The 72,089-nt window shown below is 42.3% G+C and overlaps 1 protein-coding gene across 1 annotated transcript; it reads right to left on the reverse strand.

Moving 5' to 3' along the window:
- Window positions 1-6,504: 6,504 nt before the first annotated feature.
- Window positions 6,505-34,161, reverse strand: LOC309551379 (fetuin-B-like). Its single transcript, XM_082251953.1, has 7 exons — window positions 33,913-34,161; window positions 32,588-32,698; window positions 30,390-30,477; window positions 24,475-24,638; window positions 15,245-15,352; window positions 12,898-12,993; window positions 6,505-7,162 (listed from the first exon to the last, which is right to left on the reverse strand). The coding sequence occupies exons 1-7, from the start codon at window positions 34,144-34,146 to the stop codon at window positions 6,623-6,625; spliced, it is 1,341 nt and encodes a 446-aa protein (XP_082108079.1). The 5' UTR covers window positions 34,147-34,161; the 3' UTR covers window positions 6,505-6,622.
- Between the last annotated feature and the right edge of the window lie 37,928 nt (window positions 34,162-72,089).

A 72,089-nucleotide genomic window follows, 5' to 3' on the forward strand; every position in this document is an offset into this window, starting at 1 on the left:
TCCCCTCAAAAGTGTCAAAAAAATCGCTGTTCGCCGCCATTACTAGTAAATTAAAAAATAAATTAATTAATAAAAATGCCGTAAATCTATCCCCTAGTTTTTAGATGCAATAACTTTTGTGCAAACCAATCAACATACACTATTTGGGATTTTTGTTTACCAAAAATATGTGATAGAATACATATTGGCCTAAAATGGTGAAATTTTATTTATTTTTTTTTTTATTGGCTGTGTTTTATAGCAGAAAGTAAAAAATATAGGTTTTTTTTTTTTTTTTCAGAATTGTCACATTTTTTGTTTATAGTACAAAAAAAAAAAAACGCAGAGGTGATCAAATACCACCAAAATAAAGCTCTATTTGTGGGAAAAAAGGACATCAATTTTTTTTGGGTACAGCATCACACGACCACAAAACTGTCAAAGTAACGCAGTGTCATATTTAAAAAAATGGCTTGGACATTTACCACTTTACCACCAGAGGATTTTGCTGTCTTACGTCCAGGCCACTTTTTGCGATTCGGCACTGTGCGACTTTAACTGACAATTGCGCGGTCATGCAACGCCCTACCCAAACGAAATTTACGTCCTTTTTTTCCCCACAAACAGAGCTTTCTTTTGGTGGTATTTGATCACCTGTGCGATTTTTTACTTTTTGGCTATAAACAAAAAAATTGCGTAAATTTTGAAAAAATAACAATATTTTTCAAATTTTTTTATATGAAATCCCCCCCCCCCCCCAAAAAAAAATGTAAAAATCAAAATTTGTTATCATTTTAGGCCAATTTGTTTTCTGCTACATATTTTTGGTAAAAAAAATTGCAATAAGCGTATTTTGATTGGTTTGCGCAATATTTATTGCGTTTACTAACTAAGGGAAAGATTTCTGTCATTTTTGGTGTTTTTTTTTTTAACGAGTAATGGTGGCAATCTGCGATTTTTTTTGCGGGATTGTGACATTGCAGCGGACAGATCGGACCCTTGACTGACATTTTTTACACTTTTGGGGGTACCAGTGACATTACTACAGTAATCAGTGCTATACATATGCACTGTTGCTGTAAAAAATGACACTGGCGGGGAAGGGGTTAATTTTTATTGGTGATCAAGGGGTTAATGTATGCCTGATGCTTACTGACGTGTGTGGGGGGAGGTGACTGAGTGACACAGGGACAGATCGCAGGTTCAGCTATGCTGAACCCTGCAATCTGACCCTGTCTGTCACTTAGGAGATCCGCCCGCTTTGTTTACACAAGCGGATGGATCTCCACACTTGATTCCCCGACGATCAGGGAAGAGCGGCGGTGATCACCGCTGCTCCTCCCCTGGCCCGACTCCCGCTGTGACTGAATACAGCGGGAGCGAGCCTCCGGCGGCGCGCCGCCCACAGGGGGAGGAGTCCAGCGACGTAGGTCTACTACGTCGCTGGACGGGAACGAGCCACTTTGCCGCAGTACGCTCAATGTGAGCGGTCAGCAAGTGGTTAAGGGAGTAAAACCTTCTGGTCCAGAAGTGGTTAAACATGCCCCTTTAAGCCAGTCCCACTGTTACCACAATTTAACCATGCCCACCATTCGCCACGGCGCATACTCCACTACAATTGCCCAAAGGTGTCCCAAGCCTTTTTGAATACTAGCAACAACCCTGGCGAAAACCATGCCCATCTTTGCGGCATTGCACTAAGCAAGCCATGTTTATGTTTTGTTTTTTTATCAGGCAATGGGCCCTAATTGTGATCTTGCACACAGGCCAACTTACACTGAACAAAATTATAAACACAACACTTTTGTTTTTGCCCCATTTTTCATTAACTGAAATCAAAGATCTAAGACTTTTTCTTTGTACACAAAAGGCCTATTTCTCTCAAATATTGTTCACAAATCTGTCTAAATCTGTGTTAGTGATCATTTCTCCTTTGCCGAGATAATCCATCCAACTCACAGGTGTGACATATCAAGATGCTGATTAGACAGCATGATCATTGCACAGGTGTGCCTTAGGCTGGCCTTAATAAAAGGCCACTCTAAAATGTGAAGTTTTATCACACTGCACAATGCCACAGATGTCGCAAGTTTTGAGGGAGCGTGCAATTGGCATGCTGACTGCAGGAATGTCCACCAGAGCTGTTGCCCATGAATTGAATGTTCATTTCTATACCATAAGCTGTCTTCAAAGGTGTTTCAGAGAAGTTGGCAGTACATCCAACTGGCCTCACAACCACAGACCACTTGTAACCACACCAGCCCAGGACCTCCACATCCAGCATCTTCACCTCCAAGATCGTCTGAGACCAGCCACCCAGATAGCTGCTGCAACAATTGGTTTACATAACCAAAGAATTTCTGCACAAACTGTCAGAAACCGTCTCAGGGAAGCTCGTCTGCATGCTCGTCGTCCTCATCGGGGTCTCGACCTGACTGCAATTCATCATCGTAACCGACTTGTGTGGGCAAATGCTCACATTCGATGGTGTCTGGCACTTTGGAGAGCTGTTCTCTTCACAGGTGAATTCCAGTTTTCTTAGATCTTTGAGTTCAGCTCATGAAAAATGGGGCAAAAACAAGTGTTCATTTATAATTTTGTTCAGTATATTTCAAAAAAGGCCCCTGCTTGAGCATGCTTACATCTTAGTTACTATGTAAAAATCTTTGCAATCAGCTAAATACACTAATAAAATGCTTATGGAAGCTACAGCCCTCGGTATGGGCCTGGCCTACTCTGCAGGAGCCTGAGCATTGAACCTACAATCCACTAATCAGGGTTGCAATGTTTTGCAGGCTGCAATGCAAAAATAAATAAATAAATAACATGGGCACATTTTTATATTCAAGTTTGGTTCGTGTGTAATTATTATTATTATTATTGTTTTTTTGTTTTTTTTTTAAAGGTAGAATTACCAAATCTTTGTGCAACAGCTAAAAATGGCCTTTCTGTTTTGCAAAACATTTGCTATCCTAAAAATACTAGGGTTATTCATTTTGAAATAAACTGCAGTCAAATTTTGTATACCCAACAACTATGTGAAAATCCCACTGGTTGGTGTTGGTTAATGTTGTTTGGTTCGCTACAACATTAAATGTAAACCTGTCTTTAAAAAATACTTAACCACTTACTGGACCAGAAGGATTTGACCCCTTAATGACCAGGCCATATTTTGCGATTTGGCACTGTGTTACTGTAACAGAAAATTGCGCAGTCATGCGAAAGCTGTACCTAAATAAAATTGATGTCCTTTTTTTTCCCACAAATAGAGCTTTCTTTTGGTGGTATTTGATCATCCGTGCGATTTTTATTTTTTGCGCTATAAACAAAAAAAGAGCGACAATTTTGAAAAAAATATATATATTTTTCACATTCTGCTATATAACATTCCCCCCCAAAAAAATGTAAAAATCAAAATTTTTTAACATTTTAGGCCAATATGTTTTCTGCTACATATTTTTGGTAAAAAAAAAATGCATATTTTGATTGGTTTGTGTAAAAGTTATTGTGTCTACTACCTACGGGAAAGATTTATGTCATTTTTATTGTTTTTTTTAACTAGCAATGGCGGTGAGCTGCGATTTTTTGCGGGACTGCGACATTGCAGCAGACAGATCGGACCCCTGACTGACATTTTTGACACTTTTGGGGGACCAGTGACAATACTACAGTAATCAGTGCTAAAAATATGCACTGTTACTGTAATAATGACACTGGCAGGGAAGGGGTTAACACAGTGGGTGATCAAGGGGTTAAATGTGTACATAGGGGCATGTTTCTAACTGTGGGGGGGGCGTGGCTTGTGAAATGATCACAGAGACAAGTTATCGTGTCTACTACCTACGGGAAAGATTTATGTCATTTTTATTGTTTTTTTTAACTAACAATGGCGGCGATCTGCGATTTTTTGCGGGACTGCAACATTGCAGCGGACAGATCGGACCCCTGACTGACATTTTTGACACTTTTGGGGGACCAGTGACAATACTACAGTAATCAGTGCTAAAAATATGCACTGTTACTGTAATAATGACACTGGCAGGGAAGAGGTTAACACAGTGGGTGATCAAGGGGTTAAATGTGTACCTAGGGGCTTGTTTCTAACTGTGGGGGGGCGTGGCTTGTGAAATGATCACAGAGACATGTGATTCTATATAGAAGGATCCCAGGTGCTCTGTGATCATTCCAGGGAGAAGAACGGTCAGCTATGTTTACAGCAGCTGATCGTTCTTCTCTCTCAGCGGGAAGCGATCACAGGTGTCAGATGGCAATCGGAGCTGCCTGCCCTGTGCATCGGAGTCCCCGCTGACGAGCGAGAGTGTGCCGGCGCGCGCTCGCCCCCTAGCTGCAGGCGCGCGACCGTCGGATACCTACGTCAGTTTGCGCAGGAGCGGCTGCCTGCCGCAGTATAACTGCGGGGGGCGGTCGCCAACTGGTTAAGGTAATAATACTCCACCACTGTGCTATTATTTAAATAAATCCTTGTTCATGTGCCCAAACTGTACCCAGGGTCCTGGTTTTCAGAGGCTGCTTAGCAGAATCTGCAATTTACATACAGACTTGAATGACTTTTTGCAGTGACTTGTTCCTTATTGGCCAACTTTGACTGAGGTTTCTGTCATACAAGGCCAGCTGCAACGGTGATTTACTATTTGTTTAAAACCAACCCATAATGCTCTGGAAATCCCATTGTGGTATAAATAAATGTTATATAGTATATGTTTATTTATTCATAAATGATCTAGAGGAGGGGATATCGAGCAAAATCTCAGTATTTGCGGATGATACTAAACTAAGCATGCCAATATCTTCTGGGTAGGATGTGGAAACCTTACAAGCGGACCTGAACAAAATGATGGGGTGGGCAACTACATGGCAGATGAGGTTTAATGTTGAAAAATGTAAAGTAATGCATTAGGGTGCCAGAAACCAGAAAGCAAGCTACTCACCGGGGGGGGGGGGGGAACCTCTGGGTGAGTCTAGGATGGAAAAGGACCTGGTGGTACTGGTAAACAACAGGCTTGGCAGTGGCATGCAATGCCAAGCCGCTGCAAGCAAAGCAAACAGAATACTGGGATGTTTAAAAAAGGAGATTCACTCCAGAAATAAAGAGATTATTCTCCCGCTCTACAAGACTCTGGTCCGGCCACATCTGGAGTATGCTGTCCAGTTCTGGGCACCGGTCCTCAGGAAGGATGTGCTGGAACTGGAGAGAGTCCAGAGAAGGGCAACAAAAATAATTAGGGGAATGGAGGACATCAGCTATGAGGAAAGACTACAAGCACTGAACTTATTCTCTCTGGAGAAGAGACGATTGAGGGGGGATATGATATCAATCTACAAATATTGTACTGGCAACCCTAGCATATGGAAAAACCTATTCAGAGAAAGGAAATACAATAAGACACGTGGCCACTCACTAAAACTAGAGGAAAGGCGGTTTAACCTTAAAATACGCACGGGGTTCTTCACTGTCAGAGCAGTAAGGATGTGGAATTCTCTTCCACAAGCAGTGGTATCAGCAAGGAGCATTGATAGTTTCAAAAAACTATTAAATGGGCACCTTAAAGTCCACAACATACAGGGGTATGCAATGTGCGGTTAACAGCAAACACACACACATCATAGGTTGAACTGGATGGACTGATGTCTTTTTTCAACCTCACTAACTATGTAACTATGTATATGAGCCAGACTGGAAGTGCATTAATTGAGCCAGCCAACTCATGACATGCATTGTGAGAATGAGTACAGTTAAATCGTTGTGTATTGCTGCAAAATAGGCAAAGCCAGCATACAGTATGTAATAATCAAATGTGTTTGCACCAGATACACATGTGGCAAATGGTGCTGGATAATGCAGGGTATATTCCTGGGTGGTATGTATCTTGTATGGTTCCCAGGTTGGGACAATTCCGGTGGTGAGGATCTAGTAAAAGTACATTATATGTTTTTATATTTGTTTCCCATACTATTTTCCACAAAAGCACCACATTTAAAAAGAGAGCCAGCACTTTACGACAGAGCTCTGTTGTTTTACGCCAGCCTATGACTGTGAATACATTCAAAAAAGCCTGTTAGCTCATCACTAAGGTATTGCACAAAGGCCTTGATAACAGCTTTTCTACATATAGCTTAAAGAACATGTATTATGTTTTAGCTAGTTAAACAGTGATAGAAAAGAGAATACTAGCTAACAATAAGCTTGGTAGATGTATACAATTTCAGCAAAGTGCAATAAAAGCCCATCAAATCCTTGGTTATATAAAAGGGGCATAGACATAAGAGGAACCAATATAATTCTACCAATACATCAATCAGTAGTAAGACCACAACTTGAATATAGGGTTCAGTACTATTAGCTCTAGTATTCTCAGGGTTTGTGTAGAGGTCATTCTTTTTTATAATGGTTCAACTCTGTGGATCTTTCCCTAGATGCTCAGCCTGGATCACAAGATTCAGGCCGTTGGAGTAAAGAAATAAAAAGTATATACATTTACTATTGAATAAAAAGCAAGCCAAATAATCATTTGAGGCTTTACTGTGTCTAATTATTTAATTCCAAAAGCAGGCAAAATAGGTTATATAAAAACATAGAACATTATAGAACTATTTATTTAAACAAATCGCCTGTTATGTGTGTCTATTTTGGGATTTTAGTTGGGTCCTGTGGTGCTTCTATAATAGGAAGATCTTCAACTGGAAATTTCTTGGGCTCTCCGGGACACTGATCTGATGTTGAAGCTTTGTCAGGAAAAGCTCTAATGAATGATTTATGTGGATTTCCTTTGCCTCCTTTGTGTGGTTTTTCTCCTTTTTCTTTTTTCTTTTCAGCCCCTGAAGCAGCAGAGGTTTCATCGCCAGTAAGATATGTAACAGTGCCTTTTGTTTTGGGAGTTTCTGATTTTGGGCCATGACCTCCTCTGGATGGGGAATGATGATGCTCATAATTGTGAAGATGTTCATGGTCATGCTCGTGTTCATGCTCATGGCTCTCACTGTGATCATGGTCATGCTTGTGGTCATACTTATGGCCATGGCCATGTCCATGTCTATGTCCATGTCCATATTTATGCCCATGCTTCTTTCCTTTTCCCCTATCACTCTTTCCATTCGTTTTACCACTGCCTGGTTTATCTTCAGCATGTCCAGCCTGATGATTTTGCTCTTCATCAATAGCAGCCTAAATATTTAAAAAGATATACATGTTAGTAATAAACTGGTATGTATGCTGCTTTTCTGGGATGACTTGTCTACACAGTCAAAATGAAGGAACTATTATTTTCTAGCCTGCACATGCGTTCCAAATTCTGTTTATAGGAAATCTATCAATGCTAACACTGAACCTGACATTCTCTAAATTCTCTGACATGATTCTAGGTCTGTCTCATTGCTGTCATTGTAGTTGATTAGGTTCAGTATTTTGGGCAAGAGTATATAGTCATATGTAAGAAAATGACACAATCTAAAGCTGGCCATACACATATGTATTTTTCTGTTCAGCCCACAGGCAGAATGGGAAAAAAATCACCAATCACCAAAACAGAGAGAGAGAGAGACTATCCAAAATGTAAAATTTGACCCTAGAATAAAAGGTAAGAAGAAATCTTCCACTGAGAACCCCTGTTCTGGGGGCAGCTGTCTAAGAGGGGAATTTTACTCACTTTGGGCAATTTCCTACTTTCATGTTCTGTGTTTAGAATAGGAAATGAAAGAAAGTTTCCCCAATGGTTTACATACAGCAAAAATAAACTGGCAGGGATTATACATACACTTTTGGTTATACATACACTTCAATGCAATTGCATATCAAAAATGAGCACTTTTATTGTTAGCGCTAATGTTAGCATTAATCTTTGAGTTTGATTTATGACCAAAGTGATAGCTTTAGTTTTTTTTTAATAGTGTGATCAAATAGCAGCTGTACACCTATATTCTTAGTTGTGTCATAGCTTTGAGCACTAATTTAGCAACAAAAATTAACCTCAGAATTGACACAAAAGTGCTAAAGAGCATTTTTTAAACACATACAGAAATGTTCTTTTTTAACAGTGGCTAATTTATTACACACATTGGAAAAAAAAAAAAATCTGTCCTTGTGTTTCTCTAGATTTCTTAATGGTGGCACATTATTCAAATACTGTGATTTTACTATTTTTACATTAAACTTAGGAAGGATTTACTTGCTGCCATATGTGTGTGTGTGTGTTATCTTAATTTTCTTTGGCTCTGCACAAAGGCAATTATTTTTTAATATTTGTGTTATAATGAACAAGACCAAGCTGCATCAATCCGTGCAAAAAATAGAGAAAGGCTGGTGCCATGTCAGTTGGCTAAAACATAATTTTATGTAGGTGAACAACAGTCAAAAAAGCCAACACGTTTCGGCCATCAGGCCTTAATTATGAGCCATTACTTTATTGTGTTACTTGTATCTTTTTTCAACCAGACTAACTATGTAACTGTAATTCCACAGGGGGTAGTATCTCGGACCTGTTCAAGCTACATCAGTGCCTTCAGAGATCAGGCATCCGCATGCTGATGGTTTTACATAGTTACTGGGACTAGTCCTGTTTTCTCTCATTGGCTGTCAGTGTGAAATCCGTCAGGGAACAGTGTAATGCTTGTTCCTGCTCATTGTACTGTTTAATGCTTGATCATTTTTTTTTGCTTTTGTTAAAGATCAAATAATGACACTTAGGGGTTGATTTGCTAAAGGCAAATCCACTGTGCACTAGAAGCAGGGCCGGTGCTTCCACTAGGCAAACTAGGCAGCCGCCTAGGGCGCATTGCCACCTAGGGGCGCAGCCATGAGTTGGCACTCTCTTTCCATCATGAATGATCCTTGTGAGCTGAGGGGAGGGGCGGCCGTGGGGGAGGAAGAAGGGGAAGTGGAAGATGCCAGGTGTCTTGGGCAGTGCAGAACTACCAGGCCCTGGCTTTCCACCACTGTTAGGGGGCCCAAAGAGGCAGGAAGTGAGTCCACCAGCGTGCTGCCTGAATGATGATCCTCTTCGGCTTGAGCTGAGCGGCTTTAACCCTGGGCAGGAAGTGACTCTCGGCACTGAGCTGATGGGCAGCCGTTCCATTTCCCTGGGTCGGTATTAAGCAGGGAGCTGAGGAGAGCTGAACCTGAGCCCGAGCTCGGCATCGGAGGGCTGAACCTTTACTGGAGCAGAAGCGACGAGGCACCGGAAGGGTCTGAGGAGGTTGGCGATGAAATAAGTGTGGAGCTCTCTGACTGCTGCTTTTCCCTCCACCAGGAGACAGTTGGAGCTGTGATGAGCACTGTGGTCCAGGAGAGGAGTGTCCTGGGAGAAGGAATCAGCAGGATCACAGTGAAGGAGGGCAGAGTGCGGCCACTCTCTTCATACCGCCCAGTGAGTGTGCCCAGAACAGAGAATTGGGGTCCCTGGGTGTTACATGGAGCATCCCTGGTATGAAAGGGAATCAGGGTCATCAGGTGTGCCATGGGGAATCGGAGTCACCAGGTGTGACATGGGGGATAGGGGTCACCAGGTGTAACAGGGGTTCGGGGTCACCAGGTGAGCCATGAGGAATTGGGGTCCCTGGGTGTGCCATGGGGGAATGGGGTCCCCAGATGTGACACAGAGAAACATTAGGGTCCCCAGGTGTGACATGGAGGAACATCAGGGTCCCCAGGTGTGACATGGAGGAACATCAGGGTCTGACATAGAGGAACATTGGGGTCACTGGGTATGACAGCATGACATGGAGGAACACAGGGTCCCTGGGTGTGACATGGAGGAACATTGGGGTCACTGGGTATGACAGCATGACATGGAGGAACACGGGGTCCCTGGGTGTGACATGGAGGAATATGGGGGGTCACTAGGTATAAGAGCATAACATGGAGGAAACATCAGATCAGGGTCACTGGGTATGACATAGGGGAGTTTTTAACCATTTCCCTTTTTTTTTTCCCTTTTTTTTTGGGGGGGGGGGGCGCAAGTAGCTGGTCTTGCCTAGGGCGTAAATTAGTCTAGCACCGGCCCTGACTAGAAGTGCACTGCAAGTGAACTTGGAAGTGCAGTTACTGTAGATCTGAGGGCAAGCTCTGAAATGAGGGTTGATTCTGATCTCTAATGGGCTTGTAAGTATAAGTGTCTGCCTTCGTCCCTGAGTAAATTGTATGTATTGGGTTGGTACCTCAGGCCAACTTAGATGGGACTTTTGAGGTAAATGAAATTTATACAAGATATAAAATAAATTGTTGTATTTAACAATTTATTTTATATCTTGTATTAATTTCATTTGCTTCAAAAATCCCATCTAACTTGGCCTGAGGTACCAACCCAATACATACAAGCTCTGAAATGAGGGGAAGCTCTGCTGATTTCTATCATCCAATCATGCGCAAGCAAACATGCTTTTTTTTTTTCTTTCCTTGAATGTCCTCTTTAGATCTACAGCAACTGAGATTCCAAGTGCACTTGCAGTACACTTGTAGTGCACAGTTGATTTGCCTTTAGTAAATAAACCCTTTATTCTTTGCTCAGCATAGCAGTGCAGTGTGTTATGCTGCAGTGCAGTGACATGTAGTGCCATCTGCACTGCATTTTTTTTTTTACTTTTGTTAAAGTTCACATAGTGACACTTAGGGGTTGATTTGCTAAAGGCACCTCCACTGGTGTACACGTCACACGTTGTTGGCTCCTCCCTTGGTGACGTGTACACCAGCGGAGGACGTGGTGGCCATCTTGTTGGTTATACAACTCTGCGGTTATGGTCTTGAAATGCCTTCTGCTGTATTTAAACATGTAAGTTGCCTACTATTGTTTAATAAACATCTGTCTAAACATACTACACTATGAGGAGTGTCTCTCTTTACATGATCTGAGGACATCATTATCTGGCACCCAGAAAAGCGATTGCAGGTGAACTGTGGAGGATCTCATGTCCATACCATTTGCCTATGGAATTTCCTGCCTATATTGATTCCTGTGATGAGGGTCAATCTGGTCTTGTAAGAGGCTTCCCTTTTTTGGTGTTGGTGTTGGTCCCTATACCGTGCAAAGGAGATATGAACACCTGGACACTCTTTCTTTGAATTTGTCTTTCCTCTTGGATATGGACATTAGTTGCAGTTTTTTACATACCTAGCGCTACACCTAATTTCCATTTCTTCAGTGATCAATGGATAGAATACTCTACCATAGTGATAGCACACTACTGTATGTAAATTTTCGGCATCTACCATAGTATACAAAAATGGTTAGAAATGGTCTAATGGTGACTAACGATGACATACCAACACTACCCTTTGGACATCTATAATGTTCCAATGAAACTGGGCTTATATGAGAATGTGAATAGTCCCTTAATCTCTCATTTATTTTTATGCATCTGAATTGTCTAGCATATGGTCCGCCACTAAGTCTGCTTCTTCTAATGTTGTTGTTGTGGAAACTAACTTTAAGGTGCTAACCCGTTGGTATTTGGTCACCACTAGAATATCAAAATATGCTTCTGACTACCCTTGAGCTTGTTTTCGCTGTTCAGAGTCTGGTACTCAAATTCATATTTGGTGGGATTGCCCAATTGCCGAAAAAAATTCTGGAAGGCAGTTTTTGATTTACCCTCCAAAATCTTTGATACACCTGTAAAGCCCAATCCTTCTACAGTCCTATTAAACCTAAAACCTGATGGGATCACACAGAATCAATTTTGTCTTCTTTTACAGCTCCTAACAGCCGCAAAAAAAACCATTGCTAAGGCATGGAAAACTCAATATTTAATTCTAGCTGAAACCATACACAGAACTAATAAAGCTCTTATTCGTGCTAAAATGGAAGGAATCAAAAGAGATTGAATCAGTCAATTTTAAAAACCCTGGCTTCCTTGGGTTAAGCATTGCTTACCTTCAGACTTTGATTACACACTATTATTGCCTTGGTAATTCTACTCTGTTTGCCTTGACTATACTTTCTATTCATATGGGATCGCATCATCACTTGTAATTCCCCCCCCCCCCCATTCCCTTCCCCCCTTTTTTCTACCCTCTTCTCTCTATCTACTCCTATATTTTGTTTTCCACCTTTCTTTTAATATTGTGTGCTACTTATAAACATATCTCTTCTGTTTTTAATATAAACCTGTTAGATTGATCTCCTAATTACTGCTCTTGCAAAATGAACCAATAGTCACTAGCTTATTTTTTTCCTTCTGATGAAATTTTCTAATGCTTTCGATGTAATACTTTATTGTTTTTTTCATTGCTCTACTTGTTACATTTTTACATTGTAATGTACCCATCCTGTTCATAAATCAATATGTTTTGCTTTATTGCTATTTGAATATTGTACTCAATTTGTCAATCTTTGTTATAAATTAAAAAATAATAAAGTAATTTGACGAGAATGTGAATAGTCACTCTTGTTATTTAAAAATGAAGGCTTCATTTTTTGTTGTTAGACACTTTAAATTGAGAATCAGGGAGCAGTGTTTTAATGCTGCCCTGTAAACTACCTAACTTCATAGAATATCACTCTGTTTTGGAGGTCCATTACATACTAAAATAACAGCAGCTAAGAGAATCTGTAAACAGCTCCTGGCCTGTAAATTGATATTTTATGCAATCCCTGAAGCTGGCAGATAGTAAGGTCAGGCAGGTGACTACAAAGCAAATGTTAGATCTCAGGTCACCGCTACCTTAAATTTAGGACTAATACAAATTAGGCAAAGCTGAAAAAAAAGCACATGTAAGTTTTTTTATGAGTAAGTACAGTTATAAGAAGTTTTTTAATACTAAATATAAAAGTTCTTTCATAAGCCCAGTCACAACTGGTTGTTTTCACATTCCAGTTGCACCTTTTGTGTATCTTTAACGCCAATAGCCCTAATACACAAGATGATAGTTCTATGGTAATTAATCAAAATAAAAGTCAAATCTCATACCTCTGGTTCAAATATATCACAGGAGATGGTTTTCACAACCTTATCATCTGGTGTACTCCAGTGTGCTACAGCTACAGCCTTACAATAACCAGTGTGCTATGGAAAGAAAAAGTATGTCTTTAAGTATGCAGATACCATACATTTTGGTATATCCCAATACAACCCATTGATCCAACAACATTTTTTTTATTAACAAAATGGGGTGTAAGCTAAATGCTGTATCTTCCAGTGTACAAATAGAAAAATGATCATCCTTTTTAACTACTGTTGTGTGTAAAGGTTTGTAGTAGAAAATGTTTTTGGCATGACAGCTAGAATTCACAAAAGCAAAAATTAACTACTCACTTCCATGTAAAGAGGAGATTTGTAACAAAAAAAAAATTAGAATACATTTAAAGCTTAATTGAACTTTCTGCTAAATACTTTCCAGATGTATCAAAACAAAAGACGTGCAAAGCTTTATGCTTGTTTTGACCATTTGACTATAAGGCCCCTTTCACACAGGCGGACCGTTCAGATCCGCCTGTTCGTTTTTTTGGCGGATCTGAACGGTCCCCCCATGCATTCCTATGGGGCATCGGATGGCATTGGAAACATGTCCGCTGACATCCGACCCAATCCGTCAAATCTGGACGGATGCAAACCCTATTTTCTATCCGTCCAGCGTATCGGATGGGATCGGATGAGAATGGACTGACGGTCCGTTCCCATCCGATTTCCCCCATAGAGATGCATGAGGAGCTGACAGCTGTGTCTCCGCACACAGCACGGAGACACAGCTGTCCTCCTACTGCTCAACCGGGGATCGGCGGCTCGATCCCCTGCTGAGAAAAACGGACTCCGTCTGATGAACGAATAGTGTGAAAGGGGCCTAAAGCAGATAAAGAATAAGTACATCCTCCAGCGATACCACACCTGGCATTCCGGGTGGTATTGGCACAAAAGAAAGGCTGCAAAAATACAGCTCTAAATATTTTGTAGACCAGATTCTTCTTACCACTGGTTTTAAAGTAATTTTTTACGAGGTTTATGCAGTTGTGAACTTTTTAAGTAAGAAAAATGCTCCATTTTGTGTTGCCATACATTGCTGCATGCACAGGGAAAGTTGTGTTGGGATGCCATTCAAAATGAATTGCACTAACCAGAACTACTATGCATTGTGTTTAAGCACTCAATAACATGTCTATTACTGCTACACAAAAGTGTGAGTCAGTCTTAAATATTTTGAAAAAAACATGGCTTGAACAGTCCTTGAGATGTGGAAACATTCGAACACGTAGTCATACAAAAAAACAATCTAGCATTTGTTGTTCCCCACAGACTTAGACAAAAACACAAAAGAAGAGAGCGCAAAACCACCCTAGTGTAACTCGGCTTTAATATGGTAAAGTTGAAACCACTACAATGGTCAAACTCACATTGTGTAAAGATAGATACAGCATAAGGATTCTACTGTGACCGCACTCCCCCTTAAGATCCCGATAGGGGAAGAGGGAGCCATGGACGTTCAACCTAGCTGCCAGGATGTGTATCCAGCATTGATGTGAACCTGATTTACCCATGCAAAGCAACAGGTTCCTTTTATCCGCATCCACCCACAGAACATATTATCTTTGTTTTACTCCCTCTCTACTCCATTCAAGTTAGTTGTCACTTAAGTTGTCATTTACACAAGGACTGCTGGGTTTGCCAGGGAAGCATACTTACAGGCCAAGGATTTAAAGTGGTATTAAACCCAAAAGCAAACATTTATTATATTGCAGTTTGCCAATTCTTAGATGTGATGGCTTTTTTAGGCTTTCTTTCTTCTATTTTCATCTGGTGATCTGGCTAGTAAGTCTGTTGTTGTTTTTTTTAAAGAACAAGCTCTCTAGCAGAATGTAATAATGTAAACCATTTAACACCTGCAGGGGAGCTTACAATGAGCAGCTTTTATTTATTTATGTAAAACCTTTATCCCAAAAGGAAAAAAAAACTGTTTCTGTAACTGCTTATAACGTATAAGCTAAAACTTGGCTTGAATTTCCAAATGTTTCTAAATCTGCTAGTACATGTAACACTCCCCTCCTCCCAGACTGACAATGCTGCTGTCCAAAGATGCCCCTGTGTTCATTCATCCAAAGTGGGGGCACTCTGATACAGGAGGTATGTTACTTGCTGGATCACCAAGTGAAAATAGAGGAAAAAAATGCCTAATACAAGAAAACTGATGCAGCCACCACATCTAACAATTGGTAGGCTGCAATATATATATGTGCAATTTTCGGGTTTTGGGTTTAATATCGCTTTGAGGAAATCCCAGCTGGATTTTTACTACAATATATTTACAGCATTGCTTAGTACTTACGGCAAATTCACAATCCAGGGGCTCACACTGGGAAAGGTCTTCAGCTGATTTATTACAGGTAGATTCCTGAATGGTGTATTCTATGTGATAGGCTTTTCCGGCAACTACCTAGAAATTTTCAACATGGACAAAATCAATAATTTATTTAAGTACTGGTCTTAAAGTAATTTCTTGCAAGGTTTGACCAGTTCTGGACTTTGGGCATACAGAAAATAAAAAAATAAAAAATATTGATTTTAATTGTAAATAATGTTACCATGCTTTTTTACCAAAACAAATTTTAGTGTCATTATACATAGGAACATGTTATAAAATAAAATTAGAATTTTTTTTTTACAATAAAACTATATTTTACAATTTCCATTGATCAAGCTAAAAAAATAAGTCATGCCTTCTTGTCTATAGGATGCTGAGAAAACATGTTTTACAAGAAAGTATTACTAAAGCCCCGTACACACGTACAGATTATCTGAAGACTTTTGTCTGCAGACTTACCAAAACCATATAATATGAGGTCAAACCTAAACACTTTCAATTTGTATGCAATCCGGCAGGCCCTTGCACTACATAGAAAAGGTAAATCTGAAGACAAAAGTCTTCAGATAATCTGCACGTGTGTACGGGGCATTAAGCAGCATAGATGTGTGCACAGAGTGTGCTGGATGTGCCTAGGCACACCCTAATCATCCTGTGCGCATTGATCCAGAAAAAGATGGATCAAATCCCAGCCAGTTCAGCAGGGACTGGCCAAGATTTAGTCCATCTATGGCCAGGCTGTTTGTACTAAAGCTGATCCATCGATTGACTTCAGTACAGCTGAAGCCTGTAGGATTTTTGTATGCGATCACTGTCGATGGCTATAGCAGCTGGCAGTAATCATTGTATTCTGATCTATACAATAGCACTGAGGAAGAGATTTTCCCATCAACACTGAACGTGTAAAATTATATAGTCTATGGCTTGCCTTAGCATTATCGCTCTGTGTGCCGGCAGGGAGATGGAGAAGATTTCCCTCTGACTGGCTCTGCCATAGGAAAAATGCTTCCACACTGCACTTCTCTCTTTTACTGTGGCGGCAGTGAGATTAAAGTGCCGGTACTGTAAAGATATATATAGATATATATCTATATATATTTACATGTATACAGTATACTGTGTGTGTATGTATGTATATATATATATATATATATATATATATATATATATATATATATATATACACAGTGCCTTGAGAAAGTATTTGGCCCCCTTGAACTTTTTGACCTTTTGCCACATTTCAGGCTTCAAACATAAAGATATAAAAATGTCATTTTTTGTGAAAAATCAACAACAAGTGGGACACAATCGTGAAGTGGAACGAAATTTATTGGATATTTCAAACTTTGTTAACAAAAAACTGAAAAATTGGGCGTGCAAAATTATTCAGCCCCTTTACTTTCAGTGCAGCAAACTCTCTCCAGAAGTTCAGTAAGGATCTCTGAATGATCCAATGTTGACCTAAATGACTAATGATGATAAATAGAACCCACCTGTGTGTAATCAAGTCTCCGTATAAATGCAGCTGCACTGTGATAGTCTCAGAGGTCCGTTTAAAGCGCAGAGAGCATCATGAAGAACAAGGAACCCACCAGGCAGGTCCAAGATACTGTTGTGGAGAAGTTTAAAGCTGGATTTGGATACAAAAAGATTTCCCAAGCTTTAAACATCCCAAGGAGCACTGTGCAAGCGATAATATTGAAATGGAAGGAGTATCAGACCACTGCAAATCTGCAAAGACCTGGCCGTCCCTCTAAACTTTCAGCTCATACAAGGAGAAGAGAGGAGATCAGAGATGCAGCCAAGAGGCCCATGATCACTCTGGATGAACTGCAGAGATCTACAGCTGAGGTGGGAGACTCTGTCCATAGGACAACAATCAGTCGTATACTGCACAAATCTGGCCTTTATGGAAGAGTGGCAAGAAGAAAGACAGACATTTCTTAAAGATATCCAAAAAAAGTGTCGTTTAAAGTTTGCCACAAGCCACCTGGGAGACACACCAAACATGTGGAAGAAGGTGCTCTGGTCAGATGAAACCAAAATCAAACTTTTTGGCAACAATGCAAAACGTTATGTTTGGCGTAAAAGCAACACAGCTCATCACCCTGAATACACCATCCCCACTGTCAAACATGGTGGTGGCAGCATCATGGTTTGGGCCTGCTTTTCTTCAGCAGAGACAGGGAAGATGATTAAAATTGATGGGAAGATGGATGGAGCCAAATACAGGACCATTCTGGAAGAAAACCTGATGGAGTCTGCAAAAGACCTGAGACTGGGACGGAGATTTGTCTTCCAACAAGACAATGATCCAAAACATAAAGCAAAGTCTACAATGGAATGGTTCACAAATAAACATATCCAGGTGTTAGAATGGCCAAGTCAAAGTCCAGACCTGAATCCAATCGAGAATCTGTGGAAAGAACTGAAAACTGCTGTTCACAAACACTCTCCATCCAACCTCACTGAGCTCGAGCTGTTTTGCATGGAGGAATGGGCAAAAATTTCAGTCTCTCGATGTGCAAAACTGATAGAGACATACCCCAAGCGACTTACAGCTGTAATCGCAGCAAAAGGTGGCGCTACAAAGTATTAACTTAAGGGGGCTGAATAATTTTGCACGCCCAATTTTTTAGTTTTTTATTTGTTAAAAAAGTTTGAAATATCCAATAAATTTCGTTCCACTTCATGATTGTGTCCCACTTGCTGTTGATTCTTCACAAAAAATTACAGTTTTATATCTTTATGTTTGAAGCCTGAAATGTGGCAAAGGTCGAAAAGTTCAAGGGGGCCGAATACTTTCGCAAGGCACCGTATATATATATAAATATATATATATATTTTTTTTTTTTTATAAACATAGGTACATTATTAGTAATTAGATAAGTCATTAATTAGACAGAGGTTGGTACTGGCTAATTTTCCCTGCCTCTAATGTATGTTCTATAACTCTCTAAAAGTATTAATATAACAAAAAATTGGAGAGCAAGCATGTCAAATGTATAGCAGCAATATATGTCAAGAATAGCGTAATGCTAACATTAATCTACATTAACCACTTAAGCCCCGAAAGATTTTACCCCCTTCCTGACCAGGGGGTTTCTTGTGATTTTTTACTGCGTGACTTTAACGGACAATTGCGCGGTCGTGCGATGCTAAACGAATTTGATGTCCTTTTTTCCCACAAACAGAGCTTTCTTTTGGTGGTATTTGATCACCTGTGCGATTTTTACTTTTTGCCCTATAAACAAAAAAAGAGCGTAAATTTTGCAAAAACAACAATATTTTTCACATTTTTTTATATGAAATTCCCCCCAAAAAAAATGTAAAAATCAAAAATTTTTAACATTTTTGGCCAATTTGTTTTCTGCTACATATGTTTTGTAAAAAAAATCACAAAAAGAATATTTTGATTGGTTTGCGCAAAAGTTATTGCGTTTACTAACTAAGGGAAAGATTTCTGTCATTTTTGGTGTTTTTTTTTAACGCATAATGGCGGCGATCTGCGTTTTTTTTTGCGGTACTGCGACATTGCGGCGGACAGATTGGACCCTTGACTGACATTTTTGACACTTTTGGGGTTACCAGTGACATTACTGCAGTAATCAGTGCTATACATATGCACTGTTACTGCAAAATGACACTGGTAGTGAAGGGGTTAACTTTATTTGAGAGGGAGGGGTGGTGTGTGTCCCTAGGGGCATGATTCTTACTGTGATTGGCTGTGGCTTGAAGTGTAGGAACAGTGATCAACGGTCCTACATAGTAGAACCGTATGATCACTGTTTCTACACAGGGGAGAATGACAGATGGCTTGTTTACATCAGCCGCCTGACTTTCTCCCTCTGCACCGACGATCGGCGAGTGACCGGCGGACATCGGGTCCTCCGGTCACACGCACGGACTTGCTGGGGAACGAGCCGGGGCCACAAAAATAGATGCTCTCCAGCAACAATAGATCACCCAACAGCCAGCAAGAACAGACCCCTCTCTCAACAGTAGATCCCTTCCAGCAACAACTAAACCCCACCAGTAACATAAGCCCCCCCCCAGCAGCAACAATGACCTCCATCATGCAAAAATAGATCCCCATCCTGGAACAATAGAGCCCCCCAGCAGCCAGAATTAACAGACCCTCCAGCACCCCTTGCCATTACATACATTCACTGCTGGAGGTGCCGAAACTGCGTTCCCCCCGCGTTCCCGCTGAAAAAAAGCCTTGGTGCTAGTAAACACCAATGTCTTTGGTTTGATATTAAAACAAGAACTGAAAAATCGCGTAGAAAAGCAAACGTTTTAGATTTCAAAAGGACAAATTTTGCTGAAACTGTGGAATTCCCAAAAAATGAATTGAAAGGTTGGAGCTGGCAATTACAGGCCATTGAGTTTAACATCAAGTGTAGTCAAGTTAATGGAATCACTCCTGAAAAGAAGGATCGTTGATCACTTAAAAATACACAGCTTGCTGGACCCAAAGCAACATGGCTTTACTGAGGACAGATCATGCCAGACTAATCTGATACAGTTCCTCATAATAATCTAATAAAAAAGTTGTACAAGCTAGGACTTAACCCTTGGGTGGTTCAGTGGATATGCAGTTGGATAAAGGATAGATACCAGAGTGTGGTTGTGGTATGACAAGGCTCTGTACTGGGTCCTGTTCTATTTAATGCATATGTAAGTGATAAAAACTAAAAGGATTGTTGGGTAAGGTATGTTTTTGTTTTTTTGTTTTGTTTTTTGCTGATGTAACAAAGGTGTGCAATAGGGTTGATATTCCTGGAGATGTTTGTAACATGGAATATTATTTGGCATTGCTGGAAGATTGATCAAAGCAATGGAGACTGCAGTTCAATGTTTGTAAATGTAAAATAATGCACCTAGGGAAAAATAATTCCTTGACAGAGTGCACCATTGAAAAAAATATTTGGGGGTACTTATTTCAGATGATTGCAAAATGAGCAGTGTGGTCAGCCAGTGTAAAAAGCAAAAAGAATTCTAGGATGCATCACTAGAGGGGTCAACAGCAAGAGGAAAGCAGTTCTGATTTCTCTATATAGAGCTTTAGTGAGGCCTCATTTGGAATACTGTGGCCAGTTCTTGAGACCCCATATACAAAAATATATTGATTTGATAGAACAAGTCCAGAGACAGGTAACAAAAATGGTGAAAGGCCTGGGGGATAAAGCATATCAAGAGAGACTTCAGGAACTTAATATGTATGAATAATATATAATATATTATCTATAATATAAAATGAATTCATAAAGGGGGTGAATAACGTTCCAGAGGGCATTATTTTCAATATGAAATCAAGATCAAGAACACAGGAATGTGACCTCAAACTAACTGAAGCTAATAGTTATAGGGGGGGTACTGCGCTTCAAGGATACAAATACATATAGTAAGCTGATATATTTCTTAAATATAGCTTATATAATTATATTATTGTATATACCAAGGGGGAGAGTTGTTGATGTGTTAAATCCAAAATATAATTAAATATTATTAGTATTAGATAATTCACAAAAAGCCTTATCACTTAAAATAGTAAAAATATATGTGCAAACGTGCATTCCTTATGTGCAAATATGCAATAATTACAGTGCTACCAAAAAGATATCCCGTGGTGAATATGAGGAAATATATAGTATATATGCAGTGCCAGTGAGTAAATGAAAAACAACTAAAAGTAAAAATGAATGGTGTTTTAAATACCCATATATATATATAAAGTGCAAATGCTTAAATAGGTGCTAGAAAATATTATCTCCCATGTGGATTTATATATTATAATATTAATCACTGAAAAAATATATGCTAAATTGTCCAATCAATAAGTGATGATTCAAAACAACTTGTGCTCAGAGTGTCCAGTTGATTGTGATAATTCCCAAAATGTGCTTCTTGAATTCGATCTTCCTTAGTTTACTCCTTTCACCTCAAAACAGTGACCTGAGTGCTCTTCAGTGTTGGCACTTCTATGTGCTCTAACTGCTCACCTCAAGGTAGTAACAAATACGCCTGTGTTTAATAAGCCTGGATCCTGTGTCTCCTCCACTCCTTACTTTCTTCTGGGTAGCAAGATAATTTGTGGAATTCCCTTGTATAGGGTTCCTTTCCTTTCCTTTCCTTACTCGATCTGGGGGGTTGCTCTTTATGTCGACCTTATGCGGCTCATTGAAATAAAGGGGCCATCATTGTGTAGTAGCTTAAGATTTTTATTTTAAAAAAAAATAACAACTCACATTTAAGACTGAGAAAATCTGCTTGGCTGTCTGCCGCGGGACCCGAACACTCCGTCCCGTAATGTCACTTCCGGTTTGCCTTTGGTGTACGCCCTAGGCATTACGTCACCCTGAGGAAGTCACGTGGTACCGTGACGTAACGTGTTTTGAGGTGAAAGGAGTAAACTAAGGAAGATCGAATTCAAGAAGCATATTTGGGAATTATCACAATCAATTGGACAATCTGTTTTGAATCATCACTTATTGATTGGACAATTTAGCATATATTTTTTCAGTGATTAATATTATAATATATAAATCCACATGGGAGATAATATTTTCCAGCACCTATTTAAGCATTTGCACTTTATATATGGGTATTTATAACACCATTCATTTTTACTTTTAGTTGTTTTTCATTTACTCACTGGCACTGCATATATACTATACAGTGGGTACAGAAAGTATTCAGACCCCCTTAAATTTTTCACTCTTTGTTATATTGCAGCCATTTGCTAAAATCATTTAAGTTCATTCTTCTTCCTCATGAATGTACACATAGCACCCCATACTGACAGAAAAACACAGAATTGTTGACATTGTTGCAGATTTATTAAAAAAGAAAAACTGAAATATCACATGGTCCTAAGTATTCAGACCCTTTGCTCAGTATTTAGTAGAAGCCCCCTTTTGATCTAATACAGCCAGGAGTCTTTTTGGGAAAGATGCAACAAGTCTTTCACACCTGGATTTGGGGATCCTCTGCCATTCCTCCTTGCAGATCCTCTCCAGTTCTGTCAGGTTGGATGGTAAACGTTGGTGGACAGCCATTTTTAGGTCTCTCCTGAGATGCTCAATTGGGTTTAAGTCAGGGCTCTGGCTGGGCCATTCAAGAACAGTCACGGAGTTGTTGTGAAGCCACTCCTTCATTATTTTAGCTGTGTGCTTAGGGTCATTGTCTTGTTGGAAGGTAAACCTTCGGCCCAGTCTAAAGGTCCAGAGCACTCTGGAGAAGGTTTTTGTCCAGGATATCCCTGTACTTGGCCGCATTCATCTTTCCCTCGATTGCAACCAGTCGTCCTGTCCCTGCAGCTGAAAAACACCCCCACAGCATGATGCTGCCACCACCATCCTTCACTGTTGGGACTGTATTGGACAGGTGATGAGCAGTGCCTGGTTTTCTCCACACATACCGCTTAGAATTAAGGCCAAAAAGTTCTATTTTGGTCTCATCAGACCAGAGAATCTTATTTCTCACCATCTTGGAGTCCTTCAGGTGTTTTTTTAACAAACTCCATGCGGGCTTTCATGTGTCTTACACTGAGGAGAGGCTTCCGTCGGGCCACTCTGCCATAAAGCCCCGACTGGTGGAGGGCTGCAGTGATGGTTGATTTTCTACAACTTTCTCCCATCTCCTGACTGCATCTCTGGAGCTCAGCCACAGTGATCTTTGGGTTCTTCTTTACCTCTCTCACCAAGGCTCTTCTCCCCCGATAGCTCAGTTTGGCCGGACGGCCAGCTCTAGGAAGGGTTCTGGTCGTCCCAAACGTCTTCCATTTGAGGATTATGGAGGCCACTGTGCTCTTAGGAACCTTAAGTGCAGCAGAAATCTTTTTGTAACCTTGGCCAGATCTGTGCCTTGCCACAATTCTGTCTCTGAGCTCTTCAGGCAGTTCCTTTGACCTCATGATTCTCATTTGCTCTGACATGCATTGTGATCTGGAAGGTCTTATATAGACAGGTGTGTGGCTTTCCTAATCAAGTCCAATCAGTATAATCAAACACAGCTGGACTCAAATGAAGGTGTAGAACCATCTCAAGGATGATCAGAAGAAATGGAAAGCACCTGAGTTAAATATATGAGTGTCACAGCAAAGGGTCTGAATACTTAGGACCATGTGATATTTCAGTTTTTCTTTTTTAATAAATCTGCAACAATGTCAACAATTCTGTGTTTTTCTGTCAGTATGGGGTGCTATGTGTACATTCATGAGGAAGAAGAATGAACTTAAATGATTTTAGCAATTGGCTGCAATATAACAAAGAGTGAAAAATTTAAGGGGGTCTGAATACTTTCCGTACCCACTGTATATTCCCTCATATTCACCACGGGATATCTTTTTTGTAGCACTGTAATTTTTGCATATTTGCACATAAGGAATGCACGTTTGCACATATATTTTTACTATTTAAGTGAAAAGGCTTTTCTTGAATTATCTAATACTCATAAGAATATTTAATTATATTTTGGATTTAACACATCAACAACCCTTCCCCTTGGTATATACAATTATATAAGCTATATTTAAGAAATATATCAGCTTATTATATGTATTTGTATCCTTGAAGCCCAGTACCCCCCCCCCCCCATAACTATTTTCTGACTAACAGTATAAGGTAACAGATTACTGTACTTGCTGCATCAGGGAAGAATTTTTATTTATCTAGTAAATACAAACCCATGATAGCACAAGATTCATATTTATAAATAACGGAAGCTAAGTTAAAAAAATAATCTTACAAAGTACTATTTTTCTGAAAAGGTAGTGAGTCAGTCAACAGTAAATGGCTTCAAACATGCTTTGGACAAATATAGACTAGACAGATACATAGACCTAGATTAAATGGACCACATTTTTTTTTTTGCATCAATAAATACTTTTAGGCAAACAATGCAAAAATACCTTATCATATGTGCTCACACGGTATTTTCCCTTCAGATTAAAATTTGGTAAAATTTAGTGAAAAGAGCACAGTTGCTCTTTGAACATGGCTTGCTGGTTATTTCAATCTCCAAAACAATTAAAGATAGTCAGGACCTATGACCCCAACCTGCTTTTGATGATTACACATCAGAAATCATGTCACAGGCAGTGGTGAAAATTCTTTTTAAATTCTAAAATACAAATGATAATTTAGCAACAATTTATTGTTGGATTATTGTCTTTTAGTAGTCATCCTTACCTGATCTGCAGCCTTTGTGATATTTCCAAGAAGAAAGTATTTGTTGATGTTGCTCTCACTGTTGAATTTAAGCAGACTCTTCTTTGCAACTTCAACATAGTTGGTGTCATTAAGTGGTTTAGAGAAGAGACAGCCAGGACAGCCAAAAACCTCACCTCGAGCAGCTGATTGACAGAGGAAAAAATACAAACCATCATTTCGATCATCCCTTTTAACTGGAGCAAACCATAATGATTATAACAAGAATGACAATGATCAAATACAGTGATTTACTGTGAAGTCCACATGGGTGTTAAAAAGAAACATGTGTAGGGCTCGGTGTAGTCCAGCCGAAATACTGTAGCTTTATTATCCCAGGTACTATCTCTCACGTGATCTTCTACGGGGAAACAAACCTATTATATCATTACTTTTGTTAACTATTGGCCTCTTAAGGGTCATTGTCATTATCATTTTCTTATACATTTGCCCTTGTAAAATGTGTTAAGCTTCTGGATAATGTAATGTGAAAAAGAAAATAAATAAACACCTTTAAAAAAAAAAAAAAAGGAACATGTGTTAAAACTCTTGGGAACCACATATAGGGGTTGATTTACTAAAACAAAAGAGTGCAAAATCGGGTGCAGCTCTGCATAGAACACAATCAACTTTGCCCTGGAATGCAATCAATAATATTTTTTACAAGTTTAAGAGGTGCTTGTAAAGCTTTCAGAATGTCTTGTTAGTTTTCTTTTAAGGAAACAAATTCAAGTATATGTTAGGGCAAAATAAATAAATAAATAAATGCAGTTATATCTTTGTAATACATGCACATTTTCCCATGCCTTGTGCTTTTGTACCATAAATGACCTGATGATCCTAACAGAAATGCATTCAACTGCCAAAAGATTTCCCCTTGTGGGCTGACAACACGGTACCTTTGTTGGACTAAAATTGGAATGAATGTTGTCAGCCCTGCTCAGCTTTATTTTTGGTAAACTACAGTACCTCCCCTACCTAATTCCAGCACACTGAGGGTAGGTGTTTTGTAGTATACTGAGAGGATTGATTAGTCTCTGACAAAGGCATAGAGCAGAGGTCTAGGTTTTTGCTAGGATCAACAGATATTTATTTTAAATGTCAAACAGAGATAAAAAAAAAATGCTTTTAATGGTATAATTAACAGACTAGAACAGGGGTCTTCAAACTATGGCCCTTCACTTGTTCAGGGACTACAATTCCCATCATGCCTGGTCATGTCTTTGAATGTCAGAGTTTTACAAAGCCTCATGAGATGTGTAGTTCTGCAACAGCTGGAGGGCCGTAGTTTGAGGATCCCTGGACTAGAAGGTAAAAATAAGGGCTCATTCACACATGTGCTATGCTTTTTAAATGTCTCACCTTAAAGCAGCCAAATAATTTAAATAAGCTACCAAAGCAACTAAAAATTTACTGATGCGGCACAGGTAGTGCCTTGTAGTGCACTACAACAAAGATGAAAGTGCATTGGTTAAGTGCATTGTCGTGGCATTGATAATGAATGACACCATGCCACATTTTTGGTTGTGTGCTGTGATAACATACATAACCGCATTGCATATTTGAGAAGCTGGCCTTTTGTTAGGATTTACATACACTTTCATGCTTAGGACTTTAATTAAGGACTTCAGCAAGCTTTCCAATTTTTAATGTTAAAAATTGTCTGCAAGATAAAAAACAACGCAATGCAAACACCTTCTGAATTTTATGTGTGTACTAGACTGTTCAATTTGTTCTTACAGATCATGTACTGGATTTGCAAAGCCTTTGAAAAGCTTCAATAATGTAAAGCGAATGCCTGTTTTTTTCGCTCTTGAAACAAGGCCTTTTGGTAAGATATCATGGAGTAATGAAAAGTAGTACAGTTAATGAAATCTGCAGCAAGTTTTTAATAAATTAACACTTGTACATTTAGCATTATTATAAGTTATCTGTGAAAAAATAGGCAAGGTTCTAGTAATATGCCTCTAAATGCACAACAGTTTTGAACAAGAGAATCTAGATTTTCTACTTTTGGGTCTCAAGTAAAATTTAAGATATAAAAAGTCTGCTAATAATTTGTTCTAAATACATCACATTTAGCTATGACCACAACCAATATTTTCAAGACTGCACTCCTAATATCCTGTAAATAAATCCTACAAAATGTATATATGCCAATTACATATCTGTTAAATAAACTTAGCTGTGTCCAGGGGTGGACTGGGCCCGGGGGGGGGGGGGGCAGGGAAGCAATTACCCCCACAGGCTGCTCTGATTTTCCACAAAATGGCTGCACCGCTTCTGAGCACCGACAGCGTGCTGCTAACATTTTGTTCTACATGGTCCATTACAGTTTAAACAGCTTGTCACCAGCCACTGCTACAGTACGATACTTGCAGAGCTGCCTGCAGTGGTGCCGGTGTTCAAAGTGTGTTCCTGCACTCTTATAGGTCCAACCCATTCCCTGTCAGGCAGAGCAGTGGAGTGATCTCCCAGACAGGAGCTTCTTAGTTCTGTCCCGGTGTGACAACATTGAGAGGCCGGGAGACGGTACATGTGCTCACAGGTGGCGGTAGCTACATTTGCCGATGCCTGGTTTATAGATCCGGTGTTCTGCCGAAATCATCATCTTGCCAAGAACTCCAATCCTGTCACTTCCAATGACTGTACATCATGAATAATTAGAGATTTTGACAACTTGGTGTTTTCACAGAACAGGCAGAAGCCTATACACTCCAGTACACACTAAAATGAGTGGACATTATAAGTCTGCCTGCTAGTAACTAAAAACATGGCCACCTCCAAGGTGGCGACAGCTAGCGGGCGAACGAACAATGTCCACTCATCATAGCATGTACCGGAGTGAAAAGGCTACCAGTGTTCTGTGAAAACATCAAGTGGTCAAAATATCCAAATATTCCTGGTGTACACTCACCGGAAGTAACGTCGTTGGAGTTTTCGACAAGTTGGAGTTTTAAGCAGAACACTGGCCTTGCCACCCACAGCCCCTGAAGTGTCTAGCCACTGGCGAGTGATCTACAGCCTTGTTTGTTGTGCTGGGACATGTCTCCTGACCAGGGCAGACTGACCATAGTATTAATGGAAGTTTACACTGGGAAATCCCACCCTGCCAAATTATTGGTTGCTAGTATCGATTAGTGTTGTAGCAGCCAATTATGTGATTGCACGGCCCCCAAAACAGAAGTTGAAGGATGAACCTTCCTCCTCCTGTCTAGACTTGCATCGCCTTCCTTACACCCTACAGTGAGATATGCCGCTCAGACTCTGGAGGGGGACCGCCAAGAGGACACCATGTAAGGGGAGAGTTGGGAGGTGCGCAATGTATGACAGCGAGGGAGTGAGTGTATGGGGTGGAAGGCTGCAGCTGCGATCCCCTCATGCTGTTTGGGAGGACTGATGGCAGCCCACTATGCTGGGACTTGTAGTGCCGTCTGTGGGTAACTGAAATAAGGCAGTCTCCTATACTGGGACTTGTAGTGCCCTAGACTGTGGGGGACTGTGGAGGAATCCTCAGTCCCCTACCTGCCACAGCCGCCAGTCCCCTAAACTGATATCTCTTGTTAGCCTAGGTTCATACTTCTGCATTTTGTGTGGTTGTGTTTGCACGGGCACAGCAGCCCATTCATTTGACCCCAACAATGTTGTTTCCAAAAGTAGGTAGGCCTCATGCACACAGGACGTTTTGAAAACACTTTTCCTCTTTGCAGCAGCATCTTGGCAGAAAAAATGGCTGCCACTTGTAAAAGTGGCTAATGCTTTACAAACTGATATTTATTGTTAGCCTAGGTTCATACTTCTGCATTTTGTGTGGGTGCGTTTGCACGGGCACAGCAGCCCATTCATTTGACACCAACAATGTTGTTTCCAAAAGTAGGTAGGCCTCAGGCACACAGGACATTTTGAAAACACTTTTCCTCTTTGCAGCAGCATTTTGGCAGAAAAAAATGGCTGCCACTTGTAAAAGTGTCTAGCGCTTTTACAAGCGTTTAGATGCATTTACAGGTGCCATAATTTATTCTAGCCATTGAATTGAATTAACGCCCAAGTACTAACCATGTCTAGCATTTACATGAGTTTAGAGGTTTTACAAGTGTCAAGTGTTTTTTCCGCCAAAATGGTGCTGCTCTTGAACGCACTGGCAGTGGGTTTTTTCCTGCCTCTAAACTCTCCTGCCACTAAATGCCTATGTGTGTATAAAAGCAGCAAAAAAAAGTCCTGTGTGCATGAGGCCTTAAAATATTTAATTTGTTTTTATAATAAATTGTTTGTGTTTTCATTTAGTTATTTCCACAAAAAGGCCCATCAAAATCCTCAGCACTAGGCCCATGATGTTCTTAATCTGGCACTGGACATGCCTAAAGGCCTCCTGGTGAAGAGGAGTAAAAAGTCCCCGCTGGTGTCCTACCGAGTGCGGGATGAAAACAGAGCGCAGGCCGCCCCCCGGCATGGATTGTGTATGCCATGTCCGCGCAAAGACCAGCTCAGTGCCTGGAGTCTCTCTTCCCCCAGCCAGTCCTGACCGAGCCACTCCGGCTCCCCCCTGCACTCTCTGCTGGCCAGTTCAGGAACCTAGAGTTGGTGCAGCAGGCGCTGTCCATCCCAACCTGCTTGGTAAGAAGAGAGTACCTGGGGTGGAAGTTTATCCTGGGTTGGGGGTCGGGAGGAGGCAGGGAAGAGGGAGAGAGGGGGAACGAGGCCCTGCACCATGGGCCTCTGGGTTGTACTTGCCCCCTGGGCCTAAAGTTGCCTGGCTTTGTGACAAAGGCAGTCTGCAGTATGCATTTCCCATGATGAAGATGATGATGATGTTAATGACAGTCATCCATTGTGACTGGAGTGGGGAAAAGTTTTATATCTATGGATGCCGCAGTCACTGCCATTCTGAATGTGGTCAGTTTGTGTTTGTTTAGATGGCTATCCTCTAAAGTTTATAGCCTATTTAGTAACTAAGCCTGTTAGTGGGGTGAATGACGAAATATCTTATTTGTACAGTACAGGACTCAGGCTGAATATTTATAGACTCTGGACTATAGGCTGGTGCCTTTGGACACTGGTAAGCTATTGAAGGCTTTTAGGCGCCTGTACATTATTAATTTTGGTTGGGTGAATAAAGGTCTTGTATTGCTATTTCAAAAGCAAAAACAAGTATAAAGGTTTACTGCATACTTGGCTTATTATTCACATAAAAATGCTTTAAGGCCTTATTTACACAGGCACTGAGCCACATAGTCTGTGAATGCACAAACAGCGTGCATTCTGAACCACTCATCCCCACCACATGGCTGTCAAATTGGCATACGCAGAAGTATCTGTACAGCCACTGCATCCCCGTAGACTTGAATGGGCTGCCCGCACTCAGCATCTGGCTGCTCAAGCTGCATAAATGCACAGCCCATGCATGGACAACAGGTCTCAGTGTCCATGTGAATGAGGCCTAACTCTTTATTGATGAAAAGATTGGAAACAGACAGAGAAAAACTGATATCTCTTGTTAGCCTAGGTTCATACATTTGCATTTTGTGTGGGTGCGTTTGCAGCAGCCCATTCATTTGACTCCAACAATTTTTTTCCAAAATGAACAGGGCAGCCGCACAAAACCATAAGGTGCTGTAACACCATGTGGTTTCCTATATTCAAAAACACACTGTGTTTTATGATGTGTGGGAATGCCATTAAGAATTAATGGAACCCCCACATGTCTGCTAAAGAGCAGGGCATTTGTCTGTGGGTAAGGAACCGGTGCAATTATGCCAGTTCCTGATCTGCATATGTGTGAACCTAGTCTTAGAGTTACATATATGATGGTCACCTTGATACCTTCTGCAGCTCAAGAGTTTTTTTTAGCCTTTTGTTAAATTATATGTTTGTTATCCCAGTAGGACATTTTACTATACCTGGTGTCAAAGTGCAGTCATAATAGTGGAGGTGAGCAATCCTCTTTGGTTTGTTAAATTGAAATATTACCTTGCACTGTCCAAAAACCTTAAAAAAAAACATTGTTCATTAATATATATATATATCTCTATTAAAATAAAATAAACTTATTTTACAAAGCTGGGAAAAATATGTGACCTGCTAAGTGAATGTTTACTATCACCTTGGCTTGAAACACATAAATAAACACATCCCTTATACCCTTTACTAGTGTACAGGCAGAAAGACAAGTTTGTGAGAGCAGATCACTAATCCACAAGAAATCCCAGGCTGGGCTAATCAAATTATTGTAAACTCTAATAGTACAATTGCAGCCGATGTATCTATATTAGACTTTGTTTTAATGCATGTATTTTAAACTCATATCACCAATATTTATATAGAAGGATTCTGTGTTTTATTAATGAACTCTTCTCTCTTTAAGTTTTCTTTTCAGCTTATGAAGCCCAGGTAGGTGGAGATATCCACTATGAAACAACTATACATTTTTTAGGTCAACAAAACCATTTATTTGGTGTAATGGTAGAGTGGCAGATATAGCACCGTGGCAAAAATTTGGTAGATATCTACATTATCAAGGATAATTATTCTTTACGTTAGTTATACTGCTCAGGAGCAGCTGTTGACTAGTATGTCAAAGGGACTGTTTCTTATTAGATATTGTTATACTGACTTAAGGTGTTATGACCAAGAAGCTCATTTTGATTATGGTTAGAAAACAGATACAGTTCTACAATAACCATGTTATCCTAATTGATCAAGCTGTAATATTAAAAGGTTTTCCATCCACCACTTTGCACAATCATTTACGCCAAACCTCCAATTCTCCCCTCTGAATCTGTTCAGAATAATTTGCTTGGAGGGCCTGGCCTCTAGGGGTATGATCTCTCGCATATACCAGATTTTAATCACAGACCTATCGACTCATGGGCCTCGGCACGCCTATATGCGGAAGTGGGAGCGTGACCTGGGTGAAGAGCTACCTTTGAAAACCTGGTAAATTATTTGGTCGCAAGCATCAAAGAGCTCGATTTGCACCTTGTAAAAAGAGAATCTGTACAAGATTCTCTTTCATTGGTACCTGACCCCAGACGTGCTCCATTCCATATATCCCTCTGCCAACCGCCATTGCTGGCGCTGTAGTGGAGATATAGGTACACAATATCATATTTATTGGTCTTGCCCGATGATCATCCCTTATTGGCAGATGGTCCACTCTCTTACATCTTTGGGTCCTGGGTGCCTTTTCATCCCACAACCATGTTGTTGGGACTACCGCCTGTTTCTTTTTCCAAGCTGTCTAAAAAACTCTTAGCACATGTACTGACTGCTGCGCAATGCTTAATCGCTCTTAAGTGGAAAAGACTCCTTCACTGTTTGAACTACACTTCAGGATCCAGGATGTGAGGGGGATGTACCTGACCGCTTCTCTGAACAACTCCCTTGAAGTCCATAATAAAGTGTAGAATTTATGGGATATATTGGAAATACCTACTGCCAACATTTCCCCGACTTAAGACCGTCATGATAGGCCGACTGCTATGGATATGGGTGGGATTCGAGATACGGGCGGATGTACCCAAATACTTTCTCTCTTTCCTCTATCCTTCTTCTTCCTATTTTCTTCCTTTCCTTCCCCTGTTTTAGCATGGACTACATAGGGTGCAATACCCAGATGGGTTATGTGGGATAACGCAACTGAAACTTGATTGACATGCAATAGATTTGATCAATTATTAACCCCCTGGATAGGACTGAGTGTCTCAGGTTTATCTCTCAGGATTCTTTTATACTATCTGCATTTAAATGCTATATGACTTAAGAGATGGCACCCAATGTGACTTTAGTCAGTTTAAATGGAAATGTTACTTGTTCTTTTATTTGCTTTGTTACTACTTCTCTGTGATCTTTTTTTTTGAAACTTAAAAAAAAAAAAAAAAGACAGTTTTAAAAAAAAAAGGTTTTTCTTTCAGGAAAAAATATATCCCATGTCAATTATATTTTAGTCAGGTGAGTTGTTTTTGGCCGATATATGGCAAACTTCTGATAAACTGGCACTAAAACAACTTGCAGCCACCAACCTGCTCCCTTCTTTTAAAAATCACTTTATTTTCTCCAAAGAGTAAGCAAAATTGTTGTGACTATCTGATGTACTTACAGCCTCCTGTCGGGGTTTGGCTTTACATTCTTTCCACAGTTTCCGGCTCAGGACATGACAGTCTGCTTCTAACACATCCAGTGTAAGGTAAAATACAGATCCATTCTCCTCCTGCAGGGCAAAAGTAACATTTCTTTGAAATTGAGCTACAGAAAACATATGGCTTTGTGTTTAACAGAACGATGGAAAGCAATATTCTTTCACCCTAAAACTGGAAATCTACCCTGAAAACGCTAAAAGGCCAGTAATCATGCTTACCATATATTTAATTTCCCAAAAATCTCAGACTGAGAATACCATAGAGCACAGCCTTGGGCAAAAATCTATAGTGCACCAATTCAGTACATACAAAATAACCAATCCAAATTCAAATTTAAATAATAAATCTCAACTGAAAACTGTTTCAATGTGTGTCTATAATCTTTACACATTCTTTGATGTGTGCACTGTTTTATTATTATTATTTTTTTAATCCTGTAAGTATAGCTGTAACAGGCCATTCAGTTCCACTTTAAAATACTATAAGCACCGTGAAACCTAAATAATACGACGCTGCTTAAAGAATTTTTATGATTTTGATGTTTAAGATTTTCTCGATGAATAATTATATACAGAATGTGCATTGTACAATTTGTTCCCCTCTGAGTATACAGATAATTGTAGAAGATAAAAACATTTTGCTAATGCTGAGCACATTTTTATTTATAAATGTTAATATACTATCGAAAATGAAAAAAGCTTCATATGGTTTAAACAAAACTAGTGCTAAATATTCCATCCCAATCTAGTGTTCTATTTTAACTTATTTGGCTGTAGCTAATAATTTCACATAAAAGTGAAGCCTGGATTGTAATCGCTACAAGCTCCAGAAGTGTATATTATTCATTTTCGCATAACTATAAATTACAAAGAGCAAAAACTTGTAGGCTGTTGCAATCAATTGTGATTTAAATATTTTTAACAAGAAATGAGGGCTTTGGTCTCCAATGCATGTACCAGAAAAATAATGCTCTTTGTGTAAAGAGCATAGCAAGTGGATAACAACTAAGGAGGTATTGTAAATTCTACTCATTCTATTGTAAAGCAATCTGGTCCTATTCAACTATAACAACTGAATAGATGCATATACTGTATGAAAAAATCAAGTGGTTCTCAAGAAGATAGGTGAAATACTGCTATTTTAATTTCAGTGCAAAATAGATCGGCCTAACTTATTTTGGCAGTGTACCAGCATGATTATAGATGCAGAACAGCAAAAAACCAAACCGGTCACCGATTACGACAGATCTGCATGTTCTGACATTATTGACCATTGTCATACTTACATCATATTGTTCTTGGACATTGGAAATTCGCTTGAGCCCAAATGCAAACCCCTCCTTTCGATGTGCATTTAACTGGCGTAGAGACAAATCTGCAGCAGCCTCTGCTTGTGTGTCATTGCAAGCAACGGATGTCAGTTCAGGTTCTGGAGGACCTCTGATTCGCCCTGCTCTAGTGCAGAGCACATGGACACAGAAAAGTAGTAAAACAGAGGCCTTCATCCTTCCCCAAGGCATATACAAATGACTTATGGAACTGACTTATATACTGAATTATCATCTCAACTGCTATATCACCTTTAACCCTTTGTATCCTTCAGCAAACAAGAAAGTAAATGATTAGGTGAATGCCCAACACAAAGCTGCAAACATAGTATGAAACCTTAAGCAAAAAAATCAATTACTTGATCCAGTACGTGCCCTGAAACCTTGACACAGCATGCAGAGTTTACTAACTTATTTTGCACTTTAAAATTAAGTATTTTATCTTATTGCCGCAATTTGTGTGCTGTGAAGCATATATAATTTCCTTAAAAGATCTAAAAACCTAATTTAATATAATACACATAAAAAAGCAAAACAAAGTTAAGTTATATTCCATGAGTTGAGGTTCCATTTGTAATATACTAGCAATTTTGAGTACAAAAATTCAGCCTAGCGCTCACTCCGAAGGGGAAGACTGGCGTGCTGCTCTCCTCAGGCCGGGAACTCCAACATGGGTACATAGAAAAGAAAGGAAGAGGAGGCACAAACACCTAGTGCATTACCCGTGGTCAATATTGCAAAATTTTTAATAAAAATGCCAAATGCATACTCACAGACGTAAAGATAAAATCATGTTACAAGAATCCACCATGTGTGAACTGGAACAAGTCCTTCAGTCAGGACCGCTAACGCGTTTCGGGGGTCAGGCCCCCTTCCTCACCTATTAATGTATTTTCTGCAGCTGTGAAGTTGTCTAAGTCATTCTGTTGTTGAATTACAGTATCTCACAAAAGTGAGTATACCCCTCACATTTTGTAAATATTTTATTATATCTTTTCATGTGACAACACTGAAGAAATTACACTTTGCTACAATGTAAAGTAGTGAGTGTACAGCTTGTATAACAGTGTAAATTTGCTATCCCCTCAAAATAACTCAACACATAGCCATTATTGTCTAAACCGCTGGCAACAAATGTGAGTACACTCCTAAGTGGAAATATCCAAATTGGGCCCAAAGTGTCAATATTTTGTGTGGCCACCATTATTTTCCAGCACTGCTTTAACCTTCTTGGGCATGGAGTTCACTAGAGCTTCACAGGTTGCCACTGGAGTCCTCTTCCACTCATCCATGACAACATCACGGAGCTGGTGGATGTTAGAGACTTTGCGTTCCTCCACCTTCTATTTGAGGATGCTCCACAGATGCTCTATAGGGTTTAGGTCTGGAGACCTGCATGGCAAGTCCATCACCTTTATCTTCAGCGTCTTTAGCAAGGCAATGGTCATCTTGGAGGTGTGTTTGGGGTCATTATCATGTTGGAATACTGCCCTGCGGCCCAATCTCCGGACTCAGTATGTCGCAATACATGTTGGCATTCATGGTTCCCTCAATGAATTGTAGCTTCCCAGTTCCAGCAGCACTCATGCAGCCCTAGACCAGGACACTCCCACCACCATGCTTGAATGTAGGCAACACACACACTTGTCTTTGTACTTCTCACCTGGTTGCCGCCACACACGCTTGACACCATCTGAACCAAAAAAGTTTATCTTGGTCTCATCAGACCACAGGACATGGTTTCAGTAATCCCTGTCCTTGTAGGCTTTCTTGTGCATTATCTTTAGAAGAGGCTTCCTTCTGGGACAACAGCCATGCAGACCAATTTGATGCAGTGTGCAGCGTATGGTCTAAACACTGACAGGCTGACCCCCCACCCCTTCAACCTCTGCAGCAATGCTGGCAGCACTCATACGTCTATTTCCCAAAGACAACCTCTGGATATGATGAGGAGCATGTGCACTCAACTTCTTTGGTCGACCATGGCAAGGCCTGTCTCCTGAGTGGAACCTGTCCTGTTAAACTGCTGTAAGGTCTTGGTCACTGTGCTGCAGCTCAGTTTCAGGGTCTTGGCAATCTACTTATAGCCTAGGCCATCTTTATGTAGAGCAACAATTCTTTTTTTCATATCCTCGGAGAGTTCTTTGCCATGAGGTGCCATGTTGAACTTCCAGTGACCAGTATGAGAGAGTAAGAGCGATAACACCAAATTTAAAACACCTGCTCCTCATTCACACATGAGACCTTGTAATACAAACGAGTCATTTGACACCGGGAGGGAAAATGGCTAATTGGGCCCAATTTGGACATTTTCACTTAGGGGTGTACTCCCTTTTGTTGCCAGCGGTTTGGATATTAATGGCTGTGTGTTGAGTTATTTTGAGGGGACAGCAAATTTACACTGTTATACAAGCTGTACACTCACTACTTTTACATTGTAGCAAAGTGTCATTTCTTCAGTGTTGTCACATGAAAAGATATAATAAAATATTTACAAAAATGTGAAAATATTTACAAAAATGTTAAAGAGTCACTTACATGAATACAAAAAGGTTCATCTACATTGGCATACAGGCCGAAGCATATACTGGTCCTCCCAGCTGTGGGACTGATGGATCAAAAGTATCCAGGATAAAAGTGCTGGATGCTAACAAACGTCCCCCTGGTGGGCATGGACGATCGCCGGGCAGAAAGGGTTTTGCCTAGATGGTAGAAAATACTTTTGATCCATCAGTCCCACAGCTGGGAGGACCAGTATATGCTTCGGCCTGTATGCCAATGTAGATGAACCTTTTTGTATTCATGTAAGTGACTCTTTAAAATGTGATTGAATACATGACGTATATGTGTCATAAGTTGGAGTGGCTGCGGCCGAACGCCCCATACTTGACACACACTGAGTCCGCCCACATATTCAAGGAATTGACCTTGTTATGATATTTTATTGATATATGTTTGTTATTATGTTTTATTTACAAACTGTCTTGTAACACTACTGTCTATCCCTGTCATTCCCGCTGTTGGGAAATTTATGTGAAGAATAAAGCAAAAACTTTTTTAAGATAAACTTCATACACATTTTTTGTTGTATTGGTTATAGAACGGTACCCTTTAAAATCCCAACTTATGCCCCAATGTTCGATATACCCTCTTCATTCTACGAGGTATAATGAGTATTTTAAAAATGTCATTTTTTTCCACAAGTTTTTGGAAAATGTGGAAAGAAAATGAAAATGTATATTTTTTTTACACAAAGTTGTAAATTTATAAAATAATTCTAACACATAGCATGTACATAGCAAAAATTACACCCCAAAATACATTCTGCTTCTCTTCCAGAGTATGGTGATACCAAATGTGTGAGAATTTTCCACAGCCTGACCACATACAGAGACCCAACATCCAAGTAGCACCGTCAGGCATTCTAACGGCATCAATTACACATTTCATTTCCTGAGTACCTATCACATTTTTGAAGGCCCTGGAGCACCAGGACAATAGAATTACCCACAAAATGACCCCATTTTTTAAAGAAAACACCCCAATGTATATTCTATGAGGCATAATGAGTCTTTTGAACAAGTCCTTTTTTTCCACAAGTTTTTGGAAAATGTGGAAAGAAAATGAAAACCTATTTTTTTTACACACAGTTGTCAATTTACAAGAGATTTCTAACACATAGCATGCACATAGCAAAAATGAAAGCCCAAAATACATTCTGTTACATGTCCTGAGTATGGTGATACCACATGTGTGAGACTTTTCCACACCTTGGCCACATACAGAGGCCCAACATCCAAGTAGCACCGTCAGGCATTCTAAAGGCATAAATTACACATTTCATTTCTTGAGTACCTATCACATTTTTGAAGGCCCTGGAGCGCCAGGACAATGGAATCACCCACAAAATGACCCAATTTGACCCAATTTTTGAAAGAAAACACCCCAATGTATATTCTACGAGGCAAGATGTGTTTTTTGAATATGTAATTTTTTTCCACAAGTTTTTGTAAAATGTGGGGAAAAAAATGAAATTTTATTTTTAACATAAAGTTGTCAATTTTTAAAATATTTCTAGCATGTACAAACAAAGAATGACACCCTAAAATATATTCTGCTACTCCTCCTGAGTAAGACGATACCACATGTGTGAGACTTTTACAGTAGTAGCACCTTCAGGCTTCTAACACATAGCATGTACATAACAAGAATTACACGCCAAAATACATTCTGCTGAGCAAAGGGTTAAAAAAAAGGATTACCTGTGGTTTTAGCAGACAGGAATACTGTCCCAGCACAGGCAAAGCATTGGTCCAGACAGCCAAAGGAATTGTCCAGGCAGCAGGCCGAGATATGTATTGGTCCTGGCAGTAGGCAAGAACATGGTCCATAAGTAGAAAGTTCAGGTGGCAGGCAGAGGCATGGCCAGTTCAGGTGGCAGGCAGAGGCATGGCCAGTTCAGGTGGCAGGCAGAGGCATGGCCAGTTCCGGTGGCAGCAAGAACCACTATAAGGCTTAGGGCCTCGGTCAGGTAAGACCTGAGGACAGGGGTAGAGGCTTCTCCCACCCAAATCTCTTGGAAGCCTCCGAGTCTCTAGACCCTAATCTGAGAAAACTAAAAATCTGAGAAAATTTTTTTCTCCACTGGGAAAATCTCTTCTGGAGCCTCTCACATATGTAAGACCCTTGTGCTGTCTTGAATCCCACTGATACAGTGGCAGAGCAAACAATCAGTTTAGGAGGCAGGCAAAAAGCATGGTCATTTAACAGGCCGAGGTCAAATCACGTGGAAGGCAGAAACATGATTGGCAGAGGCATAATCGATAAACAGTCCTGGTCATACACAGAAAGATCAGAAACTGGAAAAATATCTTCACTTCACAGTCGATAAACAGTCCGGGTCATACAAAGAAGAAGCAGATAGTGGAAACTAGAAAAATATCTTTACATCGCATAAACTTCACTAATAGTGTAGTGAAGTGTGATAGATCCGATAGCACAGAGGCCTGCTGGGAGGGACATTGGGGACAGTAGTATTGGGTGGCACAAAGAATTTCTCTACTTGAACATACGCAACCTTTTTTGGGGGGGGGGGGTTGCGACCTGTTTGAGTAAGAGGGAGGATATCGGGTAAGTGCCTTTCATTAAGTCTTGCTAATGTATTGGAGCGAATTTGTTCCGGGGCATGGCCATGGGGATATAGAAGGGCTGTGATAAGGTCCTCTTGAAATTTTATATAGGTTAGGGCTCTTTGGGTGCACTTGTTGTTTATATCAACCCCCACCCCCTCATGAATAGGTTATATTCATGTACACATTTTTGCTTCTGGACAAGGGTCTCTTCTTGTCTGAAGTTCCACCAAGGTGTCATCGTGTATTGTGGAAAGGATACTATTGATTATGGGAAATATTCCCAAAGTGTATCCAAAGCACAAGCCCAACGTGTGAGGGCATGGGTTTGGATGGAAACAAGAATGTAGACGGAAAAATAGATGAGGAGCAAGGAAAAAAGAAACTAGGAAAGAAAAAGGGGGAGGGGAGAGGGAAGGGGAACAAAAATGGGGGAGAGAGAGGGAAGGGAGAAAGGGGAGAGAAAGGGGAGAAGAAAAAGAGAGGGAGGAGGGGGGGGGGAAAGGGAAGGGAAGAGAGGGGACAAAAATGAAAACTGGGAAAGAAGGAAAGAGAGAAGGGAAACAAAAGAAGTGGGAAAAAAGGTGTTGAGGGCTGATGGGATTTTTTTAGGTACCAGATAGAACAAAAAGAAAAAATGTTTATAAAAACTAAAAAAGTTTATTGGTACATATTAAAACCAGTTTATATGATGCAAATCATGATATACATAGAAATACATTAAGCATATATGAGATGAAATATAAAATGAGGCATATAGGCATAAGGCAACAATGTGTAGTAGATTGGGTCCAATGAGGAGCATCAGACCATTCCCGACATGTTTCGCGGGCACAAAGGGTCCGCTTCTTCAGGGGTGTAGAACACATAGAATATAATATGCCTTGAATAGCCTGTATGATATAACAACAACAACAGTTATTAGTGTGTACATGTACATATATAATCATAAATGCATGCGAGTGTGGAACACCAAGTGCACCCAGGGCCTCCACCGTGCAAACAACAAACCGACGTCCGAGTGAAAGGAAAGTGCCCCCCCAGGAAACGTCTCCCCAGCGGATGTGGAGGGGTAATCAGGACAGTGGGCTATCCCAAATGGGTGTTGCAAGATAGAGTGGGAAAAAATAGGTCTGCACTAAAAAAGGAGAGCAAATATGTCCACCATCACCATAGAGGGTATGGGATTTGTATATAAATGCTTAATACCTATTCATGTTTCCTGAGGAAAACACACATATCTCATAAAATAGGGAGATCAGCCAAGATTATAGAATGCAGCTGGAGCTGGAGTCCAGAGACCAGTATTAATCCTAAATGGGCAAGAATATAGCATGTCAGCATCCCAAAAGGATTGTACAGTATAAAGGAAGCCTTGATTGAGAAGGCAAGCCAAATCAAGGAAAAGGTTACCTGTTTGGAATTATGCCAGATGAACAGGGGTAAGTTAAGATAGCATAGTGATGGTAATTTGAATCAGGCACAGGACAAGCTGTGCCATTAAGAAATGCTCCGTGGGCCAAATGCTTAGCCTAGGCAATGGATCATCTATGAAACAGGAGAATAATTAAGTTCAGAGGGATGCATCAATAGCTGGAAAAAAGTCCATAAAGGAGAAGCCATCCTGGATCATACCTGCAACATGCTGCAATGGCGCTGAACGCCGTCTCCTGAGAGACAGTGTAGTAAAGCCCCGCCTAATATGACCCTCAACCCGACGCCACATGCGCATGACGTCATGCGCAATGTGGGCGGGTCAGGTCCTCAACTGCGCGCGCACCATAGGGTGCGCACGCAGTGCCGCTTTTGGATGGGCCACAATGGGCAGCCCAGGGCGGCCGCAACGAAGATAGAGCGGACACATTGTCCGATCATCAGCGCGCCCGAGGACCACACATCCGCTGGAGAGTTTGGGGAGGCACGCCCCCGTCCGGACAGAAAGTGTATTGCAACCGGAGACACAAAAGGAGTGCACAATGAATAGGGGATCCACACAAGCATGTAACAATTCAATAAACAAACAAAAAAGAATATGTGTAAACATGGTACAATTGATAAAAACACCTTTTAATACAAAAACTATGCATTGTAGTAGAAAAATAGAAAAGAAAAAAGGGGAGAAGAGGGGAACAGAGAATAGGTCCCCCTTGCTACAATACAATAGAATTCTGTAGGCTGTATGGGAAAACCCAACAGCTAGTGGATTCACCCATAGAGCCAACAGGATTTGAAGGAAAAAATATATGAAAAATTCCATAAACACTGCTGCATAAGCAAATATAATACTGAGTCAAGGAGAGTTGTCAATCAAAGAACTGTATATGGAAGATATACGTATACAATAAGTTATAGTCACATGGTTAGATGTGACAAACGATCTTTCAAAATAAATGAAGATCTATAACTTACCCAACCAGGAGTCAGGATGTGAGACACAGTTGGCGCGGACCAGACAGAAACAGGCGCAGTTGACTAAAGACCGGATATACTAGGCTAGGGATTCAGTATGTGGCAGATATTGAAAGGTACTTAACCCAAAAAGGGTTTGTATGTCAAAACTTTGTTGATTCCCGGAGGTGTCGTGGCCTCCAGGGACTCAATCCAGTAGGACTCCTTCTGTAATATACGTTTATCCCAGTTACCCCCGCGGGGGTCCTGGGAAACAACCTCCAACACAAAGAAAGAAACCGCAGAATTGTCATATTTGTGCCGAAAGGCTATGTGACGTGTGACACTAGTCTGAATGGTGCCCCCTTCTGAGTGGTAAATATGGTCTCCTATACGTTTGCTGAGCTTTCTAATCGTTTTACCGACATAAAAGGCTCCACAACGACAGGTCATAAGGTAAATTAGTCCCTGTGTGTTGCAGTCAGCATGATGTTTGGAGTGGAACCATTTCCCATTGGGTAGGCGTATACCCGTACCAGTCTTTACCCAAGGACATTTGTCGCAGGAGCCGCATTGGTAAGTACCATGTTTTAAGTTATGTGTAGTAATGGAGTTCGTATAATGGCTACGAGTCAAACAGTCCCGGAGGGAAGTGGCTCGTCTGAATACCAAACTCGGTTTGGCTTTAAGGTACTTGCTTAGGGTATAATCTTGGGTAAGGATGGACCAATGACGGTTCAAAGTTTTGCGCAAAATGTCCTCGTGTGCAGAATAGGTAGTGATAAATCTGACATTGGTGTCATTTTTCTTGGTGGTGGTTTTATACAACAGACTGGCTCGGGAATGCGCTCTAGCTCTGTTGTATGATTTCCTCAACAACGTTTTAGAATACCCTCTGGCAACGAGTCGCTCACGCAACTGATCCGCTTGATTTTTGAAGTCAGCATCCACAGAACAATTCCTGCGGAGCCTGAGGTACTGAGCATATGGGATACTTGCGACCAAGGGGGTGGGGTGGGCACTTGCTGCGCTAAGAATAGTGTTGCCAGCACTCGGTTTGCGATACAAATTGGTATCAATCCGTCCATCCGGGGAGAGGCTGATGTCCAGGTCGAGAAAGGAAATATGATGTCTATCAATAGTGTAAGTGAATTTCAAGTTCAAATTGTTGGCATTGAGGGCCGTAAGAAATGACAGAAGTTCGCTATGTGTACCTGTCCATACGACCAAAAGGTCATCAATGAACCTGTACCATATTAGGATCTGATTCATCCATAGTTCCATTTCATCGTCTGAGAAAACCAGCCTCTCCCAGGCTCCCAAATATAGATTGGCATATGAAGGTGCGCAGCAAGTGCCCATCGCAACCCCCTGGATCTGCAAGTATGTCTGTTCCATAAAAGTAAAATAATTCCTGGTGAGGATGAACCTGAACCAGGAATTATTTTACTTTTATGGAACAGACATACTTGCAGATCCAGGGGGTTGCGATGGGCACTTGCTGCGCACCTTCATATGCCAATCTATATTTGGGAGCCTGGGAGAGGCTGGTTTTCTCAGACGATGAAATGGAACTATGGATGAATCAGATCCTAATATGGTACAGGTTCATTGATGACCTTTTGGTCGTATGGACAGGTACACATAGCGAACTTCTGTCATTTCTTACGGCCCTCAATGCCAACAATTTGAACTTGAAATTCACTTACACTATTGATAGACATCATATTTCCTTTCTCGACCTGGACATCAGCCTCTCCCCGGATGGACGGATTGATACCAATTTGTATCGCAAACCGAGTGCTGGCAACACTATTCTTAGCGCAGCAAGTGCCCACCCCACCCCCTTGGTCGCAAGTATCCCATATGCTCAGTACCTCAGGCTCCGCAGGAATTGTTCTGTGGATGCTGACTTCAAAAATCAAGCGGATCAGTTGCGTGAGCGACTCGTTGCCAGAGGGTATTCTAAAACGTTGTTGAGGAAATCATACAACAGAGCTAGAGCGCATTCCCGAGCCAGTCTGTTGTATAAAACCACCACCAAGAAAAATGACACCAATGTCAGATTTATCACTACCTATTCTGCACACGAGGACATTTTGCGTAAAACTTTGAACCGTCATTGGTCCATCCTTACCCAAGATTATACCCTAAGCAAGTACCTTAAAGCCAAACCGAGTTTGGTATTCAGACGAGCCACTTCCCTCCGGGACTGTTTGACTCGTAGCCATTATACGAACTCCATTACTACACATAACTTAAAACATGGTACTTACCAATGCGGCTCCTGCGACAAATGTCCTTGGGTAAAGACTGGTACGGGTATACGCCTACCCAATGGGAAATGGTTCCACTCCAAACATCATGCTGACTGCAACACACAGGGACTAATTTACCTTATGACCTGTCGTTGTGGAGCCTTTTATGTCGGTAAAACGATTAGAAAGCTCAGCAAACGTATAGGAGACCATATTTACCACTCAGAAGGGGGCACCATTCAGACTAGTGTCACACGTCACATAGCCTTTCGGCACAAATATGACAATTCTGCGGTTTCTTTCTTTGTGTTGGAGGTTGTTTCCCAGGACCCCCGCGGGGGTAACTGGGATAAACGTATATTACAGAAGGAGTCCTACTGGATTGAGTCCCTGGAGGCCACGACACCTCCGGGAATCAACAAAGTTTTGACATACAAACCCTTTTTGGGTTAAGTACCTTTCAATATCTGCCACATACTGAATCCCTAGCCTAGTATATCCGGTCTTTAGTCAACTGCGCCTGTTTCTGTCTGGTCCGCGCCAACTGTGTCTCACATCCTGACTCCTGGTTGGGTAAGTTATAGATCAGCCGTCATTAAATGGCGGCCCGCGGACCAAGAGCGGACCGCACAGTGCTTCCGCCCGGACCGTCAGGCCACCACCTACGAGCAGGCATTGGTTTGCTGGGATCGCGGGTGTCCCAGCAACCAGTGACATCCACGCCCCTCCACTTCTGACTGCTCGCGGTGTACGCTCTCACTCCCAGCCGAGCCGCGAGTTAGGGGTGTGACGTCTCGTGCACGCCCCGCCTCCCTGCTCCTCACTGCAGCTCCCGGGTCTTTCACTCCCCGCCGGGCCGCGAGTTAGGGGCGTGACGTCTAGTGCACGCCCCGCCCCCTGCTCCTCACTGTGGCTCCCGAGTCTCTCACTCCCCGCCGGGCCGTGAGTTAGGGGCATGACGTCTCGCGCACGCCCCGCCCGCTGTTCCTCACTGGGGCTCCCGGCTCTCACTCCCAGCCGGGCCGCAAATTGGGGCGTGACATGTGCGCCCCGCCCCCTGCTGTTCGTGGCTCCTGTCTCACACTATGCAGTATGTTTCGTATTTTCTGCCCCCCGCAGCCTCCTGACTCCTGCCTCCTGCCTCAAAGGTATGTGGGGCACATTTCAAAAGGGATTGCTGATCAGAATATTTTTTAAAGTGCACACTGTTGGGCATATTTTGTTAAGGGGCACATTTTGTTGTGCCCATCAGAGTTCCCTATAAGTGCTCATTAGCATGCTACACTATTTATTTTACGTTAAGGGGCATGCTGATGGCCACATTTTATGTTAGGGGGCACTCAGATGGACATATTTTATGTTAAGAGCAACGCTGATGGGCACGTTTTGTTGTGCCCATCAGAGTGCTCCTTAACATAAAATATGTCCATCTGAGTGCCCCCTAACATAAAATGTGGCCATCAGCATGCCCCTTATTTTATGTTAAGGGTCGCGCTAATGGACGAACTTTATGCTAAGGGTCACGCTGATGGGCATATTTTGTTTTGTCCATCAGAGTGCCCCTAACATTAAATATGCCCATCAGCGTGCCCCTTAGCATAAAATAAGGGTCACGCTGATGGGCACATTTTATGCTAAAGGTCACGCTGATGGGGAAATTTTATGCTAAGGGGTACGCTAATGGGCACATGTTACGTTAAGGGGCACGCCGATGGACATATTTATGCTGTGGGACACACTGATGGGCATATTTTAGGTTAAGGGGGCACACTTATGGGCACAATTTATGTTAAGGGGGCACACTGATGGGGACAACTGACGAAAGGGGGCACTGTGATGTGGACAACTTATGTAAAGGAGCACTGTGATGGGGACACCTGATGTAAGGGGGCACTCTGATGGGAATGCCTGACGTAAGGTGGCACTGTGATGGGGACACCTGATGTAAAGAAGCACATTGATGGGGACACCTGATGTAAGGGGGCACTCTGACGGGAATGCCTGAAGTAAAGGTTGCACTGTCATGGGGATACCTGATGTAAAGGAGTACTGTGATGGGCACAGACTTGAGATTCGGACCTCGGCCCAAAGAAAATTATAGCGACCGGACCTCCTTGAATTTTAATTCATTACCCCTGTTATAGATCTTCATTTATTTTGAAAGATCGTTTGTCACATCTAACCATGTGACTATAACTTATTGTATACGTATATCTTCCATATACAGTTCTTTGATTGACAACTCTCCTTGACTCAGTATTATATTTGCTTATGCAGCAGTGTTTATGGAATTTTTCATATATTTTTTCCTTCAAATCCTGTTGGCTCTATGGGTGAATCCACTAGCTGTTGGGTTTTCCCATACAGCCTACAGAATTCTATTGTATTGTAGCAAGGGGGACCTATTCTCTGTTCCCCTCTTCTCCCCTTTTTTCTTTTCTATTTTTCTACTACAATGCATAGTTTTTGTATTAAAAGGTGTTTTTATCAATTGTACCATGTTTACACATATTCTTTTTTGTTTGTTTATTGAATTGTTACATGCTTGTGTGGATCCCCTATTCATTGTGCACTCCTTTTGTGTCTCCGGTTGCAATACACTTTCTGTCCGGACGGGGGCGTGCCTCCCCAAACTCTCCAGCGGATGTGTGGTCCTCGGGCGCGCTGATGATCGGACAATGTGTCCGCTCTATCTTCGTTGCGGCCGCCCTGGGCTGCCCATTGTGGCCCATCCAAAAGCGGCACTGCGTGCGCACCCTATGGTGCGCGCGCAGTTGAGGACCTGACCCGCCCACATTGCGCATGACGTCATGCGCATGTGGCGTCGGGTTGAGGGTCATATTAGGCGGGGCTTTACTACACTGTCTCTCAGGAGACGGCGTTCAGCGCCATTGCAGCATGTTGCAGGTATGATCCAGGATGGCTTCTCCTTTATGGACTTTTTTCCAGCTATTGATGCATCCCTCTGAACTTAATTATTCTCCTGTTTCATAGATGATCCATTGCCTAGGCTAAGCATTTGGCCCACGGAGCATTTCTTAATGGCACAGCTTGTCCTGTGCCTGATTCAAATTACCATCACTATGCTATCTTAACTTACCCCTGTTCATCTGGCATAATTCCAAACAGGTAACCTTTTCCTTGATTTGGCTTGCCTTCTCAATCAAGGCTTCCTTTATACTGTACAATCCTTTTGGGATGCTGACATGCTATATTCTTGCCCATTTAGGATTAATACTGGTCTCTGGACTCCAGCTCCAGCTGCATTCTATAATCTTGGCTGATCTCCCTATTTTATGAGATATGTGTGTTTTCCTCAGGAAACATGAATAGGTATTAAGCATTTATATACAAATCCCATACCCTCTATGGTGATGGTGGACATATTTGCTCTCCTTTTTTAGTGCAGACCTATTTTTTCCCACTCTATCTTGCAACACCCATTTGGGATAGCCCACTGTCCTGATTACCCCTCCACATCCGCTGGGGAGACGTTTCCTGGGGGGGCACTTTCCTTTCACTCGGACGTCGGTTTGTTGTTTGCACGGTGGAGGCCCTGGGTGCACTTGGTGTTCCACACTCGCATGCATTTATGATTATATATGTACATGTACACACTAATAACTGTTGTTGTTGTTATATCATACAGGCTATTCAAGGCATATTATATTCTATGTGTTCTACACCCCTGAAGAAGCGGACCCTTTGTGCCCGCGAAACATGTCGGGAATGGTCTGATGCTCCTCATTGGACCCAATCTACTACACATTGTTGCCTTACGCCTATATGCCTCATTTTATATTTCATCTCATATATGCTTAATGTATTTCTATGTATATCATGATTTGCATCATATAAACTGGTTTTAATATGTACCAATAAACTTTTTTAGTTTTTATAAACATTTTTTCTTTTTGTTCTATCTGGTACCTAAAAAATCCCATCAGCCCTCAACACCTTTTTTCCCACTTCTTTTGTTTCCCTTCTCTCTTTCCTTCTTTCCCAGTTTTCATTTTTGTCCCCTCTCTTCCCTTCCCTTTCCCCCCCCCCTCCTCCCTCTCTTTTTCTTCTCCCCTTTCTCTCCCCTTTCTCCCTTCCCTCTCTCTCCCCCATTTTTGTTCCCCTTCCCTCTCCCCTCCCCCTTTTTCTTTCCTAGTTTCTTTTTTCCTTGCTCCTCATCTATTTTTCCGTCTACATTCTTGTTTCCATCCAAACCCATGCCCTCACACCTTGGGCTTGTGCTTTGGATACACTTTGGGAATATTTCCCATAATCAATAGTATACATTCTAGGGATGTGGTACCTTCTCTTTTTTTGATTTATTACAAACATATTCTCGATTGTGGAAAGGATGTAGATGTCTCTTTTATCTCTCCACTTTAGGGCTAGTACCTCTTCATTCCGCATACTGGCTCCCCCCCCCCCCCCCATTTCAATTTCTTGGTAACTAATCTCTGTGGGAAGCCATTGCAGTTGGACCATGCTGTCCCATAGGCCACAGTCTTCTTTAGGTAGAGATGGCAGAAAAGTGGGAGACTAATGTAGAAATTGTCTACACATAGGTGGAAACCCTTCCCAAACAGCGGTTCTATCAGCTGCCAGACAATTTTACCACTTGTCCCCATATAGGTAGGGCATCCAGGGGGGTTTAGCTGGCTGTCCTTTTCTTCAAAAATTTGGAATTCATAAGTGTAACCTGTGGCCCTTTCGCATGCCTTGTAAAATATTACCCCATATTTGGCCCATTTACTTAGGAGGTATTGCTTGATGTCAAGTCTTCCGGTGAAGTGGACTAGGGATTCATCTACACAAATATTTATATCAACGGTAAACATTTGCTTGAAGTTGAAGCAAAAAAAATTGATTAGGGGTTGAATTTTTAATAATTTATCATAATCAGGTGTCAGGAAACCAGACCACACGGGGATGCAGATAACATAAAGCAGTTTATACATGTCCAAGATGGGTGCTCTAACAGGAGAACAAGGTAAGACCTTGACAGTACCCTCCCCTCAACGGCCCCTCCTCTGCGGAGCAAAAAACAGTTTCTGAGGAAAATGAGCACGGAAAGCGCAGAGAAGGGAGGGAGCATGAACATCAGCGGAGGGAGCGCTCCTCAGAACCATAACCCATCCAGTGCAGAAGGTATTGACCCTGACCTCAGAACAGACGAGAATCCAAGATGCTGCTAACCTCATACTCCTCATGATTGCCCACAAGAATGGGACGAGGTCGAGGAAGTGAAGAAGTATAGCGATTGCAATCCAGTGGCTTCAAAAGTGACACACGTGAAAGACATTGGAGATTTGCATGCGAGGGGGAAGACCAAGGGCATAGGCCACCGACTTCACCTTACGGAGGATGAGAAAAGGCCCAACAAAACAGGGTGCCAGTTTTGGAGTGGGCACCCTTAGGTTGAGATTACAGGTCGACAAGCACACCCTCTCCCCGACCTTGTACAAAGGAGCAGATAAATGTTTACGGTCTGCCTGGAGCTTCTGACGCTGTGCAGAGAGCCGTAAAAATTATTGAATCTGCACCCAAGAGGAACGGAGGGCATGAAGATGATCGTCCATAGCCGGGATGTCCTGTGGTGAGAACGACTTTGGCAACACAGTGGGTTGGAACCCGTTGTTGGTCATGAATGGAGACATTCCGGATGACAAGTTGATGGCAGAGTTCCTAGCAAACTCCACCCAGGGTAGCAGATCGACCCAATTGTACTGATGGTCAGAGATTTAGCAGTGGCGATATTGCTCCAGAGCTTGGTTGGAACGCTCAACAGCACCATTGGACTGCGGATGGTAGGCAGAGGAGAAGGAGAGTCGAATACCCAACTGGGAGCAAAAGGCGTGCAATCTCCTTAGGCAACCCGTGTAAACAGAAGGCCTCCCTGGCAAACACTGAGGCCAGCTCCTGAATGGTAGGTAGCCTCTTAAATGGAACACAGTGGCGCATTTTGGAGAACCTGTCGACAACCATGCAGGTAACCGTGTAACCTCGAGACGCGGGAAGTTTCACAATAAAATCCATGGCCAGGTGAGACCAGGGACTCTCCCTCTCAGGTACAAAACATTTGCCAGTGGGTCTCTCTGTGGGAGCATCAGGTTGGGCAGCCAAGATCTGTTCCCCAAGACAAGAGGTTAAGTTGCTGCAGATGGCAGCCAGGATATGATCTGAAGGTATGACCGGTGCCGTTACGGAGTCCTCCCTGGACAACTCAGAATACTGGCGAGACACGGCATCAGCCTTAACATTCTTGGAGCCAGGCAAATAGGAGATCACATAGTTAAAACGAGACAAGAATAAGGCCCATCTGGTCTGATGGGGTGTGAACCTCTTGGTCTCCAAGAGATACATCAGATTCATATGATAGGTGTAATTGAGAACTGGAACCACAGAACCTTTGAGCAAGTGTCTCCACTCTTTGAGAGCCAGGATAACAGCTCTCTGTCTCTGATCTTGTAATTGCATTCAGCTGGATACAGCTTCTTAGAGTAGAACCCACAAGGAAGTAAGGGTCCATCAGATGTCCAACGTTGAGACAGGAGGGCGCCTACTCCCGTCTCAGATGCATCCACCTCTAGGACAAAGGGCAAACCAGGATTGGGATGAGACAGAATGGGAGCCGGAGCGAAAGCAGACTTGAGGGCCTCAAAAGCTTGGATGGCAGCAGGCGTACAATTGTGGAAATTGCTGCCCCTCTTGGTCAGATCTGAGATAGGTTTGGCCAAAGAGGAAAAGTTCCTGATAAATTTCCGTTGGTGATTGGCAAACCCAAGGAAACGCTGAATGGAACGGAGACCAGTGAGGCGAGGCCATTGTAAAACAGCCGAAACCTTCTGAGTCAAAAAATTTTTTTGGGGGAGCATACCCATGTATTTCTAAAGCTGCTGCAGCTATGAACCAAAAGACATGTATATTTAAAAAAGAATAGCGCGCAAATGCAAAAGAAATTACTACCAAATCTGAAGACAATCCATAAATGAAAATGGGGATTTGGTCCCACCATATGGCCATATCGTGCTCAAGCCCACTACTGCGTCAAAGTACCCCATTATCAGTGGGTCCTACACTATCCATGAAAAAGAGATGAATCCAGCCTTTCTAACCCTTGGAGATAACACTCCTTGCTGGGAAAGATGTGCAAATGCACTACAGGGGACTCCTCCTATATCCACTTGATGGTGGACACTGATTGAGTACAGGTGTGTGTGGGGGGGGTGGGGAGGGTTGCTCAACCTCGATAGTCTGGTCAGACCGAATACATAATAAACAGGCAAAAAATTTTTTTGGGGGAGCATACCCATGTATTTCTAAAGCTGCTGCAGCTATGAACCAAAAGACATGTATATTTAAAAAAGAATAGCGCGCAAATGCAAAAGAAATTACTACCAAATCTGAAGACAATCCATAAATAAAAATGGGGATTTGGTCCCACCATATGGCCATATCGTGCTCAAGCCCACTACTGCGTCAAAGTACCCCATTATCAGTGGGTCCTACACTATCCATGAAAAAGAGATGAATCCAGCCTTTCTAACCCTTGGAGATAACACTCCTTGCTGGGAAAGATGTGCAAATGCACTACAGGGGACTCCTCCTATATCCACTTGATGGTGGACACTGATTGAGTACAGGTGTGTGTGGGGGGGTGGGGGGGTTGCTCAACCTCGATAGTCTGGTCAGACCGAATACATAATAAACAGGCAAAACATTTTTTTGGGGGAGCATACCCATGTATTTCTAAAGCTGCTGCAGCTATGAACCAAAAGACATGTATATTTAAAAAAGAATAGCGCGGAGAACCCTTCAGCAGAAATGATGGAGCTCAAGAAGACAACCTGAGACAGGTGGAATTCACATTTCTCAAGCTTACAGAAAAGCCCATTCTCATGTAACTGTTGCAGCACCCGTCTGACTTCCAGGTAGTGTGATTCAATGGAGTCTGAGTAAATCAAAATGTCATCCAAATAGACTACCACGCAATGCTGCAACATACAGTATCACGAAAGACATAATTGATGAACTCCTGGAAGACAGTGGGCGCATTGCACAAGCCAAAGGGCATAACCAGAGATTCGTAATTAAACGCGGTCTTCCACTTGTCGCCTTCCTTAATCTTTACAAGGTTATACGCGGCCCTTAGGTCAAGCTTGGTAAAGACCGTTGCTCCCTTGGGGCGGTCAAATAATTCAGTAATCAACGGAATCTGGTATGCATTCTTGACGGTGATGCGATTGAGGCCCCTATAATCAATGCAAGGTCTCAACTCACCCTCCTTTTTCTTTACAAAGCAAAAACCGGCACCCGCTGGAGAAAAGGACTTCCGAATGTGGCCCCAGGCAAATGTAACCTCAACGTACTTCTCCATGGCCTTATTCTCCGCAACCAAAAGAGGATAAACCCTGCTATGTGAGGGAATGGCTCCAGGTTGCAAGTCTATGGCACATTTGTACGGACGATGAGGAGGAGCGCGCACCTTGTCAAATACATCTTGATACCCACAATATTCAGTAGGCAACACTGAATCCGAGGAGGTACAAAGTACCTTAACAGGCCCGTGGATACAAACAGCGCCACACTGTGGAGACCAAGAGAGGATCTTGACTGACTGCCAATCAAATGTCGAATTGTGTTTCTGAAGCCAAGGGTACCCCAAAACAACGGAGTAGTGCGGGGACGAAATAACCTGGAAACAGGTCGACTCCCTGTGAAGGACCCCTATCACCATATCAACCAGAACAGTCTCGTGGGTAAACTGTGCTGGTTGCAGGGGTCTGCCATCAATTGTCTCGCTAACAAGTGGAGAAACACGAGGCTGCAATGGTATGGAATTCGCAATAGCAAACATACTGTAAAAAAAAAAAAAAAAACACCAGCACAGCATCGGAATCTACCACCGAACCTGCTGCCCAGGAGAGGACAACTGTGATTAGTGGTCTACCTTTACGGGAAACCGGGGACGAGGAAATTCCACCTAATATTTGCCCCCCCCCCCCGACAGGACCTCAGGTGCGAGCATTTCCCGGGCGGGTCGGACAAGATTTCAGGAAATGCCCACCAAGACCGCAATACAGGCACTGGCCCTCCCTCCTCCTAAAGACCTGCTCAACCTCAGAAAGGCGAGTGAACCCCAGCTGCATGAGTTCACAGCCAGGTGCACCATCCCCAGGAGGTGTGGGAGGAATGGGTGGGAAAGAAGACGTAGGAGTCAATCTGGTAGGAGGCTTCTGCAGGCGCTCTTTAAACCATGGTCTCTCCCTGAGCCTGGAATCAATCAAAATCAGGAAGGAAATGAGAGCCTCAAGCTCGTCAGGGAGATCCTTGGCCGCAATCTCATCCTTCAATGCATCGGAGAGACCATGAGAGAAGACAGCCACCAGAGCCTTATTATTTCAGCCCACCTTTGCTGCCAGGGTATGAAATTCAACTCGGAAACGGTTCATATACCCTGTTGAATGGACAGGAGCTGCTTAGTAGCAGAGGCAGATTGAGCAGGCACATCGAATACCCTACAAAAGGAGGCAACAAAACTCGGGTAATCGAGTATCACAGGATTATCGTTCTCCCATAAGGGATTCACCCAGGCCAAGGCCTTGTCCGAGAGCAAAGAGATTAGGAAGCCCACCTTGGACCTATCAGAAGGAAACGCCCTAGGAACCACCTCATAATAAATGCTTACTTAGTTTAGGAAGCCACGACACTGACTCAGTTCACCCCCATAGTGCTGTCGAAGGGGGGCTGAACAAGTCATCCCTCTGGTAACAGCGACTTCAGCTGCAACTGCAGGAGCATTAACAGAAGCAGCAGCAGGTGCAACAACAGGAGGAACCACCAGCCCTAGCAGCACCAGGAGCAAGGTGTACTGTGTGTGCAAGCAACATCTGCAACACCTGAGCGAACTGACCCAAAAGGTGATCTTGTTGATCGAGCTGGGTAACCAGCATGGGGAGAGTAGGAGTACCTGCATCATCAGAATTCATGGCCCTTGCGTACTGTCAGGGTGCCAGGAAACCAGACCACATGGGGATGCAGGTAAAATAAATCAGTTTACACATGTCCAAGATGGCTACCAACAGGAGGGCAAGGTAAGGATGATTTCGAGGGAGGCCATTTCTGCTTGAGTCTCATTATCATTTCGTAACGGGTTTTGGGCATCAAAGAAGAGTAGACTGGCGTATGATGGATAGGTTGGGTAGAACAGTAGGCATGGAGTTTATTCTTTTTTTGTCAGCCCCATGTTTAAAGTTAGTCGAAGGAACTTCCACAGTGAGGGGTTTCCAAACATAAGGGTGGGTTTAGGAAGAATTGGGATTGCTGGCAATATGTTGGCTGGCGTACAGATTACACTGCTCCACAATGCAATTCAGCAGATCATCTTATATGTGTTAGTGGTTCCTGCGCTATCTGAGGTGGTGTATATTTCCTTCTTACTGCTGCACTACGGTACTGGTACCAGGAACCAGTTTATACAGGTTAAATTAGTGTGGGTATGTGGCGCGCTTCGGAATTGAAAATAATTTAATTACAAAACAGTGTGAATATATATATGATACTTGAATAAAACCGTGTTCTTATTTGCTGAAAATAGGTGATCACTTAAAAATATAGCCGTGATTAATTATATTGCGAAATATAAATAAATAAATTCAATATGCCTCTGTATTGTGCTGACTGTATATGACAAAGTGCTGGGTGCTTATTTTTCAATAAATAAATAAAATTCCTGGTAACAAAATATTATTATTTCTTCAAAATCACTCAAAAGTGCTGTGTGCTTTCACTCTTCAATTTGAAAATAATAAAGTGCAGTGTTCATATTGTCCATATAAACGAATCCAGAATAAAGTGCAATTCAATTCAGTATCTTCAAACAGAATAAAAAGTGCTCTCATGCAAAATAAAGGTGTTGTGACTTGCTGCCTCCACCAGGTGTCACATCTAGGTGTTCTGGACTCTCACCTTAGTAAGGTGTATATTGCGCCTGTTATATATAGCTTAGCCTCCGGATGGATGGTTAAGAGCTTTTTTTCCGTTCCGTCCCTGAGGAAGTCACGTGACGTGACGTAACGCGTAGGAGGAGCCGCCAGACTACCAGAAGTGACGTTGGAGATCGGAGCGAAGCGCTCCCAATGCTGTATTTACACTCTGCTTGCGAACAAAAGACTTGCTAAATGTAAGTGCAACATACGTTTTTAACAATAAATTGGTTTTGATATACTGCACCATGATGCCCCTTTATGCTTACTGAGCCCGAGGTACGATAAGGAGTTAAAGACGTCAGAAAGTGTAAAACCCCCCAGAAATGGACAGGACAGGAAATACCCCGAGGTTATAACAGGATTTCGGAACGGAAAAAAAGCTCTTAACCATCCATCCGGAGGCTAAGCTATATATAACAGGCGCAATATACACCTTGCTAAGGTGAGAGTCCAGAACACCTAGATGTGACACCTGGTGGAGGCAGCAAGTCACAACACCTTTATTTTGCATGAGAGCACTTTTTATTCTGTTTGAAGATACTGAATTGAATTGCACTTTATTCTGGATTCGTTTATATGGACAATATGAACACTGCACTTTATTATTTTCAAATTGAAGAGTGAAAGCACACAGCACTTTTGAGTGATTTTGAAGAAATAATAATATTTTGTTAACAGGAATTTTATTTATTTATTGAAAAATAAGCACCCTGCACTTTGTCATATACAGTCAGCACAATACAGAGGCATATTGAATTTATTTATTTATATTTCGCAATATAATTAATCACGGCTATATTTTTAGGTGATCACCTATTTTCAGCAAATAAGAACACGGTTTTATTCAAGTATCATATATATATTCACACTGTTTTATAATTAAATTATTTTCACTTCCGAAGCGCGCCACATACCCACACTAATTCAGCAGATCATCCGTGATAAATAAATAAAAATAATAAATTGGGGTTACATTTTCTGATTGTATCTGAGGGCTTGGCTGCCCTGTAAAAAGGGGGAATTACAGGTTCTACCAAAGTATCGGGTAGCCATGTAGGAAATATTAATAATTAATCTGGGAGGCTAGTATAGGCCCTGCCTCATTGTTGATGGGGTGCCCCGTTACTAGTATCTGGCCTATCATGTAGGAATGTTGCCCTGCTTGTGCTTACCCCTGCACAAGGACTTGCAGAACTGCTGGTGGATGCCTGCCTATAGTCTTTGAATGCTGCACTGCTGGTGGATGCCTCAGAATTTATTGCACAGCTGGTGGATGCCTGCGTCTGCTCAAATCTCCTGAGGCTCTTTGTTAGGATTCTGTCCTCCTTAGTTTCCATTTCAGAGTCACTGCTTTCTACTGGCTCATACTTGCTATCCGAGTCTGACAAAGAGGGTTCCCCACTACTCTCGTCGGACATACTCTGGAGTATCTGGAGTACCTCCTTGCTGCTAAATAATTTTTTAGCCATGAGGACAGATGTACTCAGATGATCCCTGGGACAGATGTGTTAGATGTCTGACAGATGTTGATCACTGCATGATCATTGGAATGTGGCAGATGATCACAGACAGATGTGTGCAGATGTTCACTGGGGAAGGGCCTGGTATAGATTTAAAGGGGAACCCCATGCCAAAATATAAAAAAAATGGGGTAGGAGCCCCCCCCCCCCAAAATTTATACCAGACCCTTATCCGAGCATGCAGCCTGGCAGATCAGGAAAGGGAGGGGAAGGAACGAGTGCCCCTCCCCTCCTTAACCATACCAGGCCACATGCCCTCAACGTGGGAGGGTGGGTGTAGAGCCCCCCCCCACCCCAAAGCACCTTGTCCCCATGTTGACCCCCATGGGAACAAGGGTCTCTTCCTGACAACCCTAGGCTGTGGTTGTCGGGGTCTGCGAGTGGGGGGCTTATCAGAATCTGGAAGCCCCCTTTAACAAGGGGGCCCCAGATACTGCCCCCACCCCATGTGAATGGGTATTACTTACATTGTACCCCTACCTATTCACCAAAAAAGTGTCAAAAAGTAAGAAACTCAAGAAACAGTTTTTGACAAGTGCTTTATTAAAAAATAAAAAATAGTGTCCCTCAATGTAAACCGATCGTCATTTACGAAGCCAGAGATCACGTGATGTCACCATGCCCCTTTCTGACATCAAATGACCTCACATGACGCCAGAGGGGGCGCTGCCACAGGATGATGTAGCCAGGTGGCCCCACCCATTGCCTATATAAGAACTGTTAAAACGCAGATCGGAGGACGGCGGGACACAAGAGGCGGAAGCGGTTTTTATTTTTTCTATTTTTCGGTTCCGGTAGGCTTCATAATTGGCAATGGATTTACATTGAGGGACACTATTTTTTTTTTTTTTTATGAAGGAAAAACTGTTTCCTGTGATTCTTACTTTTTGTCCCTTTTTGGGTGAATGGGTAGGGGTACTATGTTTTCGATACCCATTCACACAGATGGGGGGCCGGGATCTGGGGGCCCCCTTGTTAAAGGGGGCTTCCAGATTCCAATAAGCCCCCCACCCGCAGACCATGACAACCACAGAACAGGGATGTCGGGAAGAGGCCCTTGTACCCATCAAAACAAAATCACTGCTGACGCAGAAGGAATGGCAACTGCAATGCAGAAAGGGGGACAGCAATTATGCCCTAAATATTATTAGATTATTAGTGCTGCTGCACCACAAAAAAAAAATCAAAAAACCACCGCTGACGCAGAAGAAATAGCACCTGCGACACAGATAGGGGAGTACTAATATTAAAGCAACAGAACCTGCTGCAAAGAAAAAAAAAATATCAAGGAAAGAAAAATGGGACCAGTGGGGTGACGCATAAGTATTGTACACACCAACACTTCAGTGGTATCACTACACTGTGTTATTCACAAGAATCACAACACTACACTACACTGACTGCCCTAAATTTACTGCACACACGATCCACTTCCCTGCCTAATCTCCACTAACACATACTATACAAAGCTGTCTTGTAGGAAGCCTTATATAGTGTGGGGCATGAACCTAGCCCCTTAGCCATGATTGGCCAAAGGCACCCTGACTTTGGCCAATCATGGCTCTCACAGTACATTGTGCTGTGATTGGCCAAAGCATACAGGTCAGGTGCTTGCTTTGGCCAATCATCAGCAGTCAATGCACTGCGAGATTGAAGTGCATTATGGAGTGCTCGTCAGTGGGCGAACTTCCCGCCGAGCGCCCCGGGTAGCGACTCGAACATCCAGGCCAATTCCTAGCGAAGACGTGTGCATGCTGGCGCACACAATGCTTGTCCGATCCTGGTGCCCTCTGACCTTTAAAAGAGTGACTGTTCCTGTGTGTGTGCTTATGCTTCCGATCTCCTGTTACTGACCCGGCCTGCCCCTGGATATCTGTTTTCTCTCTCTCAGCTCTGACCTTTAGAATGCCCAAGGATCTGCTCTTGCCTCCTGTCCTGTGTATGACTTCGGCTTGCCTAACCACGTCTCTGTTCTTCTGTCTGCTGACCACTGTCTTACTGACCTCGGCTTCCATCCCTGACTATGCTTCCTGCTTCACCCTGTCTGCTGTGATCCACCCTGGTGCCTACCTGCAGTATCCAGCTGTACTTACCTGCATTACTTACCTGTTGCACCAGCCTGCAATATCTATGTGCTGTCTCCAGCTTGCTGCACCTTTCACTGCAACCTGTTTCCTGCTGTGTGCAGTCTGAACCATCATCAGCTCCACTAGGTCCTACAGCTCATCTCATCTGGTATCTACCTATGGAGTGATCTCCACACCTGCATCTCTCATCTGTGGCACAACTGGCAATACCTGCTTCTCTGGGCTTCATGTTCCCTGTTATCATCTTCAGGGACACTGAGAACTCAGCATTTCTGCTTCAGGACCAGGTAAATGACACCAATCCAGGCTAAAGCTGTAAAAACAGATTTCTTCACTCATACTCAATATTCCAAAGTCTCCAACTCTGCACACATGCAAATCCTGTGTGCTTTTTCTAACCCTTTTCACAGTGGCAGGGCCTCACACTGTCACACTGCATATATGCACATTTTATACATCAGATTTTCATTATTTTGAAATATGGCAACTCCACTAGAGATGGCCTTGCGGTTCGCCCGGTGGTCGGTTCACAGCGAACTTTGCTCGTTCGCAGTTCACCGATCTTGCGAACATATGGTGTTGTAGCTAGGTGTTATATACCTTTTTCCACATATACTGTGCTTTTCTAGAGACTTTTGTCACATGGTAATTTAAAAAATGACAGGCAGAGGAAGAGGCAGGCCCTTACGCAGGGGTGGTAGGGGTAGGGCAGGAGCAGTAGGCCGGGGCCAAAGTGTGAAGTTTCAGAAGGTGCGTTCGATTACGCCAAAGGACGCACCAGACTCGGTTGACTGGCTCACTCAGCCTTCCTCTTCTGGACCCTCCTCATCCTCTCTATCTGCACCCTCTTCACTCTCTGCTGTGTGCACCCCCAAAGACACCACCACCAACACCACCACCACCATATACCCTCCGCTTGAGTCACTGGAATTATTTTCAGATCCATCACAAGACATTTGCGATGCGCAGCCATTCTTGGCATCGGATCAGGAAGAGGAGGTAGCAACAGCCGCCACTCAGCAGTCTGACGACAGTACCCAGATCATCCAAAGGAGGTTGGCCCCCGCTGTTGCTGCCTACTCCGAGATCTCGAATGTTAATGGTGGGGAAGGTGACGTCGATGATGATGTGTCAATGGACGTCACGTGGGCGCCCACAAGAGAGGAAGAGGAGGGGAGTTCAGAGGGAGAGATGGACCAGCAGATAGGGAGGAGAAGCAGGCGGAACTTACATTGCACAGGAGGGACAAAGCAGACTGCTAATGTATCAGGAGTGAGCCATCACCCATGTACAGTCACATCTGGCGCTCCCAGGACACTGGCGCATGGCTCCGCAGTGTGGGCTTTTTTTAATGTGTCAGCTGGTGACAATAGTGTTGCCATCTGCAGCCTTTGCAGTCAATGCATAAGTCGTGGTAAGCCCAACACTCACCTAGGGACGACCGCCTTAAGAAGGCACCTGGACTCCGATCACCGAGCCCAGTGGGAGCAACGCTGTCTGAACCCGCAAAGCCACATTCCAGGCTCTCACCGTCCAGCCTCTTCTCCTTCTCCTCTCTCCTCACAATTGTCCTTCACTCCCCCTTCCATCATGCCATCCTCACGTTGTTTTGGAAAAAGGCAGGCTTCCGTGGCCCAAATGTTGGAGCGTAAAAAAAAATGATGACGCCAGATAACCCTCTTGCCCAATGGTTGACTTCTGGCTTGTCGGAACTGATAGCCTGCCAACTACTGCCATATCAACTGGTGGACTCGGAGGCCTTTCGGAAATTTGTGGCCATTGGAACACCACAATGGAAGGTCCCAGGAAGGAAATATTTCTCGCAGAAGGGCATTCCAGAGCTATATGGCCATGTTCAGCGGCAAGTGAATGTATCTCTGGCACACAGTGTCGGTGCCAAGATACATCTGACCACAGACACGTGGTCTAGCAAACACGGGCAGGGAAGGTATATAACTTTTACTGCCCACTGGGTGAACCTTCTGACGGCTGTCAAGCATGTAACCTGTGGCACCCGTGTAGATTTGGTTTTACCGCCATGGATTGAATGCAGGCCTGCCTCTTCTTCTCCTCCTCCTACTCCATCCTCCCTCTCCTCCTCGGCTGACTCCTCCTTTTCCGCTGCTACCGTCTCTTCCGCTGCGCTGCCCAAGATCCCCAGAACCTATTCCACATGCCAGGTGAGACGTTGCCATGCTGTGCTGCGTCTGTTGTGCCTGGAAGCCTAGAGCCACACTGGTCCTGCACTCCTTTCAGCTTTGTGTTTACAGGCAGATCAGTGGCTGACACCGATCAATTTGACAGTTGGTAAAGTGGTATGCAACAACAGTGCCAATCTGCTGAGCGCACTGAAACAGGGCAAAATTACACACGTGTCATGCATGGCACACGTCCTTAACTTGGTTGTGCAGGGATTTGTTGCCAAATACCCTGGGGTCCAGGACGTCTTTGCGGCAGGCCAGGAAAATCTCGGGCCATTTTAGAAGATCTTACACAGCCATGGCTCGCCTTGCTGACATTCAGCGGCGACACAACCTGCTCGTCAGGTGTCTTATTTGTGACTGCCCGACGCAATGGAGCTCAACCTTGTATATGCTTGATAGGCTGCTCCAGCAGAAACATGCAGATAACAACTACCTGTACGAACTCTGCGGCAGGACAGGTTCTGGGGAGCTTGGTTTTTTTTCACTGCGCGAGTGGCTGCTCACAGCGACGCATGCAGACTTCTGTGGCCATTTGATGAGATCACCAAACTGGTCAGTCACGGCCAGGGCGCCATCAGTGACATCGTACCTTACGCCTTCTTTTGCCTGCAGTGCGTCGTGTCATTGATCAAGCCGTCGAGGAGCAGGAAGATGAGGAAGTCGCAATGTTGTATGAATTCCCAGGGGGTGCTACTCCATCTGAGACAAGTCAACAACAGGAGTCTGAAGAGGAGTCAGAGGAGGATGGTGCAGGGGCGGATGAGGAGGAGCAAGAAGAGCATGCTTTAAACCTTTCAGGGATCCCTGGTGTTGTCCGTGGATGGGGGAGGAGAACCAAGAGGACATTATCCTGGATGATGAGCAGGAGCCAGGCCACTACACCGCTTCCAGTTTAGTGCAAATGGGGGCCTTCATGCTCCAGTGTTTTAAGGGGGACCCCCGTATAAAAAGCATAAAGGGCAAAGACCAGTACTGGGTGGCAACGTACTTAGACCCCCGGTACAAACAAAAAAAGGCGGAAATGTTACCACCATCAGAGAGGGCGGTCAGAATGCAGCACTTCCAGGCCTTGCTTCAAGAAATGCTGCATTCTGCTTTTGCGTGCGCTGGCAGAGGAATTTCCACTCACAGAGAAACAGTTGCGGGTACCAATCCAACGGCGCCTGCAAGAAGAGGGCGTTTTGAAGATGTGTTGGTCACTTCTGATATGAGATCATTTCAGCTTTCAGCTGACCCATCGACAGCTGTACTCCGGATCCAGCATCAGGGAACGCCTAGACTGACAGGTGTCCAACTACATCGGGTTAACGGCCGATGTGGACGCTCTGAGGAGTGATGAACCCCCTGACTACTGGGTGGGCAGGCTTGACCTCTGGCCAGAGCTTGCACAATTTGTAATGGAACTGTTGGCTTGCCCCCCGTTCAGTGTCCTGTTCGAAAGGTCCGTTCAGTGCAACAGGGGGGATCGTGACCGATAAGCGCACTCGCCTAGCTCATGACAGTGTTGACTACCTCACATTTATAAAAATGAATGAGGCATGGATCTCAGAGGAATTCAACACATGTGACCAGTAAACCATGTTTGATTAAAATTCCTCATGACAGGCCACAAATATCCGCCAGACCGCCATCCACCCATAACAATTCATGGTCCTTCTCTTCGGTAAATACAGCGGCATAAAAGGCATTTTATGTCCATTGAATGCCTAATTTTTGGGGCCTTTCATGGCCGACAATTATTTATCCTGTGAATGCCTAATGTACCTCCAGCCACAGAATACAATGTTCTTAGCTGTCCGGTGGACACATGTGGGCTACTTTTTGGGGCCTGGAATGGGCGACACTTACTTCTGTATCCTGTGAATGCCTAATGTACCTTTAGCCACAGAATACAACGTTCTTTGCTGTCAGGTGAACGCATGTGGGCTAATTTTTGGGGCCTGGAATGGGCAACACTTACTTATTTATCCTGTGAATGCCTAATGTACCTTCAGCCACAGAATACAACATTCTTTGCTGTCAGGTGAACGCATGTGGGCTAGTTTTTGGGGCCTGTAATGACCGGGCGACACTTACTTCTGTATCCTGTGAATGCCTAATGTACCTTCAGCCACAGAATACAACATTCTTTGCTGTCAGGTAAACGCATGTGGGCAAATTTTTGGGGGCTGTAATGAGTGACACTTACTTATTTATCCTGTGAATGCCTAATGTACCTCCAGCCACAGAAAACAACGTTCTTTGCTGTCAGATAAACGCATGTGGGCTAATTTTTGGGGCCTGGAATGGGCGACGCTTACTTCTGTACCCTGTGAATGCCTAATGTACCTTCAGCCACAGAATACAACGTTCTTAGCTGTCAGGTAAAAGCATGTGGGCTAATTTTTGAGGACTGTAATGAGCGAACTTACTTATTTATCTTGTGAATGCCTAATGTACCTCCAGCGACAGAATACAACGTTCTTTGCTGTCAGGTGAAAGCATGTGGGCTAATTTTTGGGGCCTGGAATGGGCGACACTTATTTATCCTGTGAATGCCTAATGTACCTCCAGCCACAGAATACAACGTTCTTTGCTGTCAGGTGAACGCATGTGGGCTAATTTTTGGTGCCTGGAATGGGCGACACTTATTTATTTATCCTGTGAATTCCTAATGTACCTTAAGCCACAGAATACAACATTCTTTGCTGTCAGGTGAATGCACGTGGGTTAATTTTTGGGGCCTGTAATGGCCGTACGACACGTACTTCTGTATCCTGTGAATGCCTAATGTACCTTCAGCCACAGAATACAACATTCTTTGCTGTCAGGTAAACGCATGTGGGCTAATTTTTGGGGCCTGGAATGGGCGACACTTATGTATCCTGTGAATGCCTAATGTACCTTCAGCCACAGAAGACAGCGTTCTTTGCTGTCAGGTGAATGCCTGTTGGCTAATTTTTGGGGCCTGTACTAGCCGACACTTACTTCTTTATCCTGTTAATGCCTAATTTTTCAGACCGGAATGGAAAATCAATGGGTCTGTAAACATTCTGCCAAATTGTGGAACGTATGCGGACCCATTTTACAGACGTGTGAATGGACCCTATAGTGGTGATCGAAAGTTTGAGCACCCCTGGTAAAAATTTGTATTAATGTGCATAAAGAAGCCAAGAAAAGATGGAAAAATCTCCAAAAGGCATCAAATTGCAGATTAGACATTCTTATAATATGTCAACAAAAGTTAGATTTTATTTCCATCATTGACACTTTCAAAATTACAGAAAACAAAAAAATGGCGTCTACAAAAGTTTGGGCACCCTGCAGAATTTATAGCATGCACTGCCCCCTTTGCAAGGGTGAGACCTGCCAGTGTCATGGATTGTTCTCAATCATCGTCTGGGAAGACCAGGTGATGTCAATCTAAAAGGTTTTAAATGCCCAGACTCATCTGACCTTGCCCCAACAATCAGCACCATGGGATCTTCTAAGCAGTTGTCTAGAAAACTGAAACTGAAAATAGTTGACGCTTACAAAGCTGGAGCAGGCTATAAGAAGATAGCAAAGCGTTTTCAGATGTCAATATCCTCTGTTCGGAATGTAATTAAGAAATGGCAGTCATCAGGAACAGTGAAAGTTAAAGCAAGATCTGGAAGACCAAGAAAAATATCAGACAGAACAGCTCGCAGGATTGTGAGAAAAACAATTCAAAACCCATGTTTGACTGCACGATCCCTCCAGGAAGATCTGCCAGACACTGGAGTTGTGGTACACTATTCCACTATAAAGAGATACTTGTACAAATATGATCTTCATGGAAGAGTCATCAGAAGAAAACCTCTTCTACGTCCTCACCACAAAAGTCAGCGTTTGAACTTTGCAAATGAACACACAGACAAGCCTGATGCATTTTGGAAACAAGTTCTGTGGACCGATGAGGTTAAAATCTAACTTTTTGGCCGGAATGAGCAAAGGTACGTTTGGAGAAGAAGGGGCACAGATTTTAATAAAAAGAACCTCTGTCCAACTGTTAAGCATGGGGGTGGATCAATCATGCTTTGGGGTTGTATTGCAGCCAGTGGCACAGGGAACATCTCACGAGTAGAAGGAAAATGGATTCAATAAAATTTCAGCAAATTTTGGATTGTAACTTGATGCCATCTGTGAAAAAGCTGAAGTTAAAGAGAGGATGGCTTCTACAAATGGATAATGATCCTAAACACACCTCGAAATCCACGAGGGATTACATCAAGAGGCGTAAACCTCAACATAATTGAAGATCTATGGATAGACCTTAAAAGAGCGGTGCGTGACAGACAGCCCAGAAATCTCAAAGAACTGGAAGACTTTTGTAAGGAAGAATGGGCAAAGATACCTCAAACAAGAATTGAAAGACTCTTGGCTGGCTACAAAAAGCGTTTACAAGCCGTGATACTTGCCAAAGGGGGCAGTACAAGATATTAACTCTGCAAGGTGCCCAAACTTTTGCAGACACCATTTTTTTGTTTTCTGTTATTTTGAAAGTGTAAATGATGAAAATAAAATTTAACTTTTGTTGACATATTATAAGAATGTCTAATCTGTAATTTGATGCCTTTTGGAGATTTTTCCATCTTTCCTTGGCTTCTTTATGCACATTAATACAAATGTTTACCTGGGGTGCCCAAACTTTTGATCACCACTGTATATGTATTTGACATGTATTTCTGGCTGATTTAGAAAAAAATAAATAAATAATAATTTTATGGCAACTTTTCCAATAGCAATATTTCTGTTATGACAGTGTCCATGTTGTGGGACTATTTGTGCACAGCTAGTAAGAATTTTGTGACTGCAAATATGACCTGAAGGTTTTTAAAGTTCACCTGCCATTAAAGTCAATGGGGCCCGCCGCGAACTTGCGGTTCGCAAACATTTGAGAAAGTTTGAGGATAACGTTCACGAACCGCCCCGGACGATGTTTGTCCATCACTAAACTCCACTACCATACTGGCATAACTTGTACAACATATTCTGGATTGTCAGCAACTATTTTATCCCTCTGTCTTTCTATATTGCACTTCTTCCACATGCGAAATAAAGATCTGTATAAAAAATTGTGCTACATAATTGCTAAAATGTTTACTGGATTGTACCTGCATTAAAAAAAGAAAAAAAATCTTTACAAATAACGCTCCCCTTTAAGACACATACTGCTGCTGAGAAATGGAATCTCCCCCAGTCACAATATTTCTTTACCCATTTTCAAAAATATATACAATATCCATCACTATGCCTTGTCCATCATATTTAGCCAGTAATACCTTTATAGATAACAGTGTTGGGATCTTAGCAGTTTCAATAACTGCTTCTCGTGACCACTGCTCGCCTTATATTTCCAGTATCCTCAGTAAAATATAAAATATTAAACTCTGGCACAACACCTCAAGCACACTTTAATTATTCTTTTGTCCTTCGTAGCATCACTCCAGCCAGCTGCGCTGAGGACTACACTCTTTTGGCTTACACTTACTTTGCTACCTTCTTTTGTTTCTGGTGGGTGCGTAATGCCTTGTCCCCGGTCAATTATGGGGTAGTAGACAGGATTTCTTGGATAATTAAATAACTTAAACTAAGATAAATAAATTACACCACAATAATTTAAGGTTGGAAATTGAAGAGGCGGCGGCCGTTTATTATTTATTAAATTAACCAATAACTTTAGATATCAATATAAAACATCATAAAACAACCCAGTCACCACGACCCAGGTTGCCACCAGCAAAATTAAAACTTCAAAATAATTATCCAAACGAGCTTAGAACATACAATCACAAGAATAAACGTCCTCCTTTGCAGCATGCAAAGGTGACCCTAAAATAATAAACTGACCGCGACAAACAAGGGATGGGGGGGGGGGAACCGCTCGGCTTCGTCTTCCTGAGGCGAACTGAAGTCCAGTCAGTGAGAGGTCCCTTAAGTGAGGCTGAAGGAGGGCTCTGAACCAATCCTGGATGAGGAAAATAGGCGGGAAAAACGGGATGCAGCAGGTAAGAAGCCTAATCTGCCTGGATACTGGGGCAGCTAGTAAAAGGAACGGCCAATCAGCTCAAGGATGAGCTAACCGGCTTAAACTCCCTATAAAATATCCCTGGTCCTATAATACTTATGCTAAGCTAACTGTACCTGTCACTACCCCATAAATAAAATGGGTTAATTAACCCCTTTTCTTTTTATTCTTCCCTACTTTCCATGAATCTTGTTCAATTTGAATACTTTTATTTTTGCCATTTCTGCTGTGGGTTGGTACTGTTGATTTTCAGCAACAACCATTTTGTTGAGAAACTTGTTTACAATGCCTATGTACACCATTTAGGTCAATATACCCTAAGACACATTTATGTCTGCTTGTTTACACAGCCTGCCTCCTTGCCCCATACTCTGATATTTATTTTTCTGTTGTCTTACCTGCTTTTCTCCTCTGTTATCCCAGCTTGGTTGCTTAGAGATTTTTTCTAACAATCCCACCATCCTGTTTTGGTCTACCTATTATTTATTTTAGCAGTACACTTTATTGTTCTTATTTCTATATGTGTGCTTAGGCTATACTGTATATCTTACATCTTTAGATATTTTTAATGCACTTTATAGTCTAATATGGTCTATTCCGAGGCAGGTAATGGTTCCACATATCTGGGTATTTTTATGGGGGTTTCAATTATTTTTCTTTTCTGTGTTTAAAAATGTGTTGGAAAATGTATGTGACTGTGTACATTAACCACTTGCCGACCGCCGCACGACTATCTACGGCGGCGGTCAGCCCCTCACAGGCAAAGTGACGTAGGTCTACGTCGCTCGCCTGTGAGGGTTTAGGGAGCGAGCGCGCGCCGCCGGAGGCGCGCTCCCGCTCCCGCGTGGTCACGGACCCCCCCGCGCGTGTGACCGGCGGACCCGATCGCCGCCGGCCACTCTGCGATCGGCGGGGGAGAGGGAGAAAGTCAGGCAGCTTGTGTAAACAAGCTGCCTGTCATTCTCCTCTCTGTATGAGAGCTGATCACATGGATCTACTATGTAGATCCATTGATCACTCTGCATACAGTTGAAGCCACAGCCAATCACAGTTAGAATCACGCCCCTAGGGACACACACAGCCCCTCCCTCTCAAATAAAGTTAACCCCTTCACTACCAGTGTATTTTTACAGTAACAGTGCATATATATAGCACTGATTACTGTAGAAATGTCACTGGTAACCCCAAAAGTGTCAAAAATGTCAGTCAAGGGTCCGATCTTTCCGCCGCAATGTCGCAGTACCGCAAAAAAAATCGCAGATCGCCGCCATTACGCGTTAAAAAAAAAAAACAACAAAAATGACAAAAATCTTTCCCTTTGTTAGTAAACGCAATAACTTTTGCGCAAACCAATCAAAATACGCTTTTTGCGATTTTTTTTTACCAAACATAGGTAGCATAAAACAAATTGGCCGAAAATATTAAAAAAATTTGATTTTTACATTTTTTTTGGGGGAATTTCATATAAAAAAAAGGGAAAAATATTGCTATTTTTGCAAAATTTACGCTCTTTTTTTGTTTATAGCGCGTGATCAAAAAATCGCACAGGTGATCAAATACCGCCAAAAGAAAGCTCTGTTTGTTGGAAAAAAAGGACGCCAAATTCGTTTAGGTACAGCGTCGCACGACCGCGCAATTGTCCGTTAAAGTCACGCAGTGCCGAATCGCAAAATACCCTCTGGTCGTTTAGCAGCCAAATCCTCCGGGGCTTAAGTGGTTAAGTATTTGCTTCAGCAATTCTTTTTCATAAAAAATATGTTTCTACTCTGTGGGTTTATATTTATGGGAGGTTTCTCTTTTCAGGTATCCATTTTAAGATCATTAGATTTGCCTGCTCCTTAATAAAACAATTTAGTTTTCTGAATCTATTATTGTATTACTTAAAGAATATATCAACCCAAAATGTCATATTCCTGATATGTGCCAGTGTTACCATGTACTTGTATGAAAATGTATCCTGTTCTCACTTTGTATTGCTTCCTTTGTGTAAAATACTGCCAGTCCCTCTGCTTTCCTATTAAAAACTGACCACACTAGGCACGAGAGCACAGTGTGGTCAGTTTTCTAGCTGTGCTGGGAACTCAGTCTGCTCTCCTCCAATGATCAGACTTTCTGACACGCCCCGCCTGCCCAATCATTCACTGAAAGATCAGTGTACTACTGCTTCTCTTCCCCCAGCCCCCTAAGATCCTGATGCAACTGAGAACAGAAGATATGATATGATCACTTATATAAAAAAAAAGGGGGGTAGGTACTTATAATGTTTTTTATACACAAATGTTTTGCCTGTCATTTCTATTTGAAAATAAATGGACCGTTTTACTCTAAAATTAAATAAGAAAAAGCAGTTTAACAGTAAACTGTGTAAAGGGTTCAATACCGTAAGGATGTCGAATTCTCTTCCACAAGCAGTAGTGTCAGTGGGGAGCATTGATAGTTTCAAAAAACTATTAGATGGACACCTTAATGACTACAACATACAGCGGTATACAATGTACTAGACATAAACACTTATTATAGACACACTCATCATAGGTTGAACTGGATGGACTGGTGTCTTTTTTCAACCTCACCAACTATGTAACTATGTAATATGTAACAAGATGAGGGTTCATATATACATACTGTATATAAAGTCAGAAGGTATGGTGATTGATGTCCATATTGTCTATTGTGGAAGACTTATTTGTTTTTTCCAAAAATGTAAAGAAAAAAACCCAGATCTCCTGGCCCATAGCTTACAAATTTGGAAAATCTAGGTAAATAAGGTAATACCCATTTAAAAAACAAATTAGGAATCTCGTGGGTGTTCTCAAAAGTTAAACAAGGTGTGGGACTTATAGCTAGATTCTCCTTTCACGGCCACATAGTATATGATATTATAGTAATGCGCCCTCTATGATTTCAGAACAAAGGTGATCTGAGTAATCTCAGTGGTTATCTGAGGAAATAAATGTGATATATTCATTAATGTTTGTAATATGCTGCACCATGGGTATTGGGGATAATGCAGAGGCCCTTCCATTTTCCTTTATTTCAAAACATATTTCTTAACTTATATTCCATCTAACTAGGGATGATCGAACGGTTCGGGTCGTCCATCGGTTCGACCCGAACATTGACTGTTTGAGGTTCGGCCGAATTTTGAACTTTTTGCTGAAAAAGTTCGGAATTCGGCAACCAGAACCGACCAAAATGCAATGGGCCAGGAAATGGGCTTTAAAAGCCTGTGATTGGACCAGAACCATTAGTAAAAGCCAATTGAGGGGGCAGGAGAATGCTAGGAATGTGATTGGAGTGACTAGGGGGTCCAGAGGCCAATCATTAGTGAATACGCTCCCCAGTATATAAGATAGCCCCCGCCAAATTTCTACCGTTTTAATACAGGAACATGGAAGAGAGTGGAAGCAGTTCTGTTACTTCTGCTTCAAAGTGTCATTTAGCAATTATTAGTGTGAGGAAAGGGATATCTAGTGTAGTTAGGGTGCTATTTTCCACTTTAGTTAGCTTCAAAAATCAAGTTTCTGTAGGGAAAGTGTTAAGTGCCAGGGTGACCGTAGTGTAGTGTAGGGTGAACTGACACTGACTGCTATGGCAGGGTGACCAAACCCTTCCATTTCAGGGTGACCGCTATAGAGAAAAGATCGTTTTCTCTTATGTGACTTTCAGAGCAGCAATATGGCTTCTCTCCGGTCAGCCTGCTTTTTGCTGCAGGCGTTTATAGGGCTTTTTTTGAGGACAAGTTTGGAGTCAGGCATGACATCTGAACTTGTGTATAGGGGTATATATACACACACATGTATGTATATATACACCTACACATATATAGGTGTGAAAAGAGCAGAACACTATGCTTGCGCTAATGAAATAATTAACAGGCATATGGCTCCGCTCCTATCACACCTATATGTGTGTATGTGTATAATACATATAAGTGTGTGTGTATATATACCCCTATACAGAAGTTCAGATGTTTTGCCTCCCTCCAAAGACGCCCAAAAAATGCCCAAAAAAAAACGCCTGCGCCAAAAAAAACCCCCACGTGTGTTATTGCAGGCATTTTTTTTGGGCATTTTTTGTGGTCTTTGGAGTCAGGCATGACATCTGAACTTGTGTATAGGGGTATATATACACACACATGTATGTCTATATACACCTACACATATATAGGGGTGAAAATAGCAGAACACTATGCTTGCGCTAATAAAATAATTAACACCCATATGGCTCCGCTCCTTTCACACCTATATGTGTGTAGGTGTATATATAAATACATGTGCGTGTATATATACCCCTATACACAAGTTCAGATGTTTTGCCTGACTCCAAAGACCCCAAAAAAATGCCCAAAAAAAAGCCTGCAATAACACACTTGGGCGTTTTTTTTTTTTTTTTTTTTGGCGCAGGTGTTTTTTTGGGCATTTTCTGTGGGTCTTTGTAGTCAGGCAAAACATCTGAACTTGTGTATAGGGGTATATATACACACACATGTATGTATATATACACCTACACTCATATAGGTGTGAAACGAGCGGAGCCATATGGGTGCCCTAAGTAAACCATACTTACTGACCAGTCTGCTAACTAACCGAATCAACCTGTCTAACAATGTAGGGTAAAAACAGGGGTTTAGTTAACACATGCAAACGCATGTGTAAGCTGCAAGGCCCCTTCACGGCATCCTGTATTACTTGCAGTCCTAACACTACTAATTTATAAGTGTCTCCACAGTGGGAGCACATGCTAGCTATTGCTAGTCCATTGTTAGACACGTTGATTCGGTTAGTTAGCAGACTGGTCGGTAAGTATGGTTTACTTAGGGCCGGTTGTTCTCACACACCTCATTTAAAGTCCCAATATTTTTTCCTTTATAAAAACTGACAGCTGCTCTAATTCACCTACACTGTATCCAAAATGAAAAATAAAAATTGTTTAGCTATTCTTTTATTTCTGGATCTCAAAATAATTCATACTGGTAAACTCCATCTGATTTAGCAACACATGTATCTCTGTATGACAACATTCGGTTTTACACAATATTTGTCCTGCCACCCACATAAAAATTTCAAAGCACTTTGTACTGCTTGAGAACTAAATGTTTGCACAGTGCTTTTTATGGAGGCGTCAGATGGACCGAAACATAATGTCCCAGAGGTGTTCTATTGGATTTAGATTAGGTGAGCATGTGGGCCATTCAATAGTATTAATTCCTTCAGCCTGCAGGAACTGGCTGCATACTCTCGCCACATGAAGCCAGGCATTGTCGTGCACCAGGAGGAACCCAGGACCCACTGCACCAGAGTAGGTTCTGACAATGGGTCCAAGAATTTCATCCTCATACCTAATGGCAGTCAGGATGCCATTGTTCAGCCTGTAGAGGTCTGTGCATCCCTCCATGGATATGCCTCCCCAGGCCATCACTGACTCACCACCAAACTGGTCATGCTGAATGATGTTACAGGCAGCATAACATTCTCCACGGCTTCTCCAGACCCTTTCACAGACCTGCCATGGGGTTTAAATGATTTCACTTTTG

The sequence above is a fragment of the Pelophylax lessonae genome (assembly GCF_965119305.1).
Source record: "Pelophylax lessonae genome assembly, chromosome: 3".
In the NCBI taxonomy this organism is placed as follows: Eukaryota; Metazoa; Chordata; class Amphibia; order Anura; family Ranidae; genus Pelophylax; species Pelophylax lessonae.

Bases quoted from the DNA above. Each gene is read 5' to 3' on its own strand.
- LOC309551379 (XM_082251953.1), bottom strand. From the start codon at position 34,146: ATGCCTTGGGGAAGGATGAAGGCCTCTGTTTTACTACTTTTCTGTGTC. The intron at 30,478-32,587 runs GTAAGTACATCA...TTTTTTTTTAAG, and splicing joins CCAAACCCCGACAGGAGGCT to GTTTTTGGACAGTGCAAGGT. The intron at 7,163-12,897 runs GTATGAGATTTG...TTAAATATTTAG, and splicing joins GTGATATATTTGAACCAGAG to GCTGCTATTGATGAAGAGCA.